The sequence below is a fragment of the Anomalospiza imberbis genome, chromosome Z (assembly GCF_031753505.1).
Source record: "Anomalospiza imberbis isolate Cuckoo-Finch-1a 21T00152 chromosome Z, ASM3175350v1, whole genome shotgun sequence".
In the NCBI taxonomy this organism is placed as follows: domain Eukaryota; kingdom Metazoa; phylum Chordata; class Aves; order Passeriformes; family Viduidae; genus Anomalospiza; species Anomalospiza imberbis.
Genome location: NC_089721.1, coordinates 37,578,388 through 37,650,476, shown reverse-complemented (window position 1 = coordinate 37,650,476; position 72,089 = coordinate 37,578,388). Strand labels below are relative to the sequence as shown.

Sequence of the window (72,089 nt, the reverse complement as noted above, 5' to 3'; positions counted from 1 at the left end):
TGCTCATGAGTAGGGGTGTCCTAGAAACAGACTGAAAGGCCAGAGGCAGGTTTTTCCTAGATTGGCTTTCTTTTCAAAGGCTTCAGCAGTAATACCCAGCACTTTCCTCTGATGAAATTACCTGCACAGGCATCACAGCACCTTTAAAAGGATTGAGTCACTTTTCCCACTTCACATGTGTAGATAAACAGTATCAGGCTTAGATGTGAAAGAATGAGTCATGATTCACAGTCAGATCTATGCTAGTGGTGGTGAGGAATGTTTATCCCAGGTAAAAAGCTGTTTATTTCTCACTGCCCATCTGTGGGCCTGGCTTGCAACCCCTGAACCCATAGTCAACAAAAGTGTCTGCAAGTTGAACAGGTAAAATCTGGTGTTTGAAAGATGGTAGCATAGCTTTTCTTATTATAACCTGCAGCTGGAATAGGTATTTTATTTCAAAATCTGTGGCTGCATTGAAACAGATTCATCTCCAGGTGCTTGACAAAAGCCTGTGTTCCATGACCAAAAGCCTCTTTCTCTTTGTCACTGGTGTTAATCTGAGTCTTCAAGGAGGATTTCAGGGCTTTCCCTCATCACAACGAGCTCCCTTTTTGCCACAGGCAGGCTGCCTTTAGCAGTGCTACTGGGGACTTGGATGCACAGGCAGGCTGCCTTTAGCAGTGCTACTGGGGACTCTCTGCAGTGTGTAGAAGCAGACAGCAAACACAGACCCTGCCAGGAGAGATCAGAGCTGACAGCCCTGACAAATCTGTCACTCCAGCAGCTGCAGTTTCAAATGTGAGTATCAGAGTGGTGCTGATACTCACATTTTTGCTACATTTGCACTCATGTGAATGACTCTGGAATTAAGCCACAGCTAATTCTTGGACATGGCTTTGGACACGAGGGGAACACTTTGGGAAAGACAGGTAAAAACCACAAAGTGAATCAGCTACAAGGACACGAAGGGTGCTGCACGAAGGGTGTGGTTGTTGGTTTGTTCTAAAATGCATTTCTCTCTTTTTTTTTTTTTTTATTTCCCAGACTTGAAAGAAAGGTAAGAAACAGCAATTGTCTCTTGGACTTCAGCATTTCAGGAGACATTGTCATTCCCAGAAGCTGTATCTACTTCAGAAATTTACTAATTACCTGCTAAATTAGAAATTTACTAATTATATATATCTACTTCCAGAATTTACTTCCTGATGTTTGGGCAAAAAGCACCAATTTTCTGTGTCATAGATGACACATAAAACAGTGGCTACTCATCTTAAGTGAGTACATCTTAAAAAATAAACAAAGAAATATTGTCCTGCTTCTATAAACTCTTTCTTCATGGCAGAGGTGTGCTCCCCTCAAACTAAGGAGGCAGAGGAGGACAATCCCATGTCATTGAAACAAATGATAACTAAGATCTCCTTAGACCTTAACTTTCAGCCAACACCTCTTATGGCCTGAAATAGTAACTGAGGCATTCTTTTGCTCTAAGAAACACAAGGCTTCTTTTGCTCTAAGATTATTAATTTCCTTTTGCTTGCTAGAACAATAGAAAGGTAAATATGAATGTGTCATAGTGAATGTGTTTGACTTCTTGTCTGTGGCTGTGCTAAAAAAGGCTGGGTTCAAATTCTTATGAGGCAGCGGAGTTATCAATTATACCTGACTTCTGCTCTGTGCTGACCCCATTGGCCTGTGGTGACAGAAGTCACCTGTCATTGCCAGGGTCCTCTGGGGTGCACAGGAAGCCTGTGGCAGCTTTTCAGATTGGGTGAGCCAGCCCATGCTGGAGTTATTTCGTCTACTTCTTTTACAGATGTGACAGGACATGATGTTTCTGAGTAAATTCATTCATTTGCTTCAAAAATGCTGCTGGATCAAGGCCTCTGCTTCATCCTCTGCTGACACTTGCACTGCAGCTGCAGAGCTGAGCAGGAACGAGCACACAGGAGAGAGATCATGACAGTCACAGACCAGCAAACTCAGGGGCACCAATTAGGTCCTGAAAACTGTGTGGTATTTTGGGGCCTCTTCTCCAAACACTGTGTGTCAAAACACTTGTAGTTTTTAACAGCTGTGATGCAGAAGCCAAAGAAACAGCTCAAAGAAACCTGTAATGGTGAGGGCTCACAGGTTGGGAAGAAAAACGAGGGATCAAGACTGAAAGACTCTGCTGGTGAATTTGAAGACACTCTTGGAGAAAGCACTTGAGTTGGTATAATCAAGTGTAGGCCAGCACAGGCCAACAAGAAGAGAAAACACAAAGGCAGAGAGTTGAAATGTAAACTCCTTGAGAGGCTTTGCCATGGCAAAAGTTCATCAAGTTCTGTTTGTGGCTGTGATCCACAGAACCAGTTGCAAATCCTGCTGAGACTGAGTGCAGAAAGGTCACAGAAGCCAACTGCTATTTCCAACTGCTTGGAAACTGCTGAGTGAATCCCGTTTAGGGAGGTAAACTCTAGGCACCTCTTCTTTCCAAGGTGAAGCCCATACGTATGGAAAATAGTATGTGGATTATGATGTTTTTCCAAACTGGCATGTAGTTCAAATAGCAGGTATTGATTTATCGAGATATGACAGTGTTTTTTAGACTCCACAGCAACCCCTTCCTCCCTTCTGATTTTAATTCCATACCATAGCAAGTCTTCCATGGTGAGGGGGAGGCAACAAGTGGGAAACTGGAATAAAAAAGCATAAATGTGATATAAAAATAGAGGATTTAATTTTTTTTTTTACCAGAACTTTTAAGTTTTTATTTTTACATAAATAATTAAAGGAAACAAACAAACAAACTCCACAGTCTAAACAAATTCTTCATTTGTTTAAATGCATCTGTCAAGAAGAGTATGTTGTATGTTAACCTGGAGAAGACTGGTGAGATAAGCGTGGCTGTAATACTTAGGGGATTCAGTGGCAAAAAGATTGACAAGGAAATTCTCTTAGAACTGTGTCGTGGTTTGACATGGAAGTGAATTCTTTCAGGAAGTTGGGCCAAACCAACCAGTGGTCAAGTTTGGATATTGGCACCTAAAGTGACCACTGAAGATAGGGATACGCCTCTGAGAACACAGGGGGTTAAAAGCAAGAACTCCCAAGAGCTCGCTCTCTTTGGTTCCGGTCAGTGTGCTGTGCAGATCTCCCCTGCCCAGCCACGGGCTGGGTGAGGGAGGGGGAGCCATGAGGCCTGGTTGAGGTGAGCTGAGGGGTAGAGGGACTGGAACCGAGCCAGCTCCTGTGGACGGAAGGGTGGAGAGAAGCGGAGATGCCTTTGTCATCCCCCCTCAGAGGGAAGAGACAGAGAGTCCAGACGGCACCTGTAACTTTGCCGGCGCGGAGGAGAAAGAAGGGGGGGAAGGTGCCCAGCTTTGGCCTTGGGAATCGGCTGCTGGGCAGAGATATCAGCCGTCTAGGGAGTCTGAACTTTTAACCCTTTCCTGAGAAGTGAAGGCTTTGTAAAATATTACTCCTCCTTGATTTGAAGTAGAAGAGAGACAGTCTGGGATCCGAGATGATGGAAGAAATTCTTGAGTTGGAAGGAGATGATGGAGTGGCTTGTGGCTGGACTTTTCTTGTTAGCCATAGACTGAACCAAATTATCCTGCCAGAAGCTGCACTTAGGGGGATGCGTTGGTGAGCCAAGAGACCTTTTTCAGTGATTACCAGCAGAGGAATAAAGAGAACAGAGGAGAGTTGAAGAAGGCGTGGAGAAGCCCTCTGTCTTCGAAGAAGAAGAAGAGGAAAAGAAGACCTCTGTTATTGGACCTTCAACCCCAGGAGAAAATAGGGGGGACTGTAGTCCCAAGATGAGAAACTGAACTGTTGTCTCTTTTGGTCCACGGCAAAGCATCCTTAAAAGAGCCCTGTGAGCAGTCTGTCCATGCATGGTGGTGAGAGCACAGTGACATGGAAGGGAGAGTGTCACCATGGCAGATTTTCTCCGGGCGGTTGCCATGTGTGACATGGAAACACAAGGGTGGCAATTGTGTTTCCTGGGGGGTCTGTGGCACAGGAGAGACTCCTGTCTCCCTTGAAGGACTGAGTATTTGATTATGTGAAGGGTGGCAACTTGATCAGGGTCCTGGGTGGTGTCTCACTGTTGGGTTTGTTTGGAAATTAGGTGGGAGGAGGAGGGGTGTTTTGGAAAGTCTTCATCCAGAATTTAGCATTTGTAGTTTTATAGTAGTAGTAGATTAATAAAGTTCTTTTCTTTGTTACTAAGCTTGGGCCTGCTCTGCTCTGTTCCTGATCACATCTCACAGCAATTATTTAGGAAGGTGTATTTTTCATGAGGGCGCTGGCATTGCACCAGTGGCAAACCGTGACAAACTGTAACTTCACTATTCCATGTGTGTTGGATTTATAGTGATATGAGCCAAAAAACCAAACAAAACCTAAAAAAACCAAACAAACAAACAAAACCCCCCATAAATAAACAGAAAAATTTAAAAAAAAACTTAGAAATATCTATGCACTTTTCCAAACTAGTTGCTCTTCTGAACATGTATGCACATCATGGCCCAGTACAGAGAATTTTAGCATGTGTATAAAAGCTAACATAAATGTCTCTGGGAGACATTCTGCTCCCACTTTTATAAATACCCTTTCAGAACCTGAAGGGTCTGTTATATCTTAGAGATGTTTGGTCTTGCTCAAGAAAAAGGGAGCAGCTTTGGGGGTTTTGTGTGCAAGTCCAGGGTAGGTTGGAAACACAGGAATAATTGCATTTTCCTGTGAATTCTCCCAGGAGAAACTTCTGATTTTCCATCTCCTTCAGCTTCATCACAGGAAGGAATCACTTCATGCTGGCTCCTCTGCTGAGTCCAGAGGGAAACACAGGGGAGTGTGGGGAATGTAGGAAACAGCACATGCTGTGCTTCAAAAGAAAACAGTCCTAGAAATGGTGCAGAGCTGCAGGGAGGGGGCTGTGAGAAGCCACATGGGAACAATTTTACAGCTAATAATGGCAAACCCATTTAGTCATTAATTTCTCATTACTCTCGCCTCACTCTCTCAGAAAATTATTAATATCTTTTTGATCAAAGAATGCAGCGGTAAAGCAGAAATCCTGCCAAGAGGCTGTGAGTGAATGTGCAGAGCAGTAAAAATTCCAGTAGCTGACAGCTGCAGGTGATTTCCTGGGCACATAGTGGATGGCCACAGTGCACAAGCTCTGGCTACATCCAACAGAATGGGCAGCCAAGCCACACCAGCCAGAGAAGACTTCAGGGCATGTGTGGCATTCAGGTGTGGCTCAGTGCAAGAAGAACTTCAAGGAATCTGTATCCAGACTGGAAGCAATAGGAGGGTGCATTTATAGACATTTTCTCCTCTGGCTTTGCGGAGAATATGTTTTCATGGTGTGGAAGGAAATGGGCCTTAATGTGAAGTCTCAAACATAGATACCTGGAGAGCTGTTGAACCAGCCAAGGATTCCTGGAAATTACATACTGTGAGGAAAGAACAGGATGTGGGGGTAAGGCAGTACTTTTCTAGGAAAAACACCCTTGTTCTGGCTCCTGAAAATAAACACAAGGCAAGTGCAGGAATGAGGCTGAGATAATGGACTGTAAAGGGGAATCAAGACAACCAACAACCCCCAAAGCACTCTGAACCATCTCCAGAAAGAAAAGCAGACTGCACATGGTAACTGATTTGCATAAAATGTGAGAAACTTCACTGCAGGGTGGGGAAAATTAATTTGCAAAAAGGTATCCCCACAAAGCCTGGGATACAGGACCCTGGACATCCCATCAGCTGGACCAATGCTGAGGCCAGGACCACTGATTTACCTTTCCTTCCCCTCTCTTCCCTTCCCTTCCCTTCCCTTCCCTTCCCTTCCCTTCCCTTCCCTTCCCTTCCCTTCCCTTCCCTTCCCTTCCCTTCCCTTCCCTTCCCTTCCCTTCCCTTCCCTTCCCTTCCCTTCCCTTCCCTTCCCTTCCCTTCCCTTCCCTTCCCTTCCCTTCCCTTCCCTTCCCTTCCCTTCCCTTCCCTTCCCTTCCCTTCCCTTCCCTTCCCAGAACTTCCCAGAACTTCCCTTCCCCCTTCCCTTTCCTCCTTCCCCCTTCCCCTTTCCCCCTTCCCCCTTCCCCTTCCTCTTCCTCTTCCTCTTCCTCTTCCTCTTCCTCTTCCTCTTCCTCTTCCTCTTCCTCTTCCTCTTCCTCTTCCTCTTCCTCTTCCTCTTCCTCTTCCTCTTCCTCTTCCTCTTCCTCTTCCTCTTCCTCTTCCTCTTCCTCTTCCTCTTCCTGCATCCCTTGCCTCCCTCTTCCCTCTCTCCCTGCTTCAATCCATCCCACTCTTTTCCCTCCCTGGAGCCTGCTCCATGTGCACACATTCACAAACACCTGTCCCCCACTCTGAATTCAGGTTTTCACTCACACTGCAATGCAAATGTCATTATAGTACCAAGGAATAATGTCTGCAGGAGTGTTGGGGTTTCCCAAAAGAAATTGTAGAATAGATTTGGAATATGAGGTAATTTCTTCTCTCAAATGGCAGAATGTTTGCTTAGGGCACTGAGGTCAGGCCTTTATTCTGCACAAACCATGCCTGGGAATTTCCTGCCCATGGAGTCTATCTGGCATTGAGCAGTCTGAGTCTACCCTGGTTAGCATTTTCAACTTCCAAAACAGGGTAGCCTGATACAAATTACTTTTGTGAGTGGTCTCGTGAGAGAATTTGTTCTCGAGCTCTTTCTAGCACTTATTTTAAAGACTGTTAGCTGGCAGGAGAAAAAATTATCCAGATAAGACTTTGTGAATCTACTGAGAAGTGTTTCAGCAGCTTGGACGTTTCTCTGGGTTACTGCTTTAGCCTACAGATAATGTTAATCATGTTTTGGTAGTGCTGCCTGTGATAGATTAGGGTGGAATAAATGAAAAGAGAATGAGGAACAGAAAAGAAGAATAGAAGGAAGGCCAAAGAGCACAATCAAATTATGGAATCAATATTGCATATTTTTTAAGCACAAGCATTTTTTTCTTTCTCCCAAACTGAGTTCTGCTACCCAGGGGAAGAATCTGGAATGTATATAAACATTTGAGGTCCAGGTGTCTAAATCTGTGCACTAATAGCAGACTTCCAGGGTTACAGAATTGTTGGTTCTCAAACTTAAACTCAGACTTAAATAATGGATTGCAGCCAATTGTGTGTGCTGAGTACTTATTGACAATCCCCTTCAAAATCTTAGAAATGGCCAGGAGGTACTCTTCAGTTCATTGATTATTTTGTCTCTTACCTGTGTAGAATAAATAGAATATAAGGCTTTAAGTCTAACTTTAAATATTACCACAACTACAAACATCACTCCATCCCTAATTCTAGCCCTAAATTAAAATTGTAACCCTAAACCAAACCCTAAAAACTAGCCCTAAACCCAAGCCAGGGCAGCCTGTGCCAGTGCTCAGTCACCTGCACAGGGGAAAATGTTTGCTGATGTTGATGGAGCCTCCTGAATTTCAGTGTGTGCCAGTTCCTTCTTGAGGAGGGTCTGGTTCCATCTGCTTTGCATCCCCTCCTCAGTAAAGTGTGTTCCACGTGCTCCAGAAAAAAAATCCATTGTTAACTGAATTCCCATCTAGCTGAGAGAAATAATGACTTCTTGTAAAATAATTAGAGGGAGTGTGCACCATCTGCCCGAATACTCGATTAGAATAGACCTCAAATTGCCCTTCAAATGTTATAGTTAATTGACAAAAGTACCTGGAAATCCTGATGGATAAAACATTATTTTGGCTGCTCCTGTAGACACGTAAAAGGAGAAAATCTAGCATTTGAACACTCTCTGCCCTGTGTTTGAGTAAGTAATTTCCTGAGTTGTAATGATTGTTGATGATGTTTGCACAGCTCTTGATGGGACAAGGGGAAGGCAAGTTCATTGGATTTTTTATTCTGTCCCTGTCTATTCTCCTGTTCCTGTGCAATGAGCATGAAATTTGTTCCACCTTTGGGTGTCTTGTTTGGAAGGAGCAATAGCACAATAATCTGTCAATATTTACATCTCACAATGTGTGCAGATTCCCAGCTGTAGAGCAACATTTCTGGTTTGTTAAATTTTGAGATTGTGTAAATCAACCATTGCACAGTGAACTATGAAATTTGCTTTTATAGTCAACCACTTCCTATAATGTAAATAAAATAGTTTTCTTGAAGCATAAGTTATGAAAGTCACACTGGTTACATTCCTGCTTTTTTCACACCATGGAGGTTTTTATGGCAAGTGTTTTAGATTTTCTTCTAACCCCTCCTTTAAAAAAAAAAAAAAAAAAAAAAACCACAAAATTTCCACAATGTGTTTCCATTATGGTAGTGATTTCTGTAGTTTTCTTTCTTATTTTTTCTGTAACTCAATACTGTGAGTTACATTCACAACAGAATAATTTCTGCTGGACCTAGGATTAACAAATTCCAGGGTATTTTTTATGTTTAAGAAGGAGAAAAAGAAATAAAATACACAGGATAGAGGACAAGTTAATTAACAACATACAATACTGAGAATATCTGGAATGTGAACTGAAAGGGAAGATTGTTAGGAAGTGGGGCACATTTAAAAAGACTGACAATGGAAATAGAGAAATGTGATCAGGTATTATTTGTAACAATCTACGGGATATGAATTGGCATGGTGGATATTAATCTGCTTCATATAGAGGGCCATAAACTGCTCAGTGTTCTATGTGTATTTTACAATGTCTTTTATATATATGTCTTCCTCTTGTCTTGTGTCCTTTAAATGTTTGGGGTTTTTTAAGCAAAAATTGCTGGCTTTCTGAAGAAATGTAGCATTCAGGGATATTTGCATAAGAAGGATAATTAAATATATTAATAAATAAGTTTTATGTTTTCTGTGTCTTCCTTTTTTGGGATTCTTATAGCACTGAGAATTATGCTATGAGTTTAGACATTTCTCAGTGAAAACTAACATCCCAGAGCTGCAAATTCTTCAGACATTGCTGTTTCACTGATTCTTTCCTTCTCTTGAACAAACCATGCATGGCTGAACCACTCTAATTTGAGTCAAAATCAGGCTATATGGCCTACCACAGTATGACTAACCCATCAGCATAATAAATACGTGCAGGATTATGTGGTATTATGGCATTTGAGTAGAGGGCTCTGCATTTTGCTGAATTACTGCTTAGAATTTATTGTCTGCTGCTGGGTGGTGTCAAGGAGAGCTCACAGCCAGAGGCAGGCAGGGCCGGTTGGGCTGAGCTCTTCCTGCCAGGGGTACCCTCACTCTGTCAGCCGCATTTCACCCTTTTCTGAGAGGTAATTTGAGTTACCAAAGGAAGTGGCTTCATCTTGGCGTGAAGGAGCACTGTGCCTGACAGAGCTTCATTATGCTAATTGAAATTATCTTCTTGTCATTAAGTGAAATGCTCTCTTTGTAACAGGAATGTTAATTTAAAGAGGGTAAATTCCACTTGAATTTTATCTGTAATTAACATGTTATCTAGAACAGCAAACAATTATTTTCAGTAGCCAATCTTTGCATACTTCTTCAGTTCCTCCAGCTCTTTTTCCAGTCCTGGTGAAAAACGACATCTATGAAGTGCTTAAAATGTGTCAGGTCTCTGTCCATGCTGAGACAACATGTTAGTTCTGGACAGGATTACAGCTCCTATTAAGTTCCCTTCCCTCACTCCAGATCTTCCTACCTCCAAGCAGTTTGCTCTATGCCCCGGAGTGTTTTGTGTACTGCAAGGTTTTCAGATAGTAACAGTCTCCCACAACTTTGAACCTGTGTTTTTTATCCTTTTAGCATTGGCAAAATAAGAGAAAATCTTTGCTTGGGAATAGTGGTTGGCTTTAATGGACCCAGCACCTGTCAAAATTGCAAAATAACAACAAAAATACAGTCTTCATCTGTAGAGGTCCATCCTCCTCCCTTTGAATTCTCAATATTTTCTTTTTTATACCTTCCTGTATTAACCTCATACACAAAATCTTAGTTTGAGGAAGTGTAAAATGTCATGTAATTATTAGGTGATATAGGCTGCTTTTGTCAAATAGTTTAACAATTTAATTGGAGAACTCAGAGCAGAAGTATGAAAGGGGTTCAAATAAAATCTACTTTACATCATCTGTTTATACAACTGTTGCTGCAATTCACTGATTTGTTGGTGGCTTTAAACACAGTTGCACCAATAATTTGTGAATATGATAGATCAAATTAGGGCAGACCAATTTAATCTTCTCCTTTCCCACAAGTTCACAGGGCTAGGGCTGGCCAGCTTGAGCAGAATTAGACCTTCAGAAGACCACAGTCCTCTCTGAGACTGACTTTAGAATTGAGCTTTAACAGGGAACAGAAGTATGTCTTGTTCAGATTATTCTGCAGCCCAAAGATTAAAAAAAAAAAGAAGAAAAAAAAATCAACCTATTTCTCCCCAAGTGTTTGTGATTGGAAACAACAAGAAGCAGAAAGGCTTCATGGTCTGAACATGAAGACAACATGAGCTGATGTACACAGGCTGCTCAGCTGCACCTGGAATGCCTGTGCCATGTAAAAGCTCCCAGGCTTTTGCTGACACTGTGAAGAGGAAAAAAAATGATATGACAAAACCAGAATTGTTACAAGAAAAAGAATAAAATATTGAAGATCTGGGATTAATCCTTATGATCTGGGGTTTGATTCCTCTACTGCCAGTAAAGAGACTGTTTAAAGTCTGGTTTTTGTGTTTCTTGAGATGGAAATATTTATAGAATTGTTCATGGAAAAGAATTAGCAAAAGAAATTACTGTGCAAGAGCAATAACTTATCTGTGGATTGAAGTGCTTTCACACAGTGATTTACTGGTCTTATTTAACACTGAGGGTGACAAATTGCCTTGAAGTGGTGTCATATATGATCAGGTGTCTCTATAATGGCAGGTTCCTTGTTTTATCCTGTAAGACTTTTCAGGCTTCATTTTGAGGGATTTTTTTTTTTTTTACACATATTTCACAAAGCTGTAACTCAAAATCTACTATGAGGTACCCTATGAACCTACAGATGCATGGTAAGGTACACTAAGGTATGCACAAGAAGGCAAATAAAAAGTTTCCACCTCTTAAGACAAACCTTTGGCAAATGCCACAGATGCAAAATGGTGACAGCGGGTAGCAAATTACTGCAGCATCAACATGCCAGGGTGCAGTGGAGATGAATAGAGCCCTCTGTGCTTTTCCAGGAATCCTCAGTTATGGATTCACCCAAGTTTGGCACTTGTGTTAAAAATTAAGGGTGCTGAAAATGTCTTTAAAACTTTTTGTGAGTTTCCCAACAGATAACAGTAGCCCTTCTAATACTTTTGTGCAGATACAACACACAGCTGTGCATACAGAAAGAGATCATCACTCTGGACTGGAGATGCTGCATCTGCTGCAGTTCAGTCCATTAGAAATTCACCCTTATAGATTCTTCCCCAAGGGGCAGAAAGACTCCTTTTCTCTCCCCAAACTGGCTTTCAGAGTTACAGATGCTGGGGGGTTTTATGAAGTAGTTCCTATGTCTGTATCCCCTGTTCCTATTTTCTAATACAGAATTAAGCTGCAAAGCCCAGAAAGTCAATTTTGGTTTAATTTAGAAAAAAATATTCAGCTCTGTGGCATAGAGTTGCTTCTCTGAGAGTACCCACCTGAATCAGTGGTACAGTAGTGCTAAGCTACCTTTAATATTAACATCACACACTTCACTTTTACTGCAAAGATGTCAAGCTTGCTTTCAAGTCTCTATGTTAGGAGGAAGTTGAAGCCTCCTCTGATAAATTTCAGTCCTTATTTGCTTGTGGCTTCTGGTCAGCACTTCAAGTATTACACTTTCATCATCATTATCATCATCATCATCTCCTTGCAGACTTTTTCTAACCTTTCAGCTTCTCTTGCAGCTCTTAACTACTCATGCTTTTCAGCCACTTCGTCTTTCTATTTTCAGCCTCAGAACAGAAACTTTATGGGAATGGCCATGGGACCATCCAGAAGACAGACAGAATTGTTTAGCTATTCCCACTCAAAACTTTTTGTGCTTGTGCTGAATGTTTTCCTTCTCACCACAAAGTCATCTTTGTACATTATGTCCAAACTCCCTGAGCACTAGGGGATCCCAGAGACAAAGTGTTGAAGGGGGCACGAAGTCAATGTGCCAACCTCAGCAGAACTCTCAGAAGGGTGCTTGAAACTACAAGGTCAAAATCATAGCATTCAGTTCTACTTTTAAGCATTGAGCAAATGTACTCATTATAATTCATAATTTTTTCTAAATTTAAATTTAATTTTTTTTTATAATTGCATGAGGTTTGGTTTTTTTAATTGCTATTTCTGCATGACAGAAGAATAGAGAGAGGAAATCCAAAAATGTTTTGAAAAAGGAGGAAGTCAATATGCAATATTTTTTAATAAATGTAACAAAACCACATATGTCAGTTCAGAAGATCCCTAACCAAAATTTGGCTTCTCTATAATGGATCCTAGTCACATAGAGCCAAAACTTGGGGGCCTCACTTAACCTGGAGGTCTCCAGAGGGTTGCTGCCTTGCCTTTGTAAGACAAGAACAGTTGCCACAGCAAGAAATGTTTTGGAGATTTTAGTAGATCATGATGATGGTGATGATGATGAAAACAAAGAGGATTATTTTTCTATAGTCCAAAATCCACTAGTTCAACCCTCTTGGAAAGGTCTGAGCTGGAAAGGGACATTTCCTTCTGTGCCCCTCCCAGGCTGTGCTGTGTATTATCCATCAAGGCAAGGTTAGCAGAGCAAGGAGACACAGTGAGGGTGACAGCAACCACACTGACAGTGACACAGCCATGACCAAACCCTGGGGACAGAGGCCTCATTGCCTGACCCAGAGCACCCAGAGCTCAGATGTCCTGCTGGAGAAGCAGGCACGGCCGGCACTCGGAGAGTGAGGGGAAGGGAAAGAAGTTGGATGTTCCTTTGGGATTGCTCATTCAGAACTAGACCTGAGAAAATCCGGTGATTCAGCCCCCCTACAACTGAGAGCTGCAGCAGGTTTTGGGCAGATAATCCCTTTTGACAGTGTTAGTTGCAGCCAGAGACATCAGGTTCATGTATATCTCCCTGAACACACTGAGTGCTGTTCACAGATAACGCTTGGGTGAGCTGGTGATGCTGCACTCGAAGAATCTCCTCCTTCCCTGTTTTAAAAGACTTTACTTTAGAGATATCTCTTATAAACATTTTCTTTTGTTTCTTCTTGTCTGCACTTTTTTCCTCTTAGAAAAGTTCATTCTGTAGGCTGCCATCCTGACTGGAATGCCTTAATCATCACGAGAATAAAATCTCTGTCACCTGAGCTCAAGGGCAAAGCTCTTTTACATAGTAGTAGCATTAACCTCAGACCCTAGAATGGAATACAGCTGCACACTGTGGATCTTTTCCACTTATTGCTAATTAAATACTGTTTATATGAGTATGGCAAGAGCAAAATTTCATTTGCAAACACAAACGATATCGCTGTCAGCAAGAACTTCTCCAATGAACCAGAGGTTAGGAGTGAACCCTTCAATGAGAACCCACTGACATGTTGCCTGAGAGACATTAAAATAATTGAACGCTTCTGCTTCTCTTAAAAAAGAAGAAATTTTTCCATTAGCTGTAATCAGTAGGAAAAATCAAGAGGTTGTGTTCTTTTGTCCTTTAAGGTGGCAGTAGGAAAATTGACCTCTGTGACACTGCACTCAGTGAAGAAGCAGGATGTGTTTTTCAAGCTGATTTTACTTCACATTAGGGTGATGTTGCAGGAACCCAGCTGCAGTTCCCACTAATGTCCCTGTCCTACCTCTAAGCTGATTAGTAATTCACCTCTATAATTTGCGTGCACTTTGAGACAAAAAACCAAAATATTCGCTTAATGATGTATCCAAGCACACACATGAAAGAATAGCTGAAAATAAATGAGCTGAGTAAGACTTACAGCTATGAAAAGAGTCATAATATGATAAGTATTGGAGGCTACAACTGTGATCCCAGCAGGGAGCCCAGGGTGTGCAGGGAACAGGGAGCACATGCAATATAGTATTAGCAGAATGAGCTGGTGTGTGCAGGGCAGATTTCCCATTGGCACTGCACCTAATGTAGCTGTAGGAGCTGATTAAGTTGCATCCACAGAGCTCATTAGGGCACTGCTTTTTATTTATGCTTATTTTATGTGGGCAAGTTCAGTGCTGCTGTGGGGGAGTTTGGGAGGAGGCGCCATCACCACGCTCAACTCTCCTAGGCTGGATCTGTCAGCTTGTGCTGAGCTGGAAGGGGTTTAATTTATCCTCCCTCCACGTGGTGCTGGATCTTGGCACTGTTTGAGCTGAGGAGCTGGAGAAACAGCTAACTGATGGTCAGTATTAGTACTCCTTTCTACTGATTCTCATGATAAAACAGCAAGTTCTTGCAGCTGATCCCAGTAGCGTGAGTAATTAACAAAACAAAAATGCCACATCCTGGTGGTACTGCAGCTTTGTGAGCTGGTGATTTTAGGAGTTGGGTCCTCCAGAAGATGGATTGGGAAATCCCTACACAAAGCTGAACACAGACTATTTTTTTCAGCTACTGTAGGTACAGGTCTTGCAAATTTGGATGGATCTCTTTGAGCATTACTGTTAATTAAAAGCTTGATAGAAGAATCAGAAGGTCTGTCTTGCCTCCTTTTAGGTGACTTAAGAGAAATTAATTTATCCCTTTTTCCTCTTCTATTCCCTCTCTGGTTGGATCAGTCATTATAAGTATCACAGCAAGCACCACAGAAAGTAGCTAGGATTCGTTTAATGGCATAAATATATTTAAATATATTATTTAAATATTATTAAATATATTATTAATTAATTATTATATTAATAAATTATTATTATTATTTTTATTATTATTTTAAAATATATTTAATTATAGCTATAACTATTCACAGATTATGTCCTGCTATGCATTCCAATTGATGTATAATTCTATATTAAACTCTCATTTTCCTCTTTCCTTGTTATATCACATTTTTATAACTTGGTTAACATCTATATATTAGTATGACTAGTTGCTCCAGAAGTAGAATAAAATGTACAGAATCCTTCCATTTTATATTTGCTCAAGCTGTTTCTTAGCTTGTGTTTAAAAATCCAACATGTACCAAAGCAGTCATGGACATTACAGAGCACTGTTGGGAGGGGTGTGATATTTCTGGAACATTATAAAATATAAGTATTCAATCACTGCCATACCAACCATATCCCAATGCTCTTACAGTGCATTCTGAATATATCTACATACCATATGTAATGCTCTTGAAAAAACCTGTTAGTTATTTATTGTGTTTTGTTGCTGAAATTCCAGGTGAAAGGAAATCTATGGATAAGCTGAACTCCAGCTTTAGTCTCACATAATCCTTTTCTCTTCAGCTCTGGCTTGTAAAAGGTCATAGAGTGGCAAAATCCTGGAATGGTTTGGGTTAGAAGGGACTTTAAACACCATTTATTTCAACCCACCCTGCCATGGGCAGGGACACCTTCCACTGTCCTAGGTTGCTCCAAGCCCTGTCCAGCCTGGCCTTGGACATTTCCAGGGATGGGGCAGCCACAGCTTCTCTGGGCAACCTGTGCCAGGGCCTTACTACCCTCTCAGAGGAGAATTCCCTACTAATATCTAAGGAATTAACCATCAGAACCATCAGAATTTGTCTTTCAAAACACATTTCTTAGACAACTTTTTTTTTTTCCCCTTAATAGACACCAAATTTTGTCCTAGTTTTCTGGGGTGTTGAGAAACTTCATTAATATTTGTGCCAGGTTGCTAATAAGTGCAGGAGTCTGGGTGGAACTGATCAAGGGGAACGACAAACTCACGGTGTAAGACAGTAGGGAATACAGGTAGGTGTCATTAATTGAGCACATCCAGATGAAGATTTATTGTCCTGGACAATTGCATTTCAAAGTGTGGTCCAGGTATCTGAAACTCTTCCCATTTCACAGTGACAGTGATGTGCCCAGCACCTTTTGGGAGCTGCAGCCAACCTCTCCTGCAAACTTCAGTACTGTAGGTCCACCCCACTGCTTTAGAGAGCAGAGGGTATCTCACTTGCTGTTTTGGAGGTTCCTCCCTACAGCTGCATCAGTGGCTGGCCTATATTTTCTGTTTTTAAAATCCCTCCTCTGTGTTGGCATGAACATCCTTGCATTCTTTTTCCTGGTGGTTTGTACCTGTGGGAAAAGTTTTAAGTGTCTGTATGGACAACAGCAAAGTTTGAGTCCTCACCTGGGTATCTTAATCCACTCACAAGAGAAAGAGTATCTGTTTATAGCATGTTTGACTTCGTCTGACTATTTTGAAGTTAACATTCAGTAAATATTCAGGGTAGAGTTAACACCCAGTGGGGTTGTGCAGGCTCTGACAGAAAGAAATTTGTACAGGTGTGAGCCACAGGACAAGTAATGATTGAAATTGTACCGTATTGTGATTTTCAGCTCCATGGGTTTCCATGACTCAGTCACCTGAATGTGATGAGAAAAACACAGGAGAACAGTCAACATAAAATGAAAGAGTACAAAATATTGTAGACTATGTCCAGTACATTATAAGGAAAGGTTCCATCAAAATTCAGTGATTATCTGGCATTAAATGGAACTTGCATTTTTAGAAAGGCTGTATTGTAGGAAATCAGCCTCAAACTGATGTCCAGACAGCCTCTACTTAGTAAGCTGATTATTTTCCCATATTGTGCTGCTAGTGACCTGGGAAGAACTCAGGTACCTTGGGGCTTCTGAAGCACATTGTACCATCAATAAAGTATTTTCACCTTACTCCAAGCTGTTTTCTTTGTACTGAGATATTTTACACAATGATTAATTTTTTATTGTTCTTTACATGTGACACTCTGGTTTGACTGGTCTTTTATGTGTGCAGATGACTACTCAGAAGCTGTAGAGAGCAGGTCTTTTTAAAGAAAAATACAGAGAGTTCTACTCAGTGTGTTTATTCATTGTTAATATTCATTAGTAATTCACTTCTTTATAGCAACAGTACTTTTTTTATTCCTGTTTGCTTCTTGTTTTCTTTATTCAGAGCAGTTAAGATTTTTCTGAGGTTGCTTGAAGGACTAAAGCTCATTACCTACTCTTTATAATAATCAGATTAGTTTCTCATCAGTCTTCCTCTTTGGTTAAATCCTATTTTTTTCTGTCATTCAGTGGCAAATTACCAATCTGAAAGTTGCATCCTTGCCATAAAGTGACAGCAAGGTTGAGATAAAAGTTATCTGTGTCTAAATAGCTTGGTTTCACAGAAAACCAACCTGTAGACTCCCTAGTTTTACAGAAAAAAAAAAAAAAAAAAAAAAAAAAACCAAAAAGACAAAAAAAACTTAATGAAGTGCACATAGTGCTAAGAACATTATATAGAGCACAGATATAAGATAAATTGTAAGGTCAAAGTCTTCTTGGAACTATCAAAGGGAAAAATATATAGTTAAATAAGTGCACAAAATTGTTACACCAGTGAGTATATTCTGGTCTTGGCACATGCCAGGCTGGAGGACAAAACTCAGAGAGCAATGATATTTCTTGATCATTTTCAGATGTGCAGATGGGTTTTGATTATTCATTCTTAGTTTGTTGTTTGGTTTTGTTTGTTTTTTTTTTCCTTAAGCATTAAAATGACAGCATTTTTAACAGCAGAATTGGTGTCTTTCATTTAAAATATCTGAAATAAATAACCAGGGATTGAGGATTTTCTTGCAATGCTGGACAAAAAGAAACTGTTCTTAAAAACATCTTTTAAAAAACACCATTTCTTGATGAAAACCTCTTCATCTGGGTAATTGCCACTTTTGTGTATTCATCCTCTGATATTAATCTTCATTAAAGTGCAGGAGTGTGCTTCAACAAGGTTTAGCAGCCCATAGACACTAAACTTTCCCTTGCAATAATGGATGTAAATTTTAAAAAGAAAGACACTGCAATCTAGACGATTTGATGAGGGCTGGATGATTATATGCACTTCAGGGCACTGTCTGAACAAGATCTGTGGATACAGGAGATGCACAGGCAGCCCACTCTGATGTGCAGGTCACAGCACACTGCTTCCTTCTCACTTCTGCCAGTGATTTTCCCTGATTCTTGGGGGCAGAATTTCTGCAGTCACTTTCTGCACTTTTCTTCCATATTTGGCCTTCAGGGGGTCTGAAAATTTGCAAAAATGTTTATTTTCACAGCTGACAGCACTTATTTTCTGACTAGGTTCTGTTTCTAAATCACATCAGCCAGTCTGTGTGTAACAGACCAGATGAAGATGGCACCTCACTGACTTGCTGAAGTTGTCACCCCAGTGCACACATCCTCTCAATCTGCCTCCCCGAGGCTGCCAGAAATGCTGCTTCATCCACTTGGTGCTTGAAAGGAGAGGAGGGAAAAGAAAAAAAAAAAAAAAAAAAAAGCAGATCTTACCTTGAAGCTTACGATGTTTGGGTTTCTGGTGGCTGCTCACTGCAAGCCTGTAGCCATGCAGCAATAGGGAGCTCAACAGAAATGCTGGCATTCCTTTGAAGCAGGCATTATATCCTTTCTGTAGGACAGGCAAAATGTTCAAAATACATCCAGTGTGCTTCTGATGGAGAAAGATAACATCAGGGAAGAGCAGCCCTGGAACCCTGTGGCCAGCAGGAAATGTGGATGAAAAATCTCTGCTTGCACTGCTCCATGGACAGATATCTTCTTTTGGAAACATCTGTTCTCTTAATTCACTCAGCCAGAGCTGGCACACCACAGCAGAAAGGGACTTTCTTCTTTTTCTTTGTCACCTAACAACATTATTTTGTTCATCTCACTAACTTCACACTGTGGTGGGTCTAGCCTAAACAACCTGTGCGCAGGAACTATGAATTCTTGTTTAGTCACCATTCTGATTTTTAATCAAACTTGAATGGAAAGTCTCATTGTTTTTAGATGTAATTACTCAGCTTGAGGCTATTCCAGGGAAATTTTCACACATAAAGGTAGACTTGGTTGGGAAAAAAAGGATTAAACAACTTCCAAAGGTTGTGTCTGCTATGAGTGCTGCTGGAAAAAGGTGGATGGTTTTGAATGCATTAGCAGTGCCATTATGTAAACCCCATGGTTATTTATAAGAGTTGAGGTGGTCACTGGAGAGATCTGACTTTTCTCTATGCCCAGGCAGCTGCTGTAAATGATGGCAGCAGCACCAAGCTGTGATAGACCCCCTCAGGGACCAGGTGGGCCTATGCCAAGGTAAAAACTGGAGTCTTACCAAGAAAGGTGCTTATTAATGAGGAGAAAAGAGTTTAGCTGTGGCTGGTTTGGTTAGGTTTTGACATACCTGGCAGCACTTTAACAATAAGGTGTTGGTGAAAGGAAGTTATCAATGTATTTACCTTAAGGGTGTGCATGTTGTTTGTTATCTGTTACTACACAGGAAATTATCTCAACAGAGTGCTGGGCTTTGCTCCTGGCATGCCTGAAAGCAAAATTCAGCCACAGTGCTTCCAGCAGTCTTCCCAAAGCCAGCAAGAGGGAGGGTCACAGCAGGAGAATCCCCCGCCAACCTCTTCAACATGAACTTGGCTTGCTTTTGGAAGAATGAGTCTCAGAAGGGAGTGGCTGAATTTTAACTCTGTCTTGGAGTGCTATGACTGCAAACAACACCACTGACTCCTGCAATAACCTACCTTGCTGTAAGTGGTGGCACTGGAAAAAGCAAGCTGTTAAAAGGGGTGGCAGAGGGAAGGAAGTCTTGCCCAGTCTTGCTCCAGCACATGGGGATCCATCCCTGCCCTGCACTGAGGATTATGTGCACAGGAATGGACCCACTGCTCCCACTTTGCAGACCCCAGAGCATCTTTCCCATTTCAGTCACAGTGCCCTTGCAATATGCTCAGCCAACTTTCATTTAATTTATTTCACGTTTCTGCTTTAGACCACTGACACCCTTTAATTTTCTCTTAGTCTTCTACATTTTGAGATGAGAGAAGACAAAGCAGAACAGAGTTTTCAAACTACAGACACCACATGGACTGCTACAGTGTGAAACTTCTCCATGTTCTATTCCTGTCCAAATAGCTCCTAATAAATTGTTTATTTTTTAACTCCACAGGAGTATTGATCTGTGTTTTCCTGGGACTGGCTGTTACAATGCTCATCTCCATGTGGGTGAAGCTCTGTGTCTTCTTTCCCACTACATCCCTCTTATTTTATCAGTATATTGAATTTCCTTACCTTCCACAATTACATGGATCCTCAGCTTGCTATTCTGATAGTTTAGTAACATCTGTAGAATTTTCCACCATGTTCCAATTACTAAAAAATGTTGGAGGCTGTGCCCAACATGTGTACGAGCCTTCCATGATTTATCTCTTTTTCCAAACAACTTTGTGCAAAATTTGAGCAGTATGATTGAAGCTGTTGTTCTGAGCTGACAACCTGGGCTGCCCTCTGTATTCCTACCTGTATCTCTGAAAAAGAAGACTGGACCAAAGGATTCCACTGGCATTAGTCAGGGAAATGCTGGGTCACTGCAAAACATCTAACTTCTTTTATGCCAGTTTTCACAACTCAGATATTTGAATATCAATTAATACTTGAGTGCTCTCCTACTGCTTCACTGTAAGGAAGAAATTGCCTTTCAAGTTCACAAATTAATACAGAAAATGAATCTGCTGCTGAGGTAAAGAAATTGTCATGGAATCTTGAGAAGGTAATAATGAAAGGAATGCTCCTAGATGGATTTATTGTATTTCATATTGCAGCAGCCTAGATAACCTCAAGCAATCTGTGAAGTCTGGTCATGAATATAAAGCCAATGTGCATTACAGAAATACTTTACTGCTGAGTGTGTAATGACTTTACAGAGAGAATTGCATGGAGCAGATTCATTAGTGCTCTACATTTCTGAAGTCTTGGTCATGCTTAATATTTTTTGTGTATATTCTTATAACTCCTGAGAACCTTGTTTGCTCATTGTTTTGCAAGGGTGGCTTTGATCCACTGGTTTGGGTTCATTTGCTCTGTCCCAGCCTGGACCAAGCACAACAAAACCCTTGCCAGTGCCATCATTTTTAAAGCATTTCCCTCACTGTTTGATGGCCAGCTCGGAGTCAAGGACAGTAAAATATTCTTTGCCTTTAAAAGGAAGCATTGAAACGAGGTTTCTCTCTTTCTGTCAGTGAAGGGCAGGTCTCAGTACCTCAGTGCTCAGATTTAATGAGTCACACTTTTGCACACTTTTGCAGCTCTCTGCAGTTTGGAATACATGGACAAAAACACACCCTGAGGTTTGCAGGCTTTCAAGTGAAAGAAATATCAATTCTCTTAGGGTTACTTATAGCCAAGTGTAGAAAGAAAAGTGTGTGTGCCTGGGGGGGGGGGTGAGGGGGGTTTGATCCTGATCACTTTCTCAGTAATTTTTATCTTCATATTCTGCCCTCATCTGCTCTCATCTGCTCAGAACATCTGGGGATTTAGACAAAAAAATCAACTAGGCAATTCCCTCTCCAGCCCTACAAATGCTTAAATGCTCACTGGCAGGAGTAGTCTTGGATCCCTGGAAAAGAGATCACCTCAGCCAGAGCAGAAGCCCTTAGAACTGAAGGGCTCCATCCCAGAGCTGTGTGCTCAAGCAAGAAGATAGGAATTTAAAAAATGAATAAAATTGAAGTCACTGTGACTGGAATTCAATGCAAATTTTTTCTGCCAGAAATAAAAGCATTTGAATGCTTTCATAATAATTTAAATGGTCCTGAAAGCACCTGTCAACTCCCAAAAAAGAACCAACCCTAAAAATAAAATCAGGAGAACTTCAGACACAATAGAAAAATCCGGAGAACTTCAGACACAATAGAAAAATCCATAGAATATACTCAGTGAATTTAGATGTTCATGAAAGGTGCTAGTGAGTGAAACAGAGACCTTTGATGCACTCTGGGCTTCTTTAAGCCATGGCAGGGATTTCATTGTGACAATGGACCAATTTCTCCAACTGCCTGGTATAGGAAAGGAAAATGAAGCAGATGTTTCCTTAGCAGAGTTAAGACTAGAAGATACACAAGTGGAGATCCAAATAATTTCAAACCTTGCTTTTATCACAAATTTGTGAATTATTTTTGTTGTGCACTTGCAATTAGACAGCATAACAGATGGTATGGGTTCAGTTAAAAAAAAAAAAAAAGAAAATTTTTTTTTTTGTGTAAGGCAATGGTGCCAAGGATTTATTTACTACATCTGAAAGGTATTTCTCACTTCTCTCTGTAATTGAAGTGTTGCTCCACCGGTATTAAATGGAAATGAGGGCAGACCTAAGGGTATGGCTGTGCTTGAATCTGTGCATCTGTGCATCCATTCTGAGTGAGTCATAGCACTCTGCACTTACCTTTTGTTATTTCCTGATGAAAACCTCTCCACAGTGTCAAATGTGATGAGAACTGTGGCAACTGCACACCAATGCTTGGTTTGAAGGGAGCAGGCAGCATTCTGGCCAGAAATCCCATGGCTTGCTGATATAAAATCGTGCTGCTGCCACTCTGCTGTTTCTTTGCAGAATTAAGGAAACCCAGGTAGTTCCAAGAACAAGCCTTACACTCAGGAACGCACCCTTTTCTGAGCACAGTGTTCTATTGAAATAAATGCCACTGAGCACAATAATTGAGAAAAATGCTACAGCTTGATATTTCCATAAAATCACATTGATTCCGTCTTGGCCAAAGTCCCTGAATAAGCCTGTATCCAAGTTCTTGGGCTCCTGAAGTTGGTATTAGTGCCCAGTTGACTGGTGGAATATATAGTGGGATATCACATAAAATCAGATATGCCTTTGCAAACGTGTATGAAGCATATAGATTATTCTTTTATATTGCATATTACTGTGTACACTCAGATATGCTGAGTGTAATATTAGAAATCTGTTCTGGTGTTCCTGATTTTGTATTACTATTATTAAAAAAACACTTATTGTTAGCTTCCAAATGTCACAAAGAACTGCTTGCCAAGACCCCAGTTGCCTGGTCACAAATCAGATTAATGGCTTATGTATGAAGCATTTTTATTTTTAAAACCTTAGTTTGGGTTCTACTGTTGTCTTTGCTTGTTTGTTTTGTTTTTTGTTTTGGTTTGGTTTTTTGTGTGGGGTTGGGTTTTTTTGTTTTGTTTTGTTTTGTTTTGTTTTGTTTTGTTTTGTTTTGTTTTAATTTCCAAACCTTTTGCCTCTTACTGGGATTACATCTTAGAAAGTACCTAAGTTCATACTATGAGTGGACATGTAATGACACTTAAAAAGCTGAGGCATGGTTTCACCTCCCACTTCTGTTCTCTTTATGTCAGGAACATATTTTGCAGATGAATGGCTCTGGAATTTAGCTCTAGGTGATATTAAACAAATAGGTAGAGGACCATAGTTTATCATAATTCATCATAAAGTTTTGCCTTTAAAGAAAGATACACAGTTGTTGAACAAAAGGCATTTGGCTGTGAAATGGGCTGTAAAATCACTGAAATACTATTTGCCAGACATGAAATTAAAATAGATATTTGCGCTCTTCACTGCAGTAGCCAAGAACTTTGCACCCTGGAAAAAGCAATTTCTGACACATGTCCAAGCTGTGTTTCAGTTTTGGGTGTGAAACATGAGTGCTGCACCATGTGAGGGGTTCCTATCTCTACTGTAAGGAAATAAATAAATTCTTCTGTTTTCCAGATTTGGAAGGAAAGAAGGGAGATAAATCACACCTGGCAAAATTTCCTGTAAATAAAGTAGCACCTCTCCCCAGACTCGAATACAGAAATACACACACTGGGGTCTGAGGCCAGGCCAGCAACAGGCTGGTGCTACTGATGTGGAGGCTGTGAGTAGACAAAATGTTCTCAGTTCTGAGTCTTGGTGAAATTTGTCACTGGCTTGATGTCTCCATCGTCACTTCCTGTGGGACAGGACTTTGTATGGTGAGGAATCCTTTTGCTCTGCAGGTACTTCATGAACTCAGAAACATTTGATGTTTTGCCTCATTTTCATGTTTCTAGAATAATCTACATATGTGTACATAAAAAAATTTGTACTGCTGTTAAAGTAGCATAATTTAGCTTTCATTATTAATCAGATTGGGATATTCAAAGACAAAATCAGAGCCTAAATAAACCACTGTTATTGCCATATACAACACCCTGTAGCAGTGATTTACAATGTCACTCCCAGACCTATATTATGACTTTTGCAAATTTCCTTTTCACAAGTCTGTACTTTGCTATTTTAGCAAGAGCTTCTTATGCACACTTCAAAAACAATTTCTCCAAAACAAATTTACCAGCCTTTTTAAAGTAAAAAAAAAAAAAAAAAAAAAAAAAGAGCACTTTCAAATAAATTCTTAATATTTTAATAGAAATCTAAAATTAATTTCTAAATTCATGTGCATGACTCAGACAATTCTTCATTGTTTTGCAAGGAAGCAAAAAACACCAAAGCACTAAATACTTAATGCTTTATTGGCTTTGCTGTTTTTACTATGTGGGCTCACTGAAAACAATCCAGCTGATCTCATTTGTTTCCCTAGATAAACAGCACACATCACTCCCTACAGTCTTCTTAGAAATATTTCTGATTTTTAAAATGGGGTCGAATTTCAGCTACTTTTTAGTTTGCATTGTTTGGAGGGATTTTGCTAAAAGCTGTGTCAGTCACTACAATAATAACAAGATATTGTCCAGAGTGACACATCTGGCTGACTTCTGGTGTATGCCACTGCTCTGACTGATTATAAGTGACCATGATACTGAAGGTACACAAAATATATTAACTGCTGAAGGAAGGCAAAAGCTAAAGTGATCCATCTGACAGTAATCAGAGCTAGAACAACCATGGAGACCTCGTCTGAGCGTGCAGCTGGCATGGCAGGATAGGAGCTGGTTAGTCAGTGGCTGATCACTGACCGTCAGTGTAGCACATCTGCCTCCTCCTCACTGTGGTAAATACTGATTTTCAGTATGAAGGATGCATTTGAAATGGAATGTAATGCTAGCAATCCCCCAATACTGGATTTTAATTGCTTCCTGCCTGGCAACAGCTCATGGAGCTGCTGTTCTCTATAGCTTAGAGATGGAAGGGATGAAAGGAAGCAGGATGAAAGAACATCCCCAAAGCCCGGCATGGTTAGCTACTTCTGGCTGTGAGGTGAAGGCACAAATCTGTAGCCCAGCTGAGAAGCTGTGATATGAAGCAATGGGAGCAAAAGGATCTGCAGGGCAAGGTGAGAATTTGATTGTGCAGCCCTACAGAGAGTCTGCCTGCAGAGTTTAAATGACCCAGCATTGCAAAAAGTGAGACACGGGACCAAGGGTTCGTTGGTTTGAGCTATAACTCTACCCAAATTGGCTGAAGCTCAGTAAAAAAAGGAAATTAAGTTTCTGCAGTCCAAAGCAGGCCTTGCTCCTATAAAAATTAATGTTTGAATGAAAGAGGAGAAAAAAGGCATTTATTAATCTGACCCTGGAAATATGGATAGATATTTTAGATTTACTAGAGACACATTCATGAAACAGGACATAATAGAGATTAACCCAAAGCCTAATTTAGCAAATTAACAGCAAGAGAAACTGTGTGCTCAAATTCAGCCGTATTGTACCCTGTTGACTTTAATATACGATGACAACAAATTCAGTCTAGTATGAACAGAATAAATCCCTGCCGTTCTTCAAATTCCTGTTGTCATAACTTCTCCAGTGAAATGCAGTGGCAGTTTTTTGCAACTCTTCCCCAGCAAATGGCAGAAAATCTTTCCTTACAAAGTGCTATTTCCATTACACAGTGCCTACTCAGCTCATATTCAGCTACTCTCCATTTCTTCTTTGTGTTTTATTTCACCAGGCAGAGCAATACAACTCACATAAACCTAAACTCTCTCACTACAAATGAGAAAATAGTGAGTGTTTAGAGAACCCTGAAGATATCTTCAGTTGTGTAAAGAGGCAAAAAAACATACAAGCCCAAATAAAAGTCCATCAGGAGAACCCAGTGTGTTTGTTTGCTGCTGTCACATTTACAATGGTATCACTGTAGATTTCTGCATGGACAATCCAAAGGGAAAAAAAATTATTCAGGTAAACTGAACACAAACACTGAAATGTCTTTATTTCTGTGCTATGCTTTCCACATTCACATGGTACATTATAGTAATGATCTCTTTTTGTACGAGCATCTGATCTGTCTCCCCTCATCCTTCCTCTTCCTTTTGTGCTGGTTTTCCCGCTTTTATGTTTCACTGGATGTCGCCTCATCCACTCCTCATTCTTTGCTTCCTCTGCCTACATATACTTGAAAAGATTCTCGTTTCTCTTTCTACTCCCTTTTAAAATAAGTTAAATGTCTTATTGATAAACTTCAAGAATGTTTAGAACACACAATGTAGAAATCCTGAACACAGATCAATTAGTAACTCCACAGTTAAGATCAGATACTATGAAGAACAATGTACCTAATATATTAAAAACAAACAAATAAACAAAACCTTTGAAATTAAGATTAAGTTTAAATTCATTAGAAATTCCAATATTAGCAAAATGAGAAATGCAAAATCTAAAACTTTAGAACACACTATGTCCACCAAGACCTGAAATTAATGAGAAATATTAATATGATTAAATCATTATCAAATGATTTATCCTTGCACTTGCAGAATGCCACAAATATTTTCAAAACCAAATCATTGCTTATATGCAGTAACTGTGTCAACAGTTACTTAATTTCTGCCTATGTACAATTGGTCTACAGAAGAAGTCTCCAGTGAAATAATTTTGAATTTTATAAACAATAGACTCTCTCTGACCACACCTTATTAGTTATTTAACAGAAAAAAGCACTTTTACAAGCATAATATAATGTCAAAATATTACATACAATTCTTACTTCCTATTTCACAAAACTTAGCATTTTGGGGAGCAAAATCATGCTAGTTGTGGTAGACAATTCTGTGTAAAGTCAGAGTTAAGTGTATATTTGATATTTCACTGAATCTGCATAATATGTTTAGTTTATGAAATTTTTTTCCACATTTAAAACTCATGGGACAGATGAAGAAGATGTGAAGCCTGCTGTAAATGTGTGGCCACCTCATGATTTTCTCCCTGAATTTTTAAGTTATTTATTTATTTATTTTTAGAAATCCTCCTAATATTTTTTTCTCATTTTAAGTCAAATTAAAGTGCTTTCCTTTTTAAACATGGTGATGAAAACACAGTAGGCTGGGCAATACCATGTTTGCAGAAACTCTGTAATTGCAGAGCAGAACTGAGCATTTCCCAATATTTATACACACAAAACAATTAGCAGAAATTTATATCAGGACTAGATTTTCTTCATAAGTGGCCTCCTGTTGGAGAGCACCTGCATTAATAGAGTAGAAATGCCAGTACAATTACAAAGGGCTTCTTGACTATTCATAATTCCAATTATTTTCTCTCATTAAAAACTATGCCAGGACAGAGACCTCTGTTGTTATTCAAATCTAGGACTGAAAGAAAAAAGTTATTACATTCATCTATTATAGGAATATTTTAGTGAAAAAGCTCAGCTCTTTTTATGTTTTGATTACCTATTCATTCACTTTGCATTTTCATTGGCACTTCAAACATATCTACTTTGGTTCTGTTTTCTGTCCTGTTGTTCTGTCTGCGTTGTATTGAATTGTTCCATATGAAAGGGTTGATTTAATCAAGCACATGAGATTTGCTTTTCATTACTTTAATACAGTAATATAAATTGCACAGTAATACATTTTCAGTAGGGGTATATTCTGAACACCAGTTTATCTGATCAAGACTATATTTTGCTGAGCCTTCCTATCTCCTTCGGTTCAGATCTTGTTTAATACTACAGTATGTGCTAAACTCTCCTCTGTATTTTACAGGTACAAAGCTGTTTCAGTGCAAATTGAGAAGCTATTTGTGCAATTGAAACAGAAACATAAATTTTGCATAAAATATCCTGGAAGAGATTTTACCTTAAAAAGTCACCTTGCAAATATTTGTATTGGAATAGTGATTTGTATTATAGACTTAGTTTTTTTGTCTCCTTAATTTATTTAATACATAATCTAGAGAAGACCCAGAAAGGAAAGGGGAGTTTTACCTCTGTGTGCATATTTTCTGAGAGAGGGGCATAAATTGAGGTTGAGGTGTTCTTAACTGAGTTTCAGAATTAGTGACAACAGCAGCAGTTTATTTCATTCATGAAGGGGTGGATGGGTGTTTATCTCTAGCCACTGCAGATTGTCTTCCCAGCTGCAGTTTCATTTGTTATCGTATTAAAAAAAGGGTGATTAATAATGATTTTCTGGGGGCATTATGCAGCCGCTCTCCCAAATTCTCTTTTAACAAGCAAAGGCTTGTAATGTGCAACATCGGCTCTATGAGCCATGCCAAAAGAGATGGTACTGGAGCTATTAATGTGAAATTGAAGATGATCCTTCACTTCTAGCTGTGGCTTAGTAGGATGCTGTGTGCACTGTGAGACCACTCACGACATCCATTCCCAGGATGGTCCAGGCAGTCTCCCACAAGGGCCAGAGAGTGGTGGAATGCAGAGGGTGGACTCTCCCAGCCATTCACGATTAAGTGCGTGAACATAGCCTCAGGTGCTCTTCAAGTGGGACCCTTGAATTTGTCTCTGAACAAGCTGTATTTCTTTAAGAAGAAACCTATGCAGCAGTGGGGGAAACATGTTGGAAAATGAACTTTAGCACAATAATCTATGATCCCTGTATTCATGGTTAATTCTTGGTTTTATGTCATACAGAGCTTAGGACAAATATCAGGGATTACTGTGGCCTCGTGTTATCTCCCTGCATCTGTGACTAATAAATCTTCTGCCAGCTGATGCTTCCTTGTTTACTTATATCAGCAGTTAACATGTACCAGCTGACATCTTAAATTTGAGAACAGGGTTGTGTGTCAGAGCCAAGAATGAGAAGTACGTTATGACTTAACCACATATTTGAGATGCTCTCAAGGAGAAAAGATTAATCAGAAGGTCTAGAACAATATCCAAATAATTCCATGGGCAGACACAGAGGGGAATGCCTGCACCAGGGTGATTGCAGCCAGCCATGGACATCTGGGGCTGTAAGAACTGAGCAAAGCTACAGCCTGAGGAGATTCCCCTTCCTGGCTCATCTGAAGGTGTCACTGAGGGCATTTTTCATACTTTTTGGGCAGTTTATAATAAAATAAAACACATTTGTTTTCTTATATGTCTGAAATCCTGAAAATCCTTCATTTACAGTCTTATGGGTTTCTTATCCACATGAAACACACAATCAATCTGGGGTTTCTGATCCGCATGAAACACACAATCAAGCTGTCTTTGCATCTCTTTGCTGCTTCCATCTGCAGGAGGTTCGTTCTACTGTCATGTAGATTGAAAATAAACTCCCTGGGCAGGGATTAGTTAGGGTAAAGCCAGGTATTTGTTCAGTTGGTTAGGGATTTTAAATTTGTTTTTCCCAATTTGCTGTTACATTATGCACTGGAGATTTAAATCACAGCAAGAGTAAAGGGGAAGACAGGTAAAAGAGCTGAAATCTGTAATGCCTAACAGAGGTTCAATGTAGTTTGGAGGGTCTTTTTATTAACCAGCAATGCAAACATCCCGTCTCAACTGGTTGATGTTGTTGTAGTATTTTTTTAGGGCTTTGTCAGTGGAAGTTGGAAATAAGGTGATGCTGCAGAACAGCCTCCTGCCCTCTAAACACATCCACCATGCAAATTATAGAATGCAGAAAGCTGGTTTCATGTGTTTTGTAAATCATGCAGAAATGCACCAATTGCTAAATGTACTTGAAGTCCTCTTTGTCACTGCCTGGCATGCTTCAGTCTGGAAAAGAAAGGACAGAGTAAAGCAAAGAATGCACCAAGGTTCTACACAGCCCTGAAAGTGACAGAGTGAACAGAGATTTGATGTTCCCTGCTTCTCCAAAAGAGGATTTGAAGAGGTGACAGATGAAAAAATATTCCTCAAAGTCCTCTTTCAACATTTTATGATTAACCTGGGAAATATCTTGTGTCATCCGTTGTGAATGCACTTTCCTCCAGACAAATCTGTGGGAGGACAATCCATCAATTATTGTTACCTACAGTGATTTCTCTGTAGGCTCAGAGAGTTGACTGGAGCGTGGGAGGGCTGTCAGAGGGAGATCATTGCATGTTTCCTCAGCTTGCCTTGCTCTGATATCTTCTGCCTTAGGCTCTCACTTTTGGGGAGTGAAGACTGCAGGCGGGGATTATCAGCCCCTTCGTTTGACTCAGAACAGAAACCTTTGTGTTTTCTTCTCTTCCCTGACAACTTCAAAAAACATTTGCACTACTTTTCTTTGAATCAAACTCTGTTTTGAGTTACTGAAATTATGACAACAGTCATATATTGCAATCTTTCCACCCACCCTCCTTTCACTTCAAAAACCCCCCAAAACCATGAAGTACATCCTCAATGTACCAGTCTGTTTCTGGAAAGTGCTGGTGTGGCAGACATGTCCTTGAGGGAAACCCATCATCTTCCTCACTTTCTACAAAACTCATTCTGTTCTGCAGGTACCATGTGCAAAATAATTGATGATGGCAGTAAATGCCAGCCATTGTTTGCCTTTACACCAAATAAAGGGTTTTATTTTGCAAACAACAGACTTTCTGAGAAAGTTGAGTAGGTTTTATGGTTCCTTTAGAGACATTTTGAGACACATTGATAGAATTACTTAAACTACAACACAAACAGAAACCAAAAGTCACGTTACTGAAGGCTGCCCTCTGAATTTTTAAGCTGCTCAGGTGGAACTCAATGCATGAGGCTGGTGGATCAGAGAAGGAAAACATGTTAATCTCTTTGAAAGACCTTCACAAGTCATCACACCTGATAAGGATGATATTTCAGTGATGGCTTTCTCTGTGAAAAATGAATGAAACTGGGTAATTTGGAAATGTGGTTAGAGATTAAGGCTTCCATTTTGGGTGGAGCGTGAGTGTGAATAATATTGTTACAACTGAATTATGGTTACTCCATTAGATTAGACTCTGGCAGACATTGGTGCTTCCAAAGTTACCAACAGATGTTAATCACAGACCAGGGAAACTTCAGTCCTGTGTTAACAAGTAAGACACTTCAGCCACCTTTCATTCATCATGAGGATTTCAACACCCCCAGCTCAAGCTTGTTATTTTCTGGTGTAAAGCTAATTCTGTGCAATCTGTGGCCAGCACTGTTCCACAGCCATGTAAGTTGCTATGAAACCACCTCTGCTTACAGGGACTCATCTCTCAGTTCCCCTCAGGGGACAAACAGCACAAACCAAAATCACCCAAAGATGCATGTGCATTCATTTATACTTAGATATACACATTATGCATATATACCCCCTCCAGATAATATATATTTATATACTGGCACCTGCACTCTGTGCTGAACAGCTGTACCACAGTGGGCAGCAGCCCTGGCTGTCTGCATTTGCTCTTAGTTCTGCTCTTGACTCCATGCGCTTGCTTTGCTAATGATGCTGATGTTCTTTGCCATCTAACGAGGCAATTTCTGCTCTCTAACAATGCATCTGTTTCCCTTGGCAGCTGTGGGAAGCCTAAAGTATGTTCCTATTTGCTGGCCTCCTGCTGCCTAGGGATGCTTTCTCCAGTGTCTGTGTGTACAGACCAATTCCTGCTGCTGTTGGGCCGGCTAACCTGACAGTGATGGTTTATTTTTATCACAGGGAAAGTGTGAATTCTGTTCTAAAGCCCTCATTAGGACCTGTTGTATCTCCTCATTTTCCCTGTTGAGCATTAAACTCATTCCTGTAAAGCTGTTTCTGTCGACTGTGATATTGCTCCCCCAAAGTTTTCTCTTTCAATTTCTGATGAGCTCCTGTCACCATGTGGATATTCCTCCCCAGATTAATCAGATCCTGGCTCCTCAGCTCAGTCCCCTTCTTTGTCCTGCATAGTGGCATGACCATTCTGAAAGAACAGTGTGTTGGCTCACATCAGAGTGCTGAATATAGAAACAAATACACTCAAAAGTGTCTGCATTTGTATTCAAAATTATTGCTTCATATAAATTTATAATGCCTCTCTGTCTGGCCTCCCAGACACCCCTTAAAGGCTCTATTTTCATCCCTCTTTCTTGATAAATTCATGTTACCATCCAAACCAATATTCCTTCATAAGTTATTGCTCCATTACTCACCTACTGGTCCTTTTTGGTCTGGAAAAGAGATTGAATTGCTAATTACCTTCTACTGCAGCACTGGAAATTATTTCCTCACCAGTATCAATCTTTCCATGGGAAGGGAGGAAGGTAATGATACAATTATAATCTAACCTAATATTTTGATACCAAATCAGAATTATATCTGTTCACTTCTTTCAAGCATTCCAGTTGCTCGGAGGGAACTCCATCATGTCACGCTATTGAACCACCTCTGCACTACCAAGATTGTGGCCCCTAAATCCATCAGTATTTATGTCTCCAGCTGCTTGCACCAATGGCAGGGAATGTCCTCAACAGTGCTGGTGCACAAAGTTACCTTCCACAGGTCATCTGACAGGGCCTTTTTCTCCCTGTGCTTCCTGCCTTTCTCTTCATTTTCCACTTGGAAATATTTACAAGATTATTTTTTTCCCCTTGTCTAGGGTGTAACACTGTGGGAGGCTGACCATCAAGCCTGAGCTTTACAGGAAACTTGTTCCTCAGTTTGCTTCACTTCACTGCATCTCCCAGAACACATGGCACAGTAATACCTGCCTGAACAGGCTCCTCAAAAAAAAAAAAAAAAAAAAAAAAAAAAGAAAACCAACCTTAAAAATCCTGAGGTTATCATAGCAAAACCAGAAGAAAAGTCATATTTGGAAATTAAGAATTGCTCAGTTCTGCAGTCCTGCTGGCATGTATTTGTAAAAGACCTTTTTCCCTCTCTCTGTGTTTGCACACTTTTTTAGCAAGATCTTTCTCCTGAGAATGTTAACTACAAAGTTCCAAAGGAATAACAGATTGTTGGATTTTTGTTCCCTAACAATTATAAAAAAAGAGAACAAGTAAATCCATAGCAAAACCAGATGTAAAACACAAATAGAAAAAAAACTTCAGAGAGTACTGCCAAAAATCCTAGGAAACAAAACCACATATTCTATTAAAAAAACCCCAATAATTATTCTACAAAGAAACCCCAAGGTATTCCAGGAGAGAACATGAGTACAACAGTGCTGCACAGAATTATATGCTTTCAAGCTCCCTACACTTAATGGCCAATATTATTCTTTGACCTAACAGTTGATTCACAGGTGTTTTTAAAAATATGTAAATAAGAAAGAAGCCCCCCAAACTACAAACCACTTCTAGTTCAGCTGAGAATCTCAGAAGAGTATGTGTGTTACTTTATGACAGAGGATCTGAGTGTCTTTCTGAGTCTCTATTCACAGTGCTAAAAAATGCATTTTTAACAAGAGAAGCAGTGCCCTAACTGATTTAATCTAAATGCACACTAATACATGTGCAACTTGTAAAAACTGAGATTTTTTTTAGTTGCTGCTTAAGGTTAATAAGCCTATCTCCATTAATGGAAAGCCCTCTGTGTTTATTTACTTCAGAAAGACAAAAGAGACAGTTGACAAGGCCTTTTTAACTGAGACTTCATCCATTAAAAGCTCTATATAAGCCTTTTGAAAATCCTTTTGGAGAAATTAAATAGGAAGTCTTTGTCTCCTTCAAAACGGAAGCTCCTCTGTTTAGATATGAGTGCTTTTTTAAAAATTAAAATAATGCTTACAGTTCTGTTTCTAGGGTTGATCAGAGGTAGCTGTGGATATTAGGTCATATGTTCCTTGAAACAGGTGTTAAATTTCCATTGTAAATAGTTGTCCAACACAACAATTTTCACACTCCTTGAAGGCAGTGAAAGGAGAAGTATGAGGTCTCTGTAGAACATTCCTCCCTTAGTTTGTTTTCAAGTCCAGTCCTGTATGTCATTTTTGACTGATACATATTCTTACCAGAGAGAGTTTTGGCAAGCGGAGCTCATAATTGTTCAGAAAAATTTTATCTGTATACCATAGCTTTTGAGTTGGAGGACAGTAATTTAAGTAATTTAAAAGGTGTAGAATTATATCAAGAAGCTTGTTTCACTTCCATTATTGACAACTCTATTTGAACTGGTGTGTTTATTTGCCTTTTTCTGTTGATAGCTTTTTATGTTGTTCAGGTAGCAGTCTCCAAGCACAGAGTTGCTATGCTGCTCCTTCCACAGAAAAAAATTTACCACCATCTTTTTTTGCCCTGTTGTTTTTCTCTGTATGACCAAAACAAAATACAGATCAAACCATGAAGAGGCCAGAGGTTGCAAAGGCCTGTCCTTCAGTTTCAACTTCTATGCTTGTAAATTTTTATGCCAAATCAGGAAAACAAGCATTGCAGTATGTAGAGATTTCTTATCTGATCTCCAGCTCCATAATTCTGTTCAAATAGAATAGTTATATTGTATGTACTTGGTATTCACCTAAACTTGGTCTATACACAGTTGCTGATGAGAGGGGCTAACAATTTCAGCTGCATAAAGCTCTTCTGGCAACCCTCACCCTCCAACAGAGAAAGATTTGCAAGGAGCTGCCAGTGAATAGAATATATCCTACTTGATAGAATGAAAATGTACAGGTAAATAAAAAGACCCTAAAATGCGGTGAATAAAATGCATCACTAAATAAATTGTGATTAATAGAATAACAATTAAATAGTCCCCTTTTTTTAATTGAAACAACATTTTTTTTTAGCTCTGGTGTGATACCCAATATTGTGTTTTGTATTTAGAAGTTTTGCTTAAAAGTGGTGAAGCTGATGCTGACAATGGTCAAATTTCTCATATTTCTACCTGTTTTGTCTTTTTCTATCTTTTAGTGAAGGGAAATACAACTAATGTCCTTTCCATATGCTGGTAGATGTGTTCAGAAAGCCCCTCAGGATAGTAAGCTAAAGAAGGGACAAAACCAGCCTATGTCCAGCTTGATCCTAAACATGGTGATTTTTAAAATAGGTATAAAACTCCTAATCCAAGACATTAAGCATCCTCATTACTCCGATTTGTATTTAGGACTTTAGCCTTTCAGGAGGTTGACCTAGGTCCTCTCCTTCTTTCTCTTTGCTCTTGTTTTCACTAGGGAAAACTACAGAATATCTGGCATTTCCACCTATTTAAGTTTGGTATACTAAAAGTAGTATTTTGGGATTAATATTAGAAACTCGTGGGAGCATTTCAGTTTAGCCAACATTTTGAGTAGAAGCAACATCCAGCCTTCCACCCTGAGAACTTTCTCCACTTCAACTTCTCTCCTAAAACATAAAGCCCCAGTGCAGCTTTAGGTCTTCACTATCCAAGACTAAACAACTCCAATTAGTCAATTCTGCCCCAAATACCAAGTTGGACTCAACATCTTCCACAAGAGACAAAGTAGAACATTAAAAAATATTATGTGGAATATTGAAACTGTATTTATTTATTGTAGCAGATTAATTAAACAGGGCAACCTGTAGACAGATGATGATGAGTTATGGCCTGCTTAATGAAATCACTGCAATTAGCAGTATTTTTGAAAAGCTGTTGTCCTGGCAAGGTCAAACCAGTTTGAAACTGCCACATTCTCTCATCTTGGAGTACTGGTAGATACAGTATTTTCTTTTCCCTGTTAGAGAAGTACTAGAAAATAAAATGGAGATTCAGAGTTTGTATTTCTAGACTAATTACTTCCTGCATTGCTTGGCCAGGAAAGCACGGATACCTCACATTGAGGGCTTAGGTGTAATAATTCAAAGGCCTTTACAAAACTTTTAAAATACTGGAGTATTCTAACTGATTTTTTTTTTTTTTTTGCCTAATTTGTGAGAGAAATGGGAAAGAAACCCAGAAACATTAACTTCTATTTCCTTAATCCAAATATGACATTTCTTTGAGAAAAAAAATATGCATTCTGTAGAAACCATATGATGGGATCAAAATGCAGCATGACTCGGTATTAGAGATGCATATTCCCTATCTGAGTGTGGGACAAGATTATAGAAAAAATGGAATGACCTCTCTGTATGTGTAAATGTTTGGTATATTTTTCTGTCACAATTTTTGCTTCCAGATAACCACATGTATTTTTATAAATTAAGTTCTATGTGCATAGAGTTCATTCCCTAAAACTGTGATGTGTGTCAGGGCTGGACTCTCTGCTCCCAGCTCTGTTCTCTGCCATGGTGTCTTCATCTACTGGCACAGACAGTTCAGTTTACACAGAACAACTATTTGATCATCATTATAAACCAAGTAATAATTAAACCAAATAGAGTCCATAGTTGGCTGACTGCTCGACAGCTGCTGCCTCAGATCAAGAAACTGAAACAGCCCAGGTCATGACATGGCCAGAGGTGTCCTGAAGTGCTGCTGGCAAAATTAATGTTTACTGGGCTGCATTTTTGTATCCAATTTTGAATGTACAACCAGAGAGTGGATATAGCTCAATCTGGGCAGAAAGGTACATCCTTTATCAGTCCTGGGTCAGAACAATTGAGAACAGAATTTTGTGAGAAACCTCTTCCATCTGTTTACTTAGATCTGCCTCTTTTTTTCTTTCTTTTATTTCTTTTTTTTTTTTTTAGAGGAGAAAATAGTAAGTGTCAATTCACATTACATTAATTAGTTTACTTGCCTACTGTGAAGTTTAGTGAAGTTACAGGGAAATATTGCACAAAAACACTAAAGAAAAATTACAAATGAGAAACTCCTTTCAAACTGTGCAAATATCTGCTACTTCAAATTTAACCTGCCCAACCTCAGACAATTATAGCGTTTTTAATTTCTAATTACCTAAATTTATTTAAGCTGCTCCTTACCCCTAAGTTATGTCTTATTGTTACTGTTATTTCAGTGACATCAGCTGAAAGTAACATAGAAAATTTGTTGTCTTCCTTGAAATTGTGGAACCTTTTGTTCTTCCTCCATTCTCAGGATTTTCCCAGGAATCTATGGTTATATCTGAACGCCGATGAGAAATGAAGTAGTAACCTTGTAATATACAGAATTCCTAGAGAGTGTAATCAACTAGCAGTTGGCTTCCTTTCTTTTTTTTTTCTTTTTAATTGAGATAAATTGCCAAAGTAAGTGGTTTGTTCAGCCTTTTCCATGTTATGTTAATGCTCTGTTGACTCCACATAGAGCATCACAGTGTAACTCAGATCTGAGGGATCTTTCAGCCACCTCCAGTCAAGTGGAAATCCTGAACCATCTTTTTACTTCTCACTATTGACAATAACTATTTTGAGTTTGGTTTTAGTTTACTTTTTTTTTTTTTTTTGCCTTAAATGCTTTGTCTACACCTAAAGTTAGCAATCTTTCTTATCCTTCTGTTCTTTCACTTTTCCCTTGAATCCTATTCTAAACTAGTTCCATGCTTCCTCATTCAGCTCTCAATGAAAGACTTGCCTCAAACACCCTTTAAATCTAGTAGGAATGAAAAATCTAAGATAGTGGAAGTAGGAAAAAATGTGTAAGCTTGGACAAGCAAAAAATACCCACAGCTGAACACCCTGTTCCGTACCTTGCACTATGACATTGGCAGTTCAAATTCCTGATTTTGCAAAACAATTCCAGAATCTCGGGTTCTGGACCAGAACAGGATTATGAAACCACATTAAAAGATGCAACCTAGCTACTTTTTCAGGAATGCTGATGCTTTGTCCACAGGCAGGATTTTCTTCATTTCTCCATCTATGAATATCCAGCTTGTCTTCTGAAGTCACTGCAGTGACCACTCAGACTTGGTGCTGGACAATGACTCCAGGCAATTTTCTGACCAACACAGTCTGGGAGTTATTAGCTCAGGCTTTGTTTTACACGTTTTCCAACATGAAATTCCACTAATATTTATGATGCTTATGACATTACTGATCATGTGGAATAAGGAATAAGTTTCTCTATCACACAGTGTGAAAGCCACCACAAGGCATCAATAAGTAGTCTTCTCCTGCACTGGAGCCACACAAACCAGGAAACACTGGAAGTTGTGCCTGTAAGGGCACAGGATGTTTGCACTGGCTGCAATGAGGGACACAAGGGATAAGCCTCATTAAACACTTGTCACAGCACCTGCTGTCTGAGACAATACTGCTGTTTGACGTCTCTGTTAGCAGATAGGGATATGCTATCCTGCATATCCATCTTCATACATATTGTCTCTTTCCTTGTGTCAAAATAGCAATTAACTTCCAGCCTGCCACACAACAATGTATTGAGTTTTATAAATGTTCAAAAATGTTGACTAGTTAAGTCAAAGTGCTGGTGCTTGACATTGATTTATACCCACTTCATGTGCAACCTGCCATTTTCTCAGTAAAAAGTGAGACTTACTGCTTACCTGCCATTTTCTCTTTGATTATTGGTGTGCTAGTTTGCGTAAATTAGTTTGTCATGTATATGTCACACTGGAATTTCAAATACTGAGTTTATTTCCATCTGAGTTGGGTGTTGCGGTGTGTCTCCTCCCTCCCAAAGGTAACCCTCTCCCCCCGCCCCAACCCCCATGAGCCCTGGCTGTGAGACAGGGGGTCCAGGGGGTTGAGTGATTGGCAGATTTGAAAGATACCCCCTGCCCCCTGTGGCTATTGGTAGACCTAAGTGCCCCTTCTCCCCTGGCACCCCTCCCCCTCACCTGGTTGGTGGCTACCTGTCCCTGCCCCTCCCCTTACCCCCGGGTTAAAAGGACAATCCAGCCACGTGGCCGGCCCTTCTGTTGGAGCTGCCACCAGGTCCACAACTCTGTAGCTGAAATAAAGACTCTGGATCAAGCTCTAGCAGAAGTGCCTCCTTTCTTCACCATCGCCTCAAGCCTCTCCACTGAGGAATATCGCTCGCAGCCTCTGAGTAACCCAAGGGTGTCACTGGGGAGGAAACATCCCAGCTGCCGCCATTGGACTCAGCAGCAAGGCAAGCCCGGGCAGGTCTCTGTCGGAATATTGGGAACCCCAATAGTTGGGAATAGCAGAAGGAGGACATTAAAAAAAAATAAAACACAGTTGTCAGGTCACCAGTAAAGGACCTGACAACTATGTATAAAGCAACTTCATTTTCCAGGTTCAAAGGTCCTTTTGAAATGCTTTCTAGACCTGAAGTGCCTTAGGTGGGTGATACAATTAACATCAGAAAAAAGGTGTATTTCCATCTTCTTCCATACATTACCCATAAAAGGAGAAAGTTTGTCTTGCTATGGATAAAAATTCCCTCTGCCTCTGGTTATTGGCCTTGAAGAAGATACTTAAAAGTTGGTTTATTAGAAGTCCTCGTCTCAAAAATTAATTAAAAAATTAATAATAATAATAATAATAATAATAATCACCACACAAAACCAAAAACCTGTGTTCCTTTTTCTTCCTCTCGAATCTTCTCAGTAGCCTTTTACTGAAAAATTTCTAGTTAGGGAATGTCAACCATCATAAACACATTGTGTGCCCTGAACAACAGATACCACTTGAATTCAGTCTCTGCTGCTACTGAGCAAAGCCTCCTTTAAATAACTTTCCATAGCTGTTCTTTCATAGGGAAGATAACCAAGCTCTCTTTTTTCATTTTCAAGGATTTTAAAAACGCATCTGCTAAAATTTGCTAGAGCTCAGTTTCTCTACCATAGGAAATTTAATTTGTTTGAATGAAAGCAGACTACAAACACCTCTGGAGGTAGGAGAAGCATTATTAGGAAGACATCTCTCATAGGAGAGATATGCAAAACCATTACCCACATCCCTATGTATTTAATACAAAGAAAAGCAGTTTCTGAGAATTGAAATTGTGTGATCTTGCTCCTCAACAGTGATTGAATAACAGCTCTCTGAGGCTCTGCTTTCTCAACTACAAGCATTGCTAGGCCCTATTTTCAGTGACACATTGAGAAATCAATTGAAAACTTACCTGGAGTTTTGTCTAGGAATTGAAGACTACAGCTAGGTCTAGCAGTAAAGGATGGAAGTTTTTCACTGAAAAACATGATTTATGTTTTTTCACAATTGTTTTTGTCACTTGAGGATTTATCAGTCAATTAAGCAGAATTATTGAGACAAACCACTGGGCTCACTTGCAGCTGACTTCAATGAGATGCCAAAGGCTGAATGTCCCTCTCTGTTTGCGGAGCACAAGGCACAGCACACAGAAACCTAAGCAAGTGCACGTGTTCCTTGGATTTGAGGAATGTCTCTAATCTGGTTTCTACACAAGCCTACCAATGGTTCCTCCACAAATGCCATTTGATGGCTTGTTATTTAATTCCACTGTATTATTCAGGGATTAATGTATTAATAACAGGATTTAATGGGAAATAGTACATTGTGGTATTTGGAGTTAGTAACAAGGTTGACTTGGCAGGAGTTTCTTAGTGCAATCAGCAGGAGCTATAGAGGCATTGTCTCTTAAAAGGTTTTCAACACCATTAACACCTTGAGGGATCTGTGCCTGGTCACAGTCAGCTTTGCACTGTTGAGAAAAACTGAGTGCTTCAGCCCTGATACTGCATGAAATAATTTCATTTCTATAACACAATAGACTCTGGAACTGACACATGCTCACTTTGTTCCATGAACCAAGGCTTTTTCTGATGTTCTTGATGTTCTGTTGGAAGTTTGGATAGTGTCAGAGTCGGTGAGTGCTGTGAACAGTCCAAGCTTTGACTGATCCAGTATTGGGTCAGTTATCCCAAAAATTCCCAAGCAGTTTTGGCTCTGTGTGGTAGGTTAATGAGATCTACACCCAGCTTTCTTCCAGAACACACCCCTCTCAAAGTGACATAGATGTGAAAACAAAGTACAGGGAATACAAATGTATTCTATGAATTAAATTAAAAACATGTGAATGAGAAGGAGCATAATTTATTTCTTAAACATTTTCTACAGAAGAAGCAGAAGTCAGAAAACACCTGCATTGGAAGAAATCATATGCAAACGTTAGTCAGGATGGTGCTTTATGACAATCTTGAAGTTCCTAGTGACAAGAATTAGTGTCAGTGTAGAAACAGAGATGGGGATCCTGCCAGGCATGTACACTGATCATGTACCTCACATTTTTAGAGAAGCGGGATACCTCCAACACAAAAGAGCATTTTAGCATGGATATTCATGAGAATGTGACTGGAGCAACCTTCTTCCCTGTGCTATTCCCTTCTGTTACATCCACCAACTCATGAGTCTCTGTGTGACTGTGCTGTGTGCCTAATGCTGTTTTAAAAGCAGATTCTGGAAATTAATACAATTAAGTGAGAGTCTCATTACACAAACAATTTGCAACAAGATTATCCCTGGGGCTCAAGACCTTGAAGTAATTGAATAAAATAGTAAACTGCAAACAATAATCTGCACAGAAGTTTGACAAGGAGGCAGTCAGATGCAAATAAAATTGAGCAGAGAAGCCCATTGCGAATGAAACATCATAAGCTGGAGTGAAGATCTCTGCCTCAAAGGAGCTGTTGGGATGCCAGTGTGTAGATTAATGTGGTCAAGAGAGAAAAAAAAGAGTAGGAACAGCAATTAATGGAATACAACAAATGCTTGGTGTCTGGGTTTTGATCAACTTGAAAGGCAATTACTTATTCCTGAGTATGTGAAATTCCTACAGCATGGCTTGGGTATGTTCCCAAAAGTGCACTGCTCCTCTGAATAAGCTTGTCCAGGAAGGACTGGGTCATTGACTGAGTGATTGACTCGTTCATTACATCTCATGCAAATATTCTACCTTTGATCCCATTGTCATGAACTTCCTAGTTTCAGGGTGAACTTTTTGGTTTCTCACACTAGGCTCCCGGGTCTAGGATATCTCTTGGGTAAGTACTCAAACTAGAAGTTCCTGACCACCCGTTTTCTGCTCTGAGCTTTTACTTGATTGTAAAATCGACCACTTTTTGTTGCTGTTGTTTCTGTGTACCTTTCAGCTGAAACTCTCCTATGGGCTCTACTGCTAGCCGGTAAGATCTCTGCAATGTAGGAGGACACAATTTTCACTTTCTGATTTGCACACAGCTATATCACTGCCTTCACCTTTTCATCTCACATGCTTAGACACTTTTTCCTCCTGTGATAGCAGGATCCCTTAAGGTGATGTAGGTGTGGTGGACACTAAATCCTTCCTGATCTTCTGGGAGCTAACTGCTGGTCCTGAATCCATCCTTTCCTGTTTATTTCTACACTACACTTGTGGCAAAGGGTGTTCCTGCCAGTGTTTTAGGTTACTTGGTCTAACCACAGCACTGTGAATAGTAAAAGCTGAAGAAATAAATGTATATTTTTCTGACCAATTTACCTGGAGTCTGTATTTGGACTTTCATGGGTGATTAAAGTGAGAAATTCCTGGCAAACAGATTCCTGGAAAACAAGTAATAAGTCATTGAATTTAGCATATATGTCTTGGATTCCTTGTCTACAGAATGGGAAAGAGAATCTTCATAATTTTCTTCCTTCTTACAGGTGTGGTCTCAACCCAGTGTAGGAACACCTAGACTCCAAACTTTACTTTTGCATAACAAAAAATACTTGCATAAGAGGTAGAATCCCATCAGTCAAAAGCAATCTTCCTGCAACACCAGGTACAGAGTACCCATGCTTTTGACTCCAGTGAATTCAAAACACCTGAAACCAACACTTAGGGGGCCACCTTAGTCTCTGGACTGTAGAGTGTAACAAGAGAGAACATAAAATCTTTTATACAAAAAAACAACTGCAAAGCAAAAAGTCATGGTAACTGCCCTGAAAATGCACCTCACTTTTGGGATGAACTTGGTGGGAAATGCTTCTTTGCTGAACTTCACAAGCAACTTCATTCTCTTTCTCTGCTTCCTCACTTGGGTTTGTTTTGTCTGCAACCACCACTTCAGGTTGTTCTGTGCTGCTTCCCCCTGACTAAAATCTCTCTGTACATTCCCCAGCCTCAGCTGAATATCTCCATGAACTGTTTCGTGAGATGTCTGCACAGGTCTTGTTAAACCTGAAGCTGTGATGCCCTGGTTGGAGTCACCCTATCTGCTGCACGTGCTGCTCAAGTCTGCCAGGATCATTATCCTCCCTTAAGTGAGCTGAGCTAGTGGAAGCGTTTCAGGGACATTTGAGAGCCCCCAGGTACCTCAAGTGGAAGAAATTCTCATCATCTGTGCCCATTCAGGCTGTCTGTGACTCTGCCAAGGGGAAGTGGCATTTGTTGCTTGGGTAGCTCCAGGAGGACTAAAGATCATGATGAAATATTCTGGTGAGGGCTGTGGCAAAGGAGCAAAACTGGAATTAGGGGGAGTTTTCAGTAATAATCACATCTTGTTCTGGCTGCTGTCACAGATAGTTTAGTCACTGCCTAAGGCAGCTCAGAAGTGATTTTGAAATACTGATCTTGGACTTTAAATGGTATGGACTATTCCTCATCCAGATGTGTGGCTGTGAGCCTGTGTGTTTATCAGTGACACACAAACTGAGAGAGGCAGACAAATTCTGTAGGGCTCCTGGGGTTCAGGTTCCCTCCTGTGTCCTTCTGCTTGCTGGAAAAACTCCTTGCTGAGCAATGGAAGATACGTCTTCCTCTTCTTGTCCAGGAATATCAGCTTGGCCATCTGCATCTTGCAGCTCATGTCAAGGGAAGTACTGGGGACCTGGACATTTCATAGACTCAAAATTTCTCCTCATGATATGTCCTTCAGTGAAGAATTTCTTTTTATTGGGGGAACCTGAAAATATTCTAAGCCAAAGTAAAAGAAAACAAAAAATTAAGGCATCTGTTTTCAGTATTGAGGACAGAGAAACTGCAAATTTTTGCAAAAGACTCATGTGAAGAAAGAAAAAAAGCACTGTTCACTCTGTTAAAGGTAAAAATAAAGTCTGTCTTATACATCCAATCCAGGCATGCACCTGCAAGGGATTTTTTCCTTTTTGTCTCTTTGGAAAGGTTTGGATTTGTGTTCTTTGTTGTGTGAAACAAAGCTGGTTTTCACTGGGAGCCCAGCACAGGTGTGCATCCACCTGAGGAAGTCTCACCACAACTGCAGCAAACTCAGGGTGTTCCAACCTGCCTTGTGGAATGCCTGATTTCCAAACACACCTTCTCCAACTCTGTCTGGAACTGTACGGTTCACACAGATGGCATGGTTCTGATATTATCTTCTCCATAATCTAAACATAAAAACATGCACAGGCTGTTTACAAGGGAACAAAATTTTCCTTTAGGGCTGAAATCACCACTAACTGCTTTAGAAATACCATTACTTGTTTGATGTCTCTCCAGGGAATGCATAAACTATCTCCATTACTAAATATATTAGTTTCACTGTGCTTATCTGGAAAATAGTACTGTGTTTTGCAATAGTTATAACAACAGAAGATTGGCTTAGTGATCAATTTCCCATTTATTTGATGTTTACATTTGAAATGATCATTTCATGTGGCATGTTCTTGATTTTTTAAAGCTTTCTTCTTAGTTTCTTTCTACTTCAATCTTCTTTGTTATTTCTTTCATTACCATTGGAAATCTTGGGTCTTTTGTCCTTTGAACTTGCTAAGACAGATGGGCATGCTTCTGGTTTGGGCAACTATAGTGTTATAATTTTTAATTCTTCCTATAAAGAAGCATGTTTGCTATACAAGTCTAAGTACTAGATCTAAAAAAATGTAACTTTTATCATCAAAAAGGCTGTAAAGAAAGGAAAAAAATACCAAACAGGACTATATTCAGCCTATGGTAAATAATATGGAAAATTTCTCCCATATGTTAAAAAAATATATATATATATGTGTGTGTGTATTTATTTGTCTTGCTAAAGGGTTAAAAATGATTCAAGTTTTTTGAGTTTGTTCTTTTCCCTCTACACAGGTCATTCAGCTAACAGTTTTGGTATTGAACCAAGGTGGAAGTTTCACAGCATGGGCAGAACAGACAGTCAAAGGATGCATTTTACGCTTTGAGGAACTCTTTTTCCATCGGTTTCCAAAATGAACAACAAACAGGTAGCTTTAAGGAAGGTGAATGAAAGCAAAGGCAATTTGGCTACTGTTCAGGGTTATGCCCTCCTACTGTCAGTGGGAATGCTGAGAATTGGAACCAGCTGAAATGGGTGCTGGCAGCAACACCCACAGTGCCTGAAGGATGTGACAGGACGACATGGGACATGATGAAACAGCACAGGACTCTTGTACCCAACCTCCTCCTTGCTGACCTTGTGTTTTCTGTAGACTTCTCCTGCCCCCATGCCCAGAGCCCTCAAGGCCAGACAGCAGAATGGCAGAAGGAAACCCTCCAGTGTTCCTGGGCAGGCCTGGGTGAAGGAGAAGGAAAAGGAAGGCCCTGGGGCAGCCCCAAAATGGCCTCCTGAAAAGATGGAGAAGTTCCAGCCAGTGCGGGCAGGTGAGTGGCAGAGATGGGCCATAGGGCTGGTGATTGCAGCCAGCTTGGCCCCATCCCATCCCCTGTGGACATCCCCAGGGAGAAGGAGGAAGAGCGGATGGGGCTGATGCCCCATGGCAGTTTTGTTCCATTCACCCAGCCTCCCTGTGCTGGGCTTGCCTGGGGAGCGGTTCCAGGGGGCCCAGCTGTGTTCTCCAGCCTTTCCCACAGCTCCTCAGCTCTGACTGTGCCTGGTCTTTGCCAGACTCCATGGAGAACCTGACTCCCAGGTGAGAAATCTTATAATGATGAGGCGTGTGTGCTGCCGTGCTGGATTTGCTTGCACAGATGGAAACCTCCAATCTGAAGTGTGTAAATAGCTGTGGCCCATGCCTGGTAAAGATTTTAACCCATTTTTAGTGCATTTTTAAATCAAGGGCCTGATTTCCAGATGTGCTAATAATTGGCATAAAGCAGAACTTAAGTGGCATAAAGAAGAACTGTGGGAGCAGACAGTTATTTGGAAAGCAGCTCCAAGGATTTAGATACCAGATTCATTGGCGCCTTGGCAGTAAGTAACCTCTGGATATCTCTGGGAGCACATAAAGAAATACACACCTTAAAGGCATTTTCAGCTGGAAATAACCATGGACTAACTCCATGGGCTGAAGTTTTCAAGAGCAAAAATGCAAGCTGTATAACTTAATACCTGATAATTTTTCTCTTATCTTTTTTCTTTTCTTTTTTTTTTTTTATTTTAAGAAAGCCAGATATTCTTTGGTTCCACACATGAAATTCATCAGAGACTAGTTTCTCTCAACTTTATGCTTTACCCTTTTGTCCTCTGTAAACATAAGCACTGACATATTTAGATATTTTTGTTGCCATTAAAAATGTGAACTAGCCTGAACCATGACACCTCCAAGGCCTCAACAGAAAGCCACCATCTTTAAGACAATTGTTTGTTTACAATTATTTTTGTTGCTTCTCTTATAGCCATGTTAAAATGTCTGTTGAAAAATCCCTGAATGCATATGATAGCTTTCTAGATTGTGTTATGGATTTTTGCTTTTATTTCCAAGTCAAAGCAGGAAAAAAAAATAAAATCAGCATTCTCCAGTGTAATTTTCCCTCTGCAGAGCAACTTTCAGTCTTTAAAGTGAACAGTATTCTCTCCTTTTAAGTCTCATGGAGACATTTGTTGGTTCAATTCCTTTCCCCAGCCTGGGCTCATGTTATCACTATCACCTTGGAGTCATGGTGAGAAACATGCACACAACATTATTATTTGTATTTTGTCAGCTACCTGATTATCTAGCAATATTCTCATATGCCTTTTATTAGGGATAAATCCCACTGGATCCCACTTCATTCTTTTGATTGTGACAGGAATATTGCATAAAAGCCTCACATTGTTTCCAACTGCTTTTCCTGGCATTGGTACAGAAGATTTTTGTTCAGTCTTATTGAGTCTATTTCTAATGTATTCCAATTTTGTATCCACTGGTATCTCTCTGCCATATAAGAAAAAATAAGAGAAATACATTTTTTCTATATAAAGGCAATATAATTTGGCCAGTTTCAGGGTTATTGTAAATCCTGCTTTGTTCTGAAATAAGCATAGAAAACACAAGTTATTTTCTCATAGCTTCCTTTGCCTTTGCTTCTCTAGAAACCTCCATGATTATTTTATATTAATTTTGATTCCTTATTTAAGGCAGGATCTATGTCTGATGATCTGCACTCAGTTTGATTTCTGCTTGTTTTACTAAGTATCTCACAACTCTTACAAGGCCACAGTTGTTTCTGGCATGAACTTCTGCAGCAAGCATGCTTGTGGAGAAAACATCTGTGAGAAGATAAAGCTAAGTGTGACATTCTCCCTCAACATCAAGAGAGCTGGGGGAAGAAAACCTTGGAAAAAGATCCACCTCAACCTGTTAATTTTTCATGCTTTTGATTCTGTAGTTTTCAGGGAATTGTATTCCTTTTCCTGATCAGTACTCAACATTCTTAAGGGAGGTAATTAATAAAAGCCCCTAGTAATTAATAGATTCACAGAATCATCAAGGTTGGAAAATACTTCTGAGATCATTAAGTGCAATCTTCAAACCAGCACCACCACCTCATGTTCATCATAAATCATGTTCTTGGGTGCTGTATCCACATACCTTTTTGAACCCTTCAAGGGATGATGACTCCACCATTTACGTGGGCAGTCAGTTCCAATGCTTTGCATCCCCTTCTGTGGAAAAAGTTTTCCTAATATCCAATCCAAACTTCCAATGGCACACCTTGAGGCTGTTTCCTCTTGTCCTGTCCCCTGTTCGCTGTGATCAGAGCCCAACCCTTCCAACTGGCTGCACCCTCCAGTGTGGAGAGTGAGAAGGTCTCATCTGAGCCTCCTTTTCTTCAGACTCAGCCCCCCCCAGCTCCCTAATCCTGTCCTGGTGCTCCAGGTCTTTCTTCTGCTCTGTTCCCTTCTTCAGACACGCTCCAGCCTCTCAATGTCCTTCTGGTTATGAGGGACCCAGAACTGGACATGGCATTTGAGGTGTGGCCTCAGCAGTGCCAGCACAGGGATGGTCACTGCCCTGGTCCTGCTGCCACACCATAGCTGGGACATCCCAGGGGCCATTGGCCTTCTTGGCCACCTGGGCACACCTGGGCTCATGTCCAGCTGCTGTCACCAGCACTCCCAGGGCCTTTTCCAGACACTTTTCTCCCAGCCTGGAGCTGCAGGGGTTGTTGTGACCCGAGGGCAGGACCCAGCACTGCCCCTGGTTGTCCCTCACCCCACTGGCCTCATCCCATGGATCCAGCTTGTCCAGACCCCCTGCAGAGCCCTCCAGCCCTCCAGATCCACATCCCACCCAGCCTGGTGCTGTCTGTGATCTCGCTGAGGGTGCACTCAATTCCCTTGACCAGGTAATCAATATAGATGTTAAACAGAGCTGATGAGCTGTTCCACCAGCTCCCTCAGTACTCTTGGGTGATTCTCATCCAGTTCCATTGACTTATGTGGGACTGAGTTTCACAGCAGTTCACTGACCTTTCACTCATGGATTATGGGAGTTTCCTTCTGCTCCCTGCCTCTCTCTTCCAGCTCAGGGGGCCAGGTACCTTGGGAACAAGTGATCTCACTATTAAAGAATGAGGCAAAGGAGGCAGCTCCTTATTCTTTATCTCTCTGTTTTCCTGCACATTCAACAAAGGATTCTCTTTGACCCTCCTTTTGTTGCTGATATATTTGCATAAACACTTTTTGTTGTCTTTTACAGCAATGGTCAGATTAAGTTCTAACAGGTCTTTGGCCCTTCTAATTTTCTCCCTGCATGACATCCCAGCATCCTTGTAATCCTCCTGAGCTGTCTGCTCCTTTTTTCCAGAGGCAGAAACTGAAAGTCACACATGGATGTTTCATCACTATCTGATGCAAGCCTCAGTGCACAAAGCCAAATAAAATAGCCCAAGGAAAATAAGGAGTTTGTACTTCAGGTGCTTTGATGTTCTTTTTTCTTCTCCTCACACCTGATCAAATGTTGTTGAATAATCCTTTTGAATGCACAAGAGTTAACAAAAAATTGATTTAGATTTTTGAAATAAGGATTTATCTGTCTTCCTAAAAAAAAAATGTTGCATGTTTATGGCTAATTTCTACATTTATATATTGCTGTCTTTTTGAGTAAGGCATGCCTACAATTTTGTACAGAATGTACAAGTGCTGTATCTTCTTCCCATTAGGATATGCATGATGGGATTGCCTTATATAAAGCTCAACATTTGAAATATGCATACCTTCCCTTAAAATAGTAATGCAAAATGATATGGGGTGGGAGGTGTAAGATTTATTGTAGAGATGGTAAGAAGGTGGCTGCAGATTTTTCAAATATTTATTAATAGGCTCTTTTGTGCCATCCATTACCATAGTAACAGAATAGCTCATGCAATCATGGCCTCATTCTTCATTTTCTGGAGATAAATAGATGGGAACTGAGATACACAGATGAGACTAAAAACCCAGTGTCAAAATTGGATTTCTGCACTGGAGACAGTCTGAGATCTAGATTTCTGGCTTTCTATCCTTGCACATTGGCTTTATCCCAAATCTATCCTTGGCTTTAACCCAAATTCATCTATCTTTTTACTGTAGGACAAAGTAATTAGTCACCAAATAAATTAAATTTTTTCTCTTTTTTGAGTGTTTTGCTAGTCATTTTGACTGATTTACCTGATGGTGCATGTGTGAAGCCTTCCTTGTGAGCAGCATGCATGGGAGCATAATCACAGCATGTTTCAGTTCTGCTGATTGACCCTTTGAGCCCAGTGTATTGCTTTTTTTGTTTCTGAACGACTTCAATTCCTAGGTAGCACTGGCACTGTGTGTTGGTCTCAAAATTAAAATTTTAATTGCATTTGTTTGAAAAGCACTGAAAAACTTAACTTTAGGGTGACAAGAGTATGAACACCTATCGGACTCATCCCAAGGATTTTTGGAAGCATTAGCTCTCCTTCACCAATATCTCACACTGTTTAATACTAAGGCATCACTGGAAGACCCATACTAAGTCTTATCCACTCAAAATTAAAGATTTATTGGGATTTTCTGAACATTTCAATGTTGCAACAAAATCCCTTTTTCTTCCAAATGATGCATATTTCTGAGGAAACTCTGTTTTCTAGCAATCAAGAACATTTGTGAAGAACAGCCAATCTGTTCCTCCAGATCTTTAGATTTCTAAAGTGTGAATTCTGGTGCTGGAGGTTGGGGTCTTATGTGCCCTTGCCCTCAAAGATGTTGTTTCCTACGAGGGCCAGCAGCAGAGAGCCCCAGACAGGTCAGGCAGATAGATATTGCTGCAGAGCTGGGCTTTGCAGGGCGTGGCTCTTTTAGCTCCGGTCCTGCCCCTTGCTTTCCCTGGGTGGGCAGCAAGGGATACCTCCTGAGCTGATCCCTGGCTCTTGCCCCTCATCTCACCTGGGTGAAGCTGTTGACCAGCTGAGTTCCACACCCTCCTCCTGGGGAGCAACTTTTGCCATCCAGCTTTTGCCAGCCCCCTCTTGTGGGCTGAGCTCAGGCTGCTGACAGTTTAGGAGCATTTCTCAAGGTAACCACTGAGTTTCTTGTTTGGAGGAACATCAGAAACAAAAAGGCGATGTACTAAATGTTATTACTTTTTCTTTCCCTCTTCAACTGCCTTTACTAATGCTCCCTTCTCTCTAACAAAAGCAATGACACTTGGAGGATCCATGTGTATGATCGGTGTCCATATGAGCCATACTTCTCTATTACTTCCTCTTCCTCTGCCTGGTTTGATGAACCTTGCCCTTTCTTCCTTTTATATAATTCCTTTCTCCATCACTGCAAATATTTCTTTCCTCCTACTCACTGAAAAAGCTCTAATTGGCTGTACCTTTTCTTTGACTGTACATCAGCAAATTGTACCTTTTACACTCATGGCTTAGGCAGAAATTGTGTCAGTCTTTATCAGAGTTTTCCTCTTCTGTGTGATGAAGTTTGAGTCAATATTCACTCATGACTCCTCTGGAAGCATCACCTGGAGCTTTTTCAGATACTCTTCCATTTCCTGCAGCCCTAAGGTTCTTGGCTGAGGGTTTGGAGTGAAATCAGAGAAAGACACCAGGACAAGGGGGAGAAAGACATGCCCAGAGACTGTGTCAGGGAAAGAAACATTTATTTTCTCTTTTGTCAAGATTTTCTACAGTCCTCTTTGTGCTACCAGTGAGGATTCTTTCTTGGCTGGGGGCCATCCAGGGGTCTGTGAGCCTTCCTCTTTGTCTGGCACTGTGACCCCCCCAGACAAGTGATCCCTGTCCTTGCTGGGAGTGCAGGGGCTGTGACTAGAACCCTGGGCAGAGGACCTGCAGCTACTTCCTGCCCTGACTCCTCCTGGGGATGGACCTGCTCTGTGGGGATGGGGACAGAAGGGCTGGGACCATTGTGGGGTCCAGCTACAGCTGCTAGAGCTAGAGGTAGCTCCAGGGTTGTCCCCCTTATCCCTGGCAGCATGGGAGTGCATCAGGCTCCTGGGCCTCTCACTGCACCAGCTCTCAATGACACTGATGATGCTGTGGACCAATGGTCCTGTATGCTCCTGCAGTAAATGCTGCAACCTCTGGACCAGGACCTCTGCAACAGGGCCATGCATGCATAGGTTGTGCAGGATGCTGCTCTCTGCACTCTCTACCAGCCACCACTGATCCCAGTATATCCCCACCAACCTCTGGTGCAGCCAGGGCTGCACCAGGTCCAAGAAATGCTGCTGCTGGCAAAAAAGTCTTGCCCAGACCTTGGGCAGGAGGTCACCCACAGTCATTGGGCAATGGGGGCTGTTTCCAGCCAGACCACTGACAGCTGTCCCTAGCTGGCTGCTGGACTCTGATGGCCCTTCCATGTCCACATCCGTATCGGTGTCCATGTCTGTGTATCACAGAAGCCTAGGTAAGAGCTGAGGACCACGGCTGCTCCCTCTTGCAAACATCCTTGTCAGCAGTCCAGATCAAGCCAGTCTAACCCAGGCTCTACTGGCACCTTATACAGCAGTAAGGGATGTGATGCTACAATCATCCCCCTTATGTCACTTGGTAACATCATCCTCTGCCACCAGTGATGACACAATTGAATGTGACAATTGAAATTTGTAAAATACATCACAGTCCATCCCCTGGTGATGTCACAATGGACATCGAGGCCTGGCTGTGACTTTTGCCCCCTTAGTTGCCATCACACTTCACCTTCTCCAGTACAATTCCTGTCAAAATAAACAACTCAGTGCTGATCATCTTCTTCCCCATTGCTTCCATCTTAGATACATCTGGTCCCAGGTTTGGGATTTCACACAGCATTTGGGCAGTGTCAAATTTGCAGTGGACAGTGCTCTTTTCTTGCAAGATTCCCTTTTCCAACATGTCCCCAGTTCTCCCATCCAGGTTTTCTGTTCATGTTGCCCATCACTCAGGCAACTCTCCTTCACAGATTGTGAAATCCAGCCATTCCCCACAGTGCCAGCTAAAATTTTTCCTGGCTTCCTGCACCGGCCTATGCTGCAATTTCTGATGGTCATTAATAGACCTGTCTGCAACCTTGACAATTTTCTGCAACCATAAATCCATTAACACAGGTCTAATGGTTTGACTTTAAATTATAGTGCAGTCTTTTACACTGGTTACACAATTCCTAAATGTTCTAAAATGGGCAGCAGAATAAAGTGAAAGTGAAAATGTAGGTATAAATTTTGAATTCTGTTGTGTTTCTTGTTTGTGTTTCAATGTCACATGCTCATAAAATGTTTTTTACAGACATTAGAGCAGCAGAGGTTTTTAAGAGAGAATCATGTCTTTTCAATGCTTCCTTCACAGAGGTGTGACATCCAGGTTGATGTACTTTGTTTTGGGTTGTTGAATAATGATTTTAATCGGTGGCTTAGAAAATAGGAGCATAGTAAGTCTTGAATTGCTGCACATGAAACTCAGGCAGGGAGAAGAAAGGTTCTTTTAAGAGCACATCCTTAAAATTTCCATTAAGACTTGAAATGATTAAAGAAAAAGAAACAGAAAGATTTAGGTTTCTTACATAATTCTTTGGAAGAAGAGTGCTTTCATGATTTGTGTTAGTAACATTTATAAAGGAAAGCATAGCAAATGTATTGAGTAAAGGACATTCAGTTAAATCACTTATATTCTACTTTTTATGGCATGATTGAGCTGTGAATTATGTTCATTTTCCTTGCATTTACAGGCTGGAACAAAAGGTGAAGGCTCAGTTATAGGGAGTATGTCCACGACTATAACTTTCTTTGTGTCAGCATGAGTTCCTTGGATGCAGGTTCACTGTCTGAATTGTGCTGGCAGGGTCTGAAGCACTACAGGTTGTGCTTGGAGCTCAGATGGACACCTTAGGGTGATCCAAGAAGGGTTGGCTTCTCTCTGCCCCACATTAAAGTAGGCAGAAAGGTCTGGTTATTAGGGCTGCTGGCTTTGAACCCATGAGCTTGGATTCTAGTGCAAACTGTTTTTGTTTCCATTTCCCATGCTCAAGAAAATATTTGTCTTGTTTGCAAAACTCTTTCAGTCATTTAGGTGAATAGAATGGATGGGATTGCTATAGCTCTGGAGTTCAATCTCTGTTCTTCTCCATGTGTGTCTTGTAGACAAATACGCATGAAATATGAAGAATGAGACTACAGAACATAAGCCAGATACTCATTTGTGCATCTGAAATAGGATTAATGAGTGACCAGCCTTGACTGGAAGCTCAAGTGCAAATCAATTTACAAAATGATGAAGCAAGAACATCCTTAATGAACAGAACAAGCATTCTGAAGCATTGTAGTTTGCATACAGCTCTTATCCCTTTACAAAATTTTCTTGGGAAGGCCATGTTCAATGGCACAGGAAAGGTAATGCCACATTTATGACAGTCATTGGCAAACATCACAAATCAATATACAGCAATTAAATTCAGGGCTCCATCCTGCCAGAACTCTCCTGCATAGGTGTGAGGTGAGCTAATGGAGCTTTTCCTGCCAAGGAATGCACACGGAGGTGGGCACTGTTGGACACTGTCCTACAGCTGGAGAACACAGTCCCACAAGGTGTCATTATGCTATTTGTGCTTGTCACTCACTCAGACAATGCGTTCAACTAGAGATTAACTATTATTAATTGTGCAAGAACTACTGGTCAAGCCAGGAACATAATTTATTGTATATTCTGTTGAACAGAGAGCACTCGCTGGGGTGCTCTGCTGGTACTTGGGTGATCTTGGAGAATTTAATGTTCAGCTGGGACACATAAGCCCATGGCAGGAGAATGCTCAGCACAGCGTTGTGAGACTCATAGATACATACACAGACAACAACTCCTCTTTCTCCCGATTCCAAAGGAGGCAGTGCTGTCTGTGATTGTGTCTGTGCTCTTTTCACCAGAGCCACTGAGGAGAAATTTACTGGTAAGGCAATTATAACTTACATATCTGTCACTCCTACTGAATGTTTAATGAAGATTAATCTCTTGAGGTATCTTTCTCTGCATGTTGCAGGAAAAGTTGTGTGACACTTACTACAATGTGCAAACCTTGATTCTGTGCAGGGTTGAGATAGATAACAGTAGTCTCATATGTATTTGTAGTTGAATATCTATTGAATCAAGTCCTCCACAATTTATTTTAGGTCAATGGACATTTCATCTCATCAACACATTGGAGTAAGAGATCTTCAAGAGAGGGAGTTTCAAAAATGAAATTTTTTTTCTACTTTTATTTCAACACTGAGTTAATTTTTGAATGTGGTTACAAGAACAGGAACATGCTCTGTAGAAAGACCTGGTAAAGCTGTGTTGCATTAGTAAACACAACAATTTTCAGTTATTCAAAGAGCCACTTCTGAAAAACTCTTGGAGCAGCTGAATATCTGTAAATATATGACTAAGCAGACACAGGATGCTGCTGTTAACAGAACACTGCTCATTTCTTTAGCATTTGGATCAGGTCTTGAAATAAATAAGTGTATACAAGTTTGACTAGTGGGTAGAGCCATCTGGACAGATCCAAATGACACCACTGACATCTTTAGCAACAGCTTGAGGTCTGAGCAGGTCTGTTCAAGATTCTCAGCTCTTTTCCACAGGGGTGTAATAAATGCATGATGCTTGGTGAGAAGAAATAAAAGGCAACTCACCATGGCAGAATATTCTTGTGTTTTATGTGACTCGAGATTCAGCATTAAAGTATTTCAGGGTTTGTCAAGGTTTAAGAGGGTGCAAAATGCTACAGAAATTATTTTAAAGGGTAGAAATTATGAATTATGCCCCAGTGAGAGGGCAGTTATTCCACCACTGCATCTGGCACCACTGACAGTTGACATGGCAGGCTCACCGGGGAGTGATGGAGGGCCTGGCCTCTGCTTATTTGCATCAGTGAAAGGAAGGCTGCTGGCTTCAGTGGTGCCAGAGACTGAAAATTCACTCATTCCTACAGCCAGTCCCTGTAGGCTTGGATTGTGAGGCACACGGGTTGTTCAGGTCCTTTTAGAGATTATTTTGTACCAATGGAAAGGAGTTAATGAGTGCCCAGTGCTTTTAGTTTGACACACTGTTCACGCTTTGAATTCAATTTTACATGAAATAGGAAACAGTGTCATTTTTATCATGCACTAATCTCTCCACAATATGGAGATCCAGTTCATTTCTTTGGGTCAGTTTTTGAGTCATAATGATAAAGATGTTGGGGTTTTTTGCCCAGCTGTATAGTTAATATCAAGATATAGATTTAATAATAATGAATATTGGCTATTTTCTTGGTGACTTAGACATGTTATCACCAATTTCTCCAAAGCTTGGTGGATACAGGAAAAATATGTTTAACATGCTTACTCATGAATTTAATATAAATAAATTTGGGAAGAAATTTTCCCAATAACAAAGATATATATTTCCCACCAGCAGTTGGAGAGGTATTTCTATTAACTGACTACTCGTCAATCAAACTCACTTGGTGCAATGAAGTCTCAAATACTCAAGTGACTTTACAGCTTCTACCTGTATTTCTGCTTTTATGCATAAGCCAAGACAGGTCAAAAGAAAGCCAAATCAAGACTTAGTCAGTAACATTTTTTCCCCTATGAAATGGAGAGCTCTTTCTTAGCTTAGCATGGTTGTGTAGTATAAGTCCTGCTGTTCCATATCTCTTTATGCTTATAATAGGCTTAATAATAACAACATATTGCTGGTATAGAATGAACTGTGTGTAACGACGGAATTGCAGCTGTGGGTGTAGAAGATCAAAGGCCCATGGCTATTGACAGCTCACCAGCCATCAGCTCCTCATAACTGAAGTAAAATTGTCTTTAAATGAGCTGGTTTTGTCGATAACATAGAACACAACCACACCCCACCACCACCATCATGTATCTCTCAAATTACTGCAAATTTGGATATTAGGTGGAACTGAAGACTGAGTAAGAGACTTTTGGCAGCACCCATGCAAAGATGAATCCACATTAATTTGTCTATGTGAAGCTTCTCCTTGTTATCATACTCCTACCAAGGCACTTGGGATGCTTATGGGTCATCTTAAGCTGCCGAGACAACCCCAAACAGTCAAATTTCAGATCTTAAGAGCAGGAGGGTGAACACAATGCCACAGAAAGTTTGTGTGTATCAATTTTGATCTCATCATTCTGATGAATGAGCTTTAACAACGACATTATTTTAGCTGTGTGTTAATGGTGTTGCAGCTGGGCTAACATTTCATTGGTGAGACTTCAATCCTTAATTATTGGAACAATTAAATATTTTGCATATTAAGTATGTTTTTGTGGCTCACATATGGTACATAAGTTGTACATAAACAAGTTAGTGGAAAATGTCAATAGCCTAAGCAGTAACTTGGACACAACTACTGGATTTCAGGTAGAGAGATGTTTGACTGAATACATATGTTGGATGCTTTTATAAAGTTCAACAGCTTAATTTATGGCAAAACTCCTGAGAAATTTTCACTTGAAGAATTATGTTACCACTTAACTCATGAAGCAGAGATCTTCATAAGAAACAACAAAAAGGAAACAACAAAACCATTCAAAAAAACCGTCATAGTGCAAGAACTGTTGAATCCTAGGCTTAATCTGCTTGTAGGGAAATGGTTTGAAACTGGGGGTTAAATTGCAGTGTATGGATGTAGAAGTTCCTCATTTGGGGAGGAATATAGGATGGTTTGGGATTAAACCTAGACCAAATGTCACCCTAACCCTTGTTTGCCATCCAGCTCAGCTTGTTAGGAATGGTTAAGAAGGGGCAGTAGCTAAAGACAAAGCAATGGAATGGAATGGAATGGAATGGAATGGAATGGAATGGAATGGAATGGAATGGAATGGAATGTCTCCTTCTGCTTGCAGGCATCTCTGATTCCTGAAAAGGGTGGGACAAAGCCAAAGACTCCAACCCTCACAATCCGGACTCAAGCACACACTGAAGCAGGATGCCTCAGAGGCCTCTGCAGCCTGTGGAGGGAAGAGGGAAGCTCCAAATCTGGTTCTAAAGCACCACCAAGGTTGAATAAAGGTCAGCATGAGCCACCTCTGAATCCTGCCAAGTTGAAATTGGTGCAATCAAGCTTGACTCCTAAATGAGTAGTTGCCAAGGTCTAAATTCCCTCATAGGCATGGCACAATGCTGGCTAATGCAAAGTGGATTTGCATCCCTATAATGGCTGTACTGTCTGTTCAGGCTGCTCTATCAAAAACATGGACAAAATTAAAATGTATTTATTTGCACTAATGTGGTGGTTGACCTCAGCTGGCTGCCAGTGGCCCAGCAAGATTCTCTCTCACTGTTCCACTTCAGTAGGATGGGGGAGAAAATAAGATTAAAAGCTTGTAGGTCAAGATACGATATTATAATGGAAAAAAATAGAGTAAATTCTGCACATAGACACAAAAAAAAAAAAAAAAAAAGAAAAGAAAAAGAAAAAAAAAAAGGAAAAAAGTTCTCTAGGGCATGAAATATCCCTTTGGTCAGCTGCCTTGCTGTATTCCCTCCCAGCCTCTTTTCCATACCCATCCTACTGGCATTTGAGGAGGAGTCCTTGGAGAGGCAGTGTTGGTGCTGTGTGAGCATTCTGCCACAAACATGAAGCTCAGCACTCCAGGGGCTTCTGTGGCAAAAAGTTTGCCCCAGCAAAACAGAGCCAGGCAGGAGGCATTCATCCACTAGCTTCAGCATCTTTCTTTCTAGGGAAAAGAAATCAGCTGCAGTTTGGAAGCTACTGAGAGAGAGCACAACACTAAGCACTGCTGAAGCGAGTTTCCCTGATTGACAGAGTGGGTTGTTGTCCTGCTTAGTGTCCACTCATCATTTAGCAAGAAAGCTTAAAAACAAGCAAACAAACAAACAAGCTATCAAAGTATCGTTCCCTTCCACAGGGAATGTGATACTTTAGATACTCCATTTTCCTGCTGAAAGGTGATCCTGACAGCAGTAGGGTCTCTGCTTACAAGTGGACACATGTCTAAAATGAAGGGATGTACACATCAAATAGGGTGCAATTAATTATATATTTTAAATAATTTTCTGTTTGTTCTCTCTTCTTTTTTTTCCATCTGAAATCTCTGCAAAATGGTAGGACAATTCAGAGATGGGAAACAAAACTCTAGTGGGAATTTTTTGAGCAATGGCCAACTAAGATTTCAAAGTGGAATGAAAATTAATTTTGTGCCCTAATTTTCCATAGAAAATTGCTACAACAAACTTGACATCATATTTCTCTTTTAAAAACAAACTAATCAAAGACTTACAATTGATTGTGTGCCCTGTGGGAAAACACCATGGAAAAGGCATTAAAAGGGCATTTTATTTCAAGAGGAAAAAGCAAAACAACCAGTTTAAATTATAAAACCTAAAGGTAGAGGTATTTCTGAGATGAGACCAGAGGAGGTAGCTCTCCTAAGCACACCTTTTGCAGAAAATCCCTGAACAAACTCTCATGGTAGATAAAAAATGTGCTGATGTGGTTTAATAGCCATTGAGGGGAAATTCTCAATACTCTAACTGTGTAGCTTTGCTATCCCAGGATCACTAAACTTGTGCTGTGTCTTGAGATGCTTTAGGGTTGCATTAATATTGATGATCACAGTGAAAGTAGGACTGATATGTGACTGCCTGTAGTTGGGAGATAGGATGACCTACATGGTCCAGAGATCCCAGAAAGCTGAGATTTCAGTAATTATCCTCAGAGGGAGTCTGCCTGCAGTACACTGGTTTTATGTGTTAAGTCAGATAGGAAAAAGAAATAGCTACATTTAATAAACAACCTTGCAAAAGAGAACAGCTTGTTTATTTCAGAAATTCAAGTTTCAGCTGTTGAGTACAAGATAGAGGGATGCAGCTGCAGGAGGGAAAAACAAAACACAAATATCAACAGATAAATTTTCTAGGGCTCATTCAGTATTTTTGTGGAGGATGTGACTAGAAGGGCTTAGAGGACAGAGAGGTGGCTAAACTGGTATCTGCTTTTTGAAGACTCCTTTCTGCCTCTTTCTCTGGCAAGGTTTGTGCTATCAGATTGAAAGAGAGAACATGGTATAGAACATGGAAAAATACATATAGGATAAATGATTTTTGCCTTTGGCAGTCTGTTTTCCTGCATCTTATGATTCTTGTAGAAAGTTTTTGGGGAGGAGCACCCTGCTAAGCCTTGTGTGTAGCCAAGATTTGAGCTTGGACTTTCCTCCTTCTGAATGGGCAAGAAGTTACCCTGAGCAGCAGGAAGGTCTTTTTCTGCATTGGATTTAAGGCATCTTTTGCTCTGAATGTTTCCCTGCAATGGGCAAAGGAAAAAAAAAGTAAACCACCACTGCCACAGAAAAATGACCCCATGTAGGCTTCCCATATTGTCCTGAAATCAGGAACAGGCAAATTTCTCACACAAGCTGTCAGGAAAGCAGTTAGAAACATGTCAAATTAATTTCTGTCTTCATTTCCTTTAAAAAGTATTGGAACTGACAGGTTTTCTGATGGATTGGATAAAAAATTTGCTTAGTTATAAGACTTCTCAATATAGGAGAGATTTCATGTAAGAAATTTCATAAGACAATGTAAGCATCTTAATGTACTCTTGTGCAAGGCAAGAATTATTTGATTAAGCTTTGGATGTTGCAGATGGACAGAGAAAAACAGAAAAGAAAAGGGAAATAGAGAAATACAATTTGTCTCCCCTTTGGGAGTCCATGTATTTAGCTCTTCACTTCTGTTTTCCTTGGCAATCTCTGTCCATTTGAATGCCAAATTCAAGTCAGAAGGATTAAACGTGAGAAAGTTTGAGATATCTTTGCAAGGTGCATTTATGGTCAGTAAACATGGACTTTCCACAAAGTCACATTATTGTTTGCAAAGAGATTTCTTAGCTGCTAGTGCTGTAGAGTAAAATGAATCTCCCTTGAGGGAGACAAAACATTAAAAGGGGGGAAAATGGAAAAAATAAAAGACAAAAACCATAGAGACTTTTGAATGCCTCAAACTGTTTTCTTTGGAGAATTTATACATCCAGTGAGTGTGTTGTTTTTTCAGTTCCCAAGAAGATACTTAATACTTCAACCTTTTCACACCCTGTGCAACTGGGCCCCCTGCCTTGGGTGGCCCACATCATCTTGTCCTTGTCTCCATGTTCTTACAGAGGCTTTTTGTGATGTCCTTGACATTCCTGGCCATGTTAGAGTCCTTTTCAGCCTTGGCTTTCTTACTCGCAACCCTGCCTGTTCAGACAGCATCTCTGTATTCCTCATAAGGCACCCTTTCAATTTAAAATTACAAAGCAAATTTGATGCATTTTGTACTCTCCCTCTGGCATCCAGCAGTCGGAGATCCAGTTGGTTAGAGAAGCTGTAGCTAAGATGAAGAACAGCAGTGCCTTGGGAGACCATGATTTCAGGACCATGTTTTTTTTTTTTTTATGATACCATGCTACTTAAACTCAAAGGTGCAGTTTCTAAGAGAAAGCAGACCATTCACATGCATTCTAAGAGGGTGCAATAAAAGACAAAAGAAATTATGTTTTAAAATGCTGATTGTGCATCAGAAAAATCATTATACCTGATTTTTTTCAGCAAAGACTCAAGTATGTTTAGAATGAATTGAATATGTCTGAAGATCTAAAACCATTAAACTCCAGACAAAGGAAAAAGTAGTCCTTAACTTGCATAAGGCTTGGACAGAAGAATAGAAGAAAGTGAAAATATTGATGCCACCATTTTTGACTGCTTAGAGCAGTATTTCCTATGTCTGTTTTTATTACCATAGATGATGAACGCTCCTCCACAGCAGCTTCTGCAGCAGTGAAGTCAGCAATCATTCTCAGCAGGACCAGAGAGATTTGTGTATGGAAAAATGATATTTACTTGATAAATTGTGAAGAAATTTTATCTCAGGCCACTGAGTTCCTTTAAGCCAACTAGTCACAGAGTCACAGTTAAAAAGCTGCTGTGTTCTAGATAACAAACACCTGATGTCTATTGATAAACCCACTTCTTACAGTTCAAAAGGAACTGCATATCTCCATATCATACTTCAAAGAAACTTAGGCAGAAATCCCTGTGCTGAAGCTATTTAATCAAAGAAACTTAGGCAGAAATCCCTGTGCTGAAGCTATTTAATCAACTCTCTCATCTCCAGATATTACCATGGGAACCACAGCTTTTCAGAGTGCAAAATAAACTGGTGGATTTCTCCACCTTACTGTAGCGTAAAATTTTAATTAATCCCTACCTGCCTTGCCATCACTGATTGCAGGAAATCGGCCAGATCCTACCTCAGATGAAACACTCTTGTTTTCTCTTTGCAGAACAAGCCTTTCTTCCCCTCATCTCACAAATAGGAATGACTGCTTTCTGTATGTTGTGATAACCATCCCAGATTGGTCCAGCATCTCTGGCACGGCCAGTTGGAGGTACTCAGGGAAGAAGAAATGAAAAGAGAGGAGACAGACCAAGAGGCTCCCCACTCCACCCATTGCACCCTTCCACCTCCCAGGAATTTCAGTTTCACCTATGTCCTGAGCAAGAAATTATATATTTTTTTTCCAGTGATTCCTGAGATAATGGTTTCCATGTATTTTTCTAGTTATTTTACTTCTGAATCACTTTAACATCTCAACCATGGCTTCCTGTGGCAAAGAATCTTGTAACAGAATAACCTTCTGAGTGGAATTGGTAATTTCATTGTTTTTGTTTACTCAGTGGTTTAATTTGAAGTGGCCACTTTCTTGCACAAGCAATACTGGAGCAATTGGACCCAACTGATTTTTTAACATTTGCTGTTCTGCCCACAAACCCTTCCTTCATAGCCCTCCAGTAATAATGGAGGCTGTCAGAAATTAAGGATCCATTAAAATTATATTCTCTGCACTAAAATTATGGGATTTTGGGGGGGTTTTACCTTATTTTCAAGATTTCTTTGTAGCTGGGTACAAATGTAGATGTGTGGCAATCAGAAATGGATCTAGCAACTGAAGCCAGAATACCAGAACACCACAAAGAAAGTGTTTATTTTTTAAATGCTGAGGAACATCCACAATTCTCTGGAGTTCTCCACTCACAGCTATGATCTTGCCCACTCCTTTTCCTCTGCTCTACTCACTTGCCTCATGCAATTGTTTACAAAGGCTGACCCTGACAAAGTGTGTTGAGCCCAACCGTCTCCTCTGAATTTCAGCTTCATGCTTGAGCTTCATGTTTTCTTACCAAAACTTCCACTGAGAGAAACAGACACATTCCAGCAGATGCCAGATCACCCTGGGTCAGAACTTCTGAAGGATCCCATTCCTTTTTTCTCCTCTTCTCCCAGTCCCTACTGCAATATCATTGTTCCTCCTCTATCTTCCCTTATTTCCTCTCTTTTCATTTTTTTTCTGAGATCAAACAGCTGTTTTTCCCCTAATTTATGCTTCTGCTTGGTTAATTTAGAGGGAGTTTGAGAAGTTTACTCAGATCAGCAAAGGCTATGAAGGGCACCAAATCAACAACTAAATGGGTTTGCACATTCTTCCACTGTGGGATTTACTGCCTAGGTTTGTTTTGAATGTTTGTCCTATACTGGCTGTTCAAACAAAGTAAGAAGTTGTGCTTTTAGTCAGAACCTCTCCAGTTTTAATTGTATCATTCTGCAGTTATAAAGAAAGTGCCCAGTTAAGGTGATATGTTCTTAAACAATATGGATAGACAGGAAGGGAAATTCAAGCTTTTCAAAGGAAAACAGCTTCTCTCTGGCTTTGCATCTTCTTCCTCCATTCTCCTTCAGGAGAGTGGTAGGGACACGGGTCTCTGACAGCAGGAATGGAAAAGATGAAACACCAAGAACTTTCTAGAACTCATGAGCCTGAGGGCAGCACAGAGAGACTAAACCATGATACCAGGTAGCTGGGTGGCCTTTTTAATTCATTAAACTGCCAGAGGTTTTGTGTGATGGACAATTTTCCAACAGCTTTGTTACTCCCTGTGACTCTGAGTTGCACTGTAGCCAGAAAAATTGTGTTAAACACATGGTTTTGAAATGTGCTGGAAATGGAGAGTGAAGTAAGAAAGGCAGCAATAAAGATGTAGAGCTTCCCCCTTCTTCAGATGACAAGGAGATGAAGCAAAAGTTTCCTTATGAGACAATCTTAACAGCTTGTTTCAAAGAAGAATTGAAAAAGAAATGACATGTTCTGCTATGGATGGGGTCAGCTGCCAGTCAAGGCCCAGAGCTCTCAATAAAAGTCTCTAGAAAGAGAAGGTGTGAAGAGATGCTGAAAATCTTTAGTATAATTAGGGAAGGAACTTTTTCAGTAATTTCTTTAAAACACAGCTTATTTTTTTAGGTTAAGGAACAGTAAACATCCTAGGATGGTTAAAAAAACCCTCCAATTTACATAGGCATATTTCAGTGAAATCAGAGTAAATAGCTAAGCTTTGTGTCACTAGACAGCAGGCAAGACCTTTCACTATTGGAAGAAGAGGAATCTGGGTACTCTAGGGAACACTAAGGAACATAAAAACTGCAGTTGAACAAAGACAATTCATTTCACTGGTTCTCTAATGGAGCAAGGCAAATGTAGCATCAGTCGACTCTGAAAATGTGGATCCACTTATAAACAGAACTGCTTTTAGCATTCTTGTGCAGGATTTGAATTTTCTAGGGGGAATATCAGTGTAAGATCTGGAGAAAATAGACAATTAGCCCCCAAACCAGGTATGCACTTAAACCAGTACACTACTTGAAATGAAATGGGAGTACCTCAGATATTAAAAACTGTCTTTCCAGATAATCTATCAATGTGATATACTGTCAGGATCCGAATTGAAGTCAAAACCATGTGCCTGACTGTTGCCTTCATGATTTCATCTTGTCCCCTCAGAATTAAGGAGTAGTTGAGTCCTGGTTCATCATATTTTTCCAGCTTCTAAACATGTCTCAGTAGAAGGTATATTTAAAAAAACAAAGCAAAACAAAACAAGAAAACCAAAAAACTGCTTGCTTTTGCTTTTTAAAATTTATTTCTTAGTCTAAAATTGCCAATCAACAAACTCAGTTTTACACATGAAAGGCCAGGTTAGTTATGTCTCTTGCAAAGGCAGCAATAAAGAATCAGCTGATTGTGAGCAAGGACAGCTCCCAGCTCCTGTTGCTGTCGCTGTCAGCGTGCTGACACTGATGAGTTACTTGTAATTTTTTTCAGTCAGCAGGTATGACTCTGTGTGCACACAGGAAGGACTGTCTGTGTCAGAGTAGACCATTCTGTTCAAAGGCAATTTTCAGTGTAAAGCTACAATTTATCATGTTCCTGGGAGAGGAAGAAAAATTGCTATAATGCTTCCATTGTTGTATAAAGCAAATGCATGGCTGCAGTTTGATGAGGTGATCTGGCTTTTAAACTTAATCCTGGAAAAAAATGATTGAGGAGTTACTGAATACAGCTGACAGAGAGGGAAATTAGAGACAAAATTAGCTGCATTAAAATATTTTCATCATGGAAACAGAATTTTAAAAAGTAGGAAAGGTGAAATTGCTTAAATTGTGATATTCCAATAAGAAATATTCCAATATTCTGCAGAAAGAACTTCACTGTCTTTTGCTTGAATTGTTTAAAGATTTTCTGTTTTTTTAAATTCAATTAATCTTTTTTTTTTCCCAGTGGAGAGAAAGAAATGTGAGCTGCTGAAAATTTTAATAGGGTGGGAGAATTTATCTCCATTTCATTTTTATCTTGGATTTAATTCTATGAGTAACATAACCATAATTATCAAACTTTCTGAGAAATCATTGGGGTTTTTTTGGCTGAGTGCTGTCTGTCAAGACTTTTCTGATGCATATTGCCCTATGGAGCTGTTGCAATTGGCATTGATGGAGAGACATGGGTGTACTCAGCCTGCAACCATCAAAGACTAAGACTGGATCAAAATGGCTGATATCTATTTTTATTGTATGCAAATGAGACTGATTTAAATTGTGATACAGTCTGCATGCCACTTGCATCTGAAGAGATGCAGAAAAGGTTTATAAACAGAGTCAAATTGATTAAATACTGACAGAGGACAATGCCTATGCCGAGAATTAATATCCTGACTGATTAAAAATTAATGCAGCTGAAACTGTTCCAAGAAGAGAACATATATCTTGATCTTTGCCATGAGCCACAAGTCAGGGCAGCTGCCTGATTTGGTGTCTTACCTTCAACAGCAGCCTGTGTTCATCAGCAGGTGCAGGATATCCTTTGTATCAGAAGTTATCCTAATAATGGTTTAGCTGGAGGTTTTTTAAACAGAAACTTTACATCCCTTCTAAAGTGTTCCTGATTTTATGGTGCAGCTTTGTGTGTTTTCTCTGTCTACCTTTTATCACAGGAAGAATTAACCTAGGAGGGACGATAGGATGGACATTATTAATGTATTTAAATAGTAGGAGAGACCTACATTTGTTCTGGTGCTTCAGGTCCTAAGTTAGTTATAAAATTTGAAGTTTCTTTCAAATTAATTGCATGCTAGGTTCATTTGAAAGGAGACTGAAAATCATGCCAGCTTCTGCATTTTGTTTCTTTGGGAACTTACATCCGTCTCAGTATAAATAGGTGAGCCTTCTGATAACCAAGAATGGGCAGAAATTTGACATGGGAGGTGCCTTGAGGCATAATGTGGTGCTTACCTTGAAATATTTAACCTGTATTCCTGCTGAGGAACAGCACTTTTCTTCATTTTCCTGCTGTCCATCCTAGAAAACATTCATACAGTATATCTGCACTCCCAGCTGTTTGCAAAAGATAGAATCAGACAAGAAAATATTCTTTAGGTTCAAAGTCAGTGGTAGGAAACATGGAAGGGTGTGGAAAACTCTGAAACCGTGCCTGACAAAAGGAACTGTACCAAATGTGATTGCTGGCGGTGCTTATGCAGTTTGTCATCCAGGTGTGAGGGTGACAGTGCCACAGTGTCCCCAGACATTCATATTTTATTTAATCCCTCACGTTTCAAGTCTACATGCACGAGGAAAATGCACTCAGATGTGGTAATGACCCTTTGGATTTCTTGGGGTTTTTTTACTGGGCCTTGAAAATGAGAGAGACATCACTGAAGCAGAGTTTTTTACCTTTCTGAATCTTCCTATGAAAGTTTTACTCATAACACATAGAGTGAATCTACATTGATAAGGAAAACAATATTTAACTCTCATCTGTTCGAAAGGAAAGGCACATTTCTACTACACCAACTGGTAATCTTTGATTTGTCTTGACTTTCTGAGATGTGCAAAAGTTTGGATTTGGCCTGACATGTGATTACTTTTATTCTCACTGGTTAATCTAGTTAAAACATTACTTGTATCTTTAGAAAATAATGGCTGCACAAGACTGTAATTTAAAGGCTAAAAATATTAGAGAAGAAACTTCTCTTGTGTTGTCATTTGGACCCTGATAAGTATTGGTTTCGTTTTCAAAACTCTTATCAGGACTCACAAAAAGGTAAGTATATAAGAATCAAGGAGTATCCCAAGAATAGAATTAGTATTGTCATTGTCCTGAGTGAATAATCTTTAAAAATCACTTTTAACATCTCTCCTTGTACTGTATAGCAACAACAAATTCCAGAATTTTAAAGCTATGCTAAACACATCTCTTTTCTCCTTGACGTGGCTAATAATGCCATTAACAAACAAGAAAGTGGATGCAACTCATTTAAACCTGTTGATAACTTCAAATTATCAGTATTTAAACAAAATATTCTGCTAGAACTTTCTATTTTCTTACAAGGAGAAGACTTTTCTTGGTAATATCCATCATAGTTAAGAATCTGCTGGGATTGCATCTGATATATTGCCGTACTGACATTTATAGTCATTACACTGCAGCTGACTATAAGATTTCCTTAAACAGCAGGATTTTCACCTGAGGTTGCAGCTTGTGTTTGAAAAGTGGTGTTATTTGAGATGAGTTTTCTGGAAAACTTATCTGCTTTTTGGGGTTTTTTTTTGTGGATTTTTGTTTGGGTGTTTTTGTTTTTGTGGGTTTTTTGTTGTTGTTGTTGTTGTTGTTTTGGTTTGATTTTTGGGGTTTTTTTCTTTCTTTGTTTGTTTGTTTTTGATAATAGGTTTTTTTTTTGCCAGAAGTCTGGTGAAATCTGCCCTGCATATGAATTGCTGATTTCATTGATTACAGTGGTGGTAAGAGAGGAAAATGGAAAGCATGTATGGTTTAAGACACTTTATTTTACTCATCCCTCAGGAAAGGACAACAGGGACGTGGGAGATTAGGTAGTAAAACTTTGTTCAAATGCTGCATGTGGGATGTTTGGAAATGCCAAGCCTCACAAGAGACCCAAATGTTCCTTCCCTAACTTTTCATTCTACCTGGAAGGAAGCTTCTTCACTAAAACATAATCCCTCACCATAGCTGGGAATACATATGTTTTGCTCTTTCCTAGACAAGACTGTGTCAGAGCAATTACTCAAAATCTCCTGTGCTACAGCTTCCTGGTGACAATTTTAACTCATCTATGAATATATAGACACATTCCCTATCCCAGAGGATAAATCAAGGCCACTGCCTGTGACTGCCGTAACTACCCACAGAGGACCTATACTTCCTGAGGGATGTTTTAATCCTGTCAAATCACTCTGAGCACATTTTATTTTTGTTTCTTGTTCCATTCATACCATTTTATAAGGTTTTCTTTCATTATTAATTCAGTCATGAGCTGGAAATAGATATGTGTCCCTCATGAGCGTGCCCCAGAGAGGAGCAATAATACACAATCATGCTTTGATTGATGAATTAGAGTGAAGACTGTAAAATACTGAGATACTATTAATATAGTACTATCTATTACATTTATAACAGTATAGTACCATACCAACTTATTGGCTGTATATATATGCATATATATATATATATATATATATATATATATATATAAACATGTCTATTTTACACAAATACTACTTATTGCTTATTTACATAGACACTATTCATTCTTTTACACAGATATTATTTTATACATGTTATAACTATAGTATTATAGTCACCCAAAGAGATGAAAACTGGAACATTAATATCTGAATAACTCAAGTTCTAACAGTAATTTACAGAACAAGAAACTCTGAAGTCATAACAACTGCCTGAGTTTTTCCCTTTGTCTGGATGCTTTCCAAGTGGTGTCTGTGCCATGGCTGGGACCAGTGGTTCTTGCTGCTGAAGCAGCACCATGGGGCAAAGCAGGCACATACCCAGAGCCTCTCTATACTGTGAGATATGTACCTTGGCTCTTTGAATTAAGGGAGGAGGTTTCTTTTAAACTTAGAAATACGGAACTTAACACCAAAACTTCCAGTTTTATCAATATTATGGCCTTGATATCAAAGGCACCAGTCTCGCAATAATCCTTTATAGACTGCAGGCTGGAATCTGTAGATTTTAATTCTCTCTGGCAAGATGTTGGTTTAAAAAAAAATAACATGTTGAAATCCAGGTGTAAGAAAGTTATATTGAAAATAACTGGATATCTGTTTGGTTTTTTTTTCCTCAGTATTTGTTTTCAAAACTGATACATAAGCTAGACATAGAATCCCAGAATCAGTAAGGCTGGAAAAATATTTCCAAGATTATGGAGTCCAGCTTTTGGCCAAACTCCACCTTGTCAATTACACCTCAGGAGTAAGTGTTATGTCCAGTTGTTTCTTAAACACCTCTGCCACAACCAGCAAGGATTAAACCCACAAAATAACAGCAGCCTCCACCACATTCCTTTTCCTGCTTCAATTTGAAAAGCTGGTTTTGATGTTAATTCTATGCCTGACTGATTAAGCTTATTTCATGAGCTTAAACTTTTATCTCTCTGCAAGTTGTTAAGTACAACTGAATTTGTATTGGAAGTGGAAAGGAAAACAGGGATGATCAGGTCTTTGCTAATTTTCTTTTAAGGAGTTTCAGAATATGGACAATCCTTGGAAACAGCAGAAAATATGAACTAAGGAACAGGACTTTACTGGATGGTGAGAGAGGAAGAGGTAAATGTTAATTATAATGGCAACTATGACTACAATAATGGTGCTATTGACAGGAATAACCAGTTATTTTGCTTTTTAATTGATAATAATTACCTGAAAAAAAACACAGAACAGATCATTGATTGGTACATTTCTCAAGACAAATTGTGAAAATTAATTAATTTCCAAATAAAACTTTCAGCTGATTAAGTGGTGTTATGCTCCTATTCTATTTCATATGGAAAGTTTTTGTCCAAGAATCAAAGAATATCATGGATTCCATAAAAGCAAAATAAGTTAAATGAGGGTATTTTTAATTACAGGAAGTAAAGTCTAAAAGAAGGATGACATTTTTCAAATATTTCCCCTCTTTTTTTTTCCCCTGTGTTGAGATTGGATGAATATTTGATACTGCTGAGCAGCAGGGCAATGATTCAGGCAGGCACTTGAAAACATGCCTAATCTTAAACTATGCATTTGCTAAATAAAGAGCCAGCTAGGGCTTGTGGGATTCTCACTCAATTTTAAACCTGATTCAGTACCCTATGTGCATTGAAACTCAGGAACAATGAACTAACCCAATTCTGAATCCTAATGGTGAATCCAGTTAAGCAAGTATGTGGGTGCTTAAGGACTGTTCCAATTTATGCTTTCTGTTTTTGTGTCACTTATGCTGTAATTAAAATAAGGATATAATGGACATAAATTGTGCTCCAATTATTTCTGCATTCAGGAGCATTTCTCCTCCAACTTCCTTGTATTTCTTGGGGTTTTCTCTTTGCCTGGTCAGTAAGATTTCTTGTACAACTTAGCAATAGTATCTGAACTAACTTCTTTCATCTGTTATAAGTATTATTGATAAAAAAATAATAATATAAAACATGGCTTCCTCTTTCCATTTTTCTGGGATGTGTGAGATATTTCTTTGAGGTTAAATGCAAACTACAGCTTTGTCTGTAACACCACTGCAGCCAGTTTTCTCTTGGTCAATGTAAAGCTGATTGCAATAGCAAATGTGAATGGATAGAAATCTATCTCAATAGCAGAGAGAAAAGGAAAAGGCCAGGTTATTTGCACTTACTGACCTGTGAGAGAAGTTTCAATTCCAGAATTGTAGGGAAGTGAAATGTCACCATTTACGCACAATGAATAAATGCCCTCGTGCTGGTGCCAATCTTTCCTTTTTTGGATTAGAAAAAGACATCACACAACAGAAAATCCTAGGATCTTTGTCTTTCTGCACATTCTTGAGTGGTCTGGAAGATATTTTTCACAGGAGTTGTCAGAGGGCTGGAGCTCCTCAGTATGAAGAGAGACTAAGAGAGATGGGGGTGCTCAGCCTGGAGAACGGAAGGCTCCAGGGAGACCTTATGGCCCCTTCCAGTGCCTAAAAGGTCTTCAGGTGAGCTGGAGAGGGATTTTGGGCAAGGGCCTGGAGTGACTGGACAAAGAAGAATGGCTTCCCACTTCCAGAGGGCAGGGTTGGATGGGATACTGGGGAGAAATTCTTCCCTGTGAGGGTTGAGAGACCCTGGCACTGGTTGTCCAAAGAAGCTGTGGCTGCCCCATCCCGGGAAGTGTCCAAGACCAGGCTGGAGAGGGCTTGGAGTAACCTGGGATAGTGGAATGTGTCCCCAATCACAGCAAGAAAGTTACACTAGGTGACATTTAAAGTGCCTTTCAACCCAAACCATTCTGTGATTGTATTTGACCACTCTTTTTCTTTTAGCTCTCTACAATTTTGTGAACAAAACCAACCCTCCCCCACCCCAGGAGGATTGTGTTGCTTGAGCCCAACTCCCAAACACAGTCCAGCAGTGGCAGAAACCATTCTTTGAAGTTTAACCTGAAATACAGGCAAACAGCTGTTGCAGATAAAGTACATCAGAAAATTTTCCATTGGGACATAAGGTGCAGAAAGGACCCCTTGGCTTTCTCAACTTTTTCTCAGATAGAAGCCTGGGTGTGGCTGCAACCAGTCTTTGCCTGAGACTTAGGCAACAGTTTATATTTAAAGAATTATACAAGGGTAATTGAGTCTTTATATGACTTTGTCCTTCAGCATTAAGGATGGCACACCAAATATATACAAATAATTTATTTAAATTGATTATGGTAACGATTAGACTAAAAGATCATCAGGATTATTTACTACACAGCATATCTATCTATAGCTACTAGTATAATGCACTATTTTTGAATCAATATTAAAGATAGCAAAAAATAATAATTGAGTAGATATTAATGCTGCTCACCCACACCAATGACCATGGGCCAATCTCAGACTCACCCTTGAGTGACATCCCTGCTGAAAGGAGGAATCTCCACACTGGAAGGAGTGTGTTGGAGGTCCCTGATGCTAAAGAGTGGGAACTGTTAAAGTTAAGACTGCCAATCCTATGTCTCCAGGCCAGCTGTGTCCTCTCAGCAGCTTTTAGGTAAGTTGTTGATAACTTGTTGGTTCCCTTATCAGGTACTTTTAAGAGGTAGTTTGTTCTTCCTCAGGATGTTTAACTTTAGGAATGATGAGTCAGGCTGATTCAGGTTCTTCAACACAGCATGCCCCCTCCCCCCCCCAACCACACTTGGTAACTTTGCAAATAACAAACTTGGGAGTTGTTTTACCCCACTTCAGGTGGCACATCCGGCTACAGAATCCACCCAAACACACCTTTAATCTAAAAGGGCCAAAAACTGCAGTGGCCACTGTGTCCCCAGCCAGGGGACAAGCTCAGGCTGTGC

General features: G+C 40.0%; 1 long non-coding RNA gene across 1 annotated transcript; it reads right to left on the bottom strand.

Annotated features, from left to right (window-relative positions):
* Positions 1 to 43,256: 43,256 nt before the first annotated feature.
* Positions 43,257 to 45,513, bottom strand: LOC137464806 (uncharacterized). Its single transcript, XR_010994435.1, has 2 exons — positions 45,163 to 45,513; positions 43,257 to 43,691 (listed from the first exon to the last, which is right to left on the bottom strand). It is a non-coding gene; the product is annotated as an uncharacterized lncRNA (long non-coding RNA).
* Positions 45,514 to 72,089: the final 26,576 nt, after the last annotated feature.